Source organism: Culex pipiens, chromosome 1 (assembly GCF_016801865.2).
Source record: "Culex pipiens pallens isolate TS chromosome 1, TS_CPP_V2, whole genome shotgun sequence".
In the NCBI taxonomy this organism is placed as follows: Eukaryota; Metazoa; Arthropoda; class Insecta; order Diptera; family Culicidae; genus Culex; species Culex pipiens.
The window spans coordinates 4682869-4743816 of record NC_068937.1 but is presented as its reverse complement, the minus strand read 5'-3'; the positions used below and the strand labels follow the sequence as shown (position 1 = coordinate 4743816).

The window sequence follows — 60948 nt, the reverse complement described above, 5'->3', positions numbered from 1 at the left end:
AAATCAGAGAAATTTCCTGGAAAATGGTCAAAATTTATTTTTTTCTGAAAAAATCTTCAAATAAAATCCGGTTTTGGTGCTGATTATTTTTTGACAGCTGAAACACCCGCTTACCTTATCAAATCTATTTGCCTTGACCCACAAGATTGTTTTGTTTCCTTAAGGTCATTTCATCCATTTGACAGTACTTCTAACCTTCAAGTTGTCAACTAGATTGGTAACCCTCAGAAACATTTATTAGCAAATTCAATACCATTCTTCAAAGCGATTAATTCAAAAGCCAATAAAGAAAATCAGCTGAGCCGAAGCGTTGCTTCAAAATTGTGGGAAAAACTGTTCACCAGTATTAAATTGAAACTGACTCGCTGGCGAGCGATTGGTCCAACTTTAAGCTGCTGTAAACAGAGTCAGAGTCGGCCACCGTTAAACTGGGTTACTCAATTAGTGTTCAGTGTGCGGGAAAGGGTAATTAATAAAATCTGCTATTCGCGGAATAAATGCGAGTGTTTTGTGCAAATTCAGCGAAAATGTAAAGTGACATTCGGAAATTGTGGTGGCATTTTTTTACAGTGTATAACCTCACAAACCGCCTGCTCATAGCGAGTGGTCAATTTCATCAGCCGTTTTCCCGAGGGCCAATCTATAAATAGTAACCGCGTGTGTGTGTGAGTGCATTTGTAGAGCATCTATTGGTTCATATTCAACACAAACAGACACAGTCGCTTCTGGTTTCAGCTGCATAGATTTATAGTCGCGATTTTTGCGTTAAAAAAACAATTTTGAGCAGGTGCTCAAGACCGTGTAAACGTCAGTTGACAAGTGTTTTAAATGTCAAATTTTGCCACAATAATGCTCTGAACTGTCAGTCTATGGTCAAAGGAGGCTGCGAGCTACGCGCGCGCGTCCCCTTAAGGAAAATTCCTCACCACCGCTTCGATTTCCCACCTCGCCTACTTGGATGTGTGCGCACTTCAACGCAGCACAGCACACATGTGTGCTGATGTTGTGTGTTATTATCATTATTATAGGTTATGTCTCCATCGACGGTGGCACGAGCTTGAACGGAATCGAGCACCACCACTGCTGACCCACAATGGCCATTCAAACGGTGATCCTTTTATGCTGCTCTCCTTCTCTGCTGGCCATCTAGCTACTGACCGGAAATTGACCTAATAAAATCAAATGATTGATTGGGCGCTCGACTTGATTTGTTGGAGAAGCCGTACGCCGACTAATGAAGGAAATGTCATCCGCGTTGAGTTGACTCGGGAAGCGTACGGAAATTGATTTATTGACGTATGAATGTATCAATTTGGAGTTGATTAAACTTTAAAGCGATTGTTGGTTACTTCCTGTGAGCGTGTACTGCGACAACTGTCAAAAAAGGCGTACACTGAGGAAAATTTTACCGTCAGATTCATGAGAATTAAATTATTTTCGACGAATCATCATTCTGCTGTACGTTGCAGCTTTGGTCCAGCCATTCCAGTGGATTCCGTATCCGCCAGGTTTCGGTTGGAACAATCCGTTGAGGTTACTGAAAGTAAACACCAGGAATTAAATCGTTTACAAACAAACACCCCAACAAATACCCACTTGAAAACGCACGAGTTGTACCACCACCCTCCCAAATAGTGCTGGGCACAGTTCCTGCTCCAGTTGTCATTATCGCTGTCCACCGTGGTAAACTTCATGCCCCCACTGTTACCCATACAATCCCCCATGGTTCCACCATAATCGCCCAGCTCCGCCAACTGGTACTTCCCGCCCTCCTCGTCGACCTCAAACCGATCGTACCTCGCCCACCCATACTCCCCGGCCTCGTTTTTCAGCTCCACCATCAGCTCAAACTCACCGCCGCTGCGCGTAATTTGACTAATCGGCTCCAGCCCGAGCCAAAATTCGCCAAAGCTCGCCATCGCGCCAAATCCGTTCCGGTACTCGGTCCAGTTACGGTTAAAGTCGACCGAGCCGTCAAAGCGCTGCTGGATCACGAGCCAGGTGCCGTGGGACAGGGTGACACCGCACAGAACGGGGATCGGGGCGGGCGCCGTTGGTGACAGGGTGGGGAGCTTCAGCTGGAAAATTCCGGTCGAGGGGGCGTCTCGGCAGGTGGTGATGGTGCTGGATTGAGGGGAATACATTTCATCATCAAGACAAAATTAAATTAAATCAAGAATTTTTCAAAACAAGCGAAATTTCGTGCTACAGGCTTTGTTTAAAAAAATATTGTGGGTAAACTCTCGTCAACGTGTATTGTTGTCAACAAAAAGCTGAGCTCCATAAAATTTTGACAGTTCCCGAAATCCATATTTTTAGATTTTCTTTGTGTTTGTGTTTAGCTATTGAAAAGTGCTTTCTTGGAAAAGCGCTCCGCTTTGGAAGTACATATAGCCTTTTTGAGTTCAGTTCTAAGACGACATCATCATTTTTAATTTTTTTAATAGTACCCATGAATGTCCATATCTGAAAATATTTCTTTTAATAAAAAGAATTTGTTTTATTTTTTTATTATCTGTTAATTTTTTGAAGAAGTTTTCAAAGTGTTACCAAAACTACACAAACCTTGACACTAACATTAAAAATGCCGATATCTCTGGAGCTAATGGTCATATTATGCATGTCAAAAAATGACTCATTCATAAAATGTTCTGATCTCTTTGGCAAAAAAAACAAAAACCTTAACCAATTTAAAAATTCAAGACCTTTTTGAAAAAAAATATGTTATAGAAATTTAAGGAAATTAAGATTTTTAAAGATATATCAACAAATTTGTAGAGAATTTTGAAAGATTTAATCAAAATATCGATGCACCTTTCAAAAAACTGTAAAAAAAATAAGAAATTTAGTAGAAATTGTACAGAAATTATGAAGAAACTATCAAGAATTGTTCAAATAGCTAAACACTTTTTTAAAATTAAATAAAAATTGTAAACTTAAAAAAATAACAGAAATTAAAAAAAATACGAATTCAATAAAAATTTTACATACATTAAAAAAAAGGTTGAAAAAAAAAAGAAACGTAAATAAATTTCAATGAAAATAAAAAAAATGTTTCGAAAACTTTTTTTTTATTTTAAGAAAAAGAGAAATTTAAAAATTATTTTAAAGACCTTTTAAATAAATTTAACAACATTGAAGCAATTTTTAAGGAATCTCAAAACAAATTTAAAGAAATTTTAAAAAAGTTTCAAAGAAATTTGAAAACAGTGAACGTTTTAAAATTTTAAAGTTAAACTTAAAACAAATTTCAAAAGAATTTTTTGAAATATAATTTAAAATTTTAAACAAATTTAAAAAATTTAATTAAATTTTAAAAGAAATTTTAAAAGAAATTTTTCGAAATTTTAAAGAAATTTTGAAGAAATTTAAAAGAAATTTTAAATTTGTAATTTGAAAGAAATTTTAATGAAACTTTGAAGAAATTTTAAAGAAACTTAAAAAATTTTAAAAGAAATTTAAAATATTTTTTTGAGAAATTTAAAAGAAATATAACAGAAATTTAAAAGTAGTTTAAAAGTAATTTAAAAGTAATTTTAAAATGATTTAAAAGAAATTTAAAAGAAACTTAAAATGATTTTTAAATTTTTTAATAAAATTTCAAAAAAAACTAAACAAGTAAAGAAATTTAAAAGAAAGTTAAAGAAAAATAATAAAATATCGAAATTTGAAAGAAACGTAAAGAAATTTTGAAGAAGTTTAAAAAAAAATCAAATTCAATTGTAAAGAAATTTTAACGAAATTTAATGAAATTTTATTTTTTTTTTAAAGAAATTTTAAAGACATTTTCAAAAATAATATTAAAGAAATTTCAAAGAAATTTTAAAGAAATTTCAAAGAATTTTTTAAAGGATTTAAGAAAGTTTAAGTTTAAATTTTAAGAATTAAAGAAATTAAAAAAAAATAACTTAAACAAATTAATGAAATTTTATTGTTATTTTTTAAAGAAATTTTAAAGAAATTATAAGGCTGGTACAAATATTTTTAAAAGCTTTTGTCTCCCCCACTCCCCCTTCAAAATTGGCCCAAAAATCAGGGGGCAAAATAAATATTTTTACAATAAACTTCAAAATTTTAATGAAAATTCAAGTGCAACCAGCTGGAATCAAATTAAAATACATTCTCCTGCGTTTAAAAACATTTTTAGCATGTTTGGGTTTATTAAAAAATCTTAAGATTTTTTGAAAATTTTCGATGCAAAATCTTTTTTTTTCGATACAATTTTTGTTTTTGTCAGATCTTAGATTTTTTGAAAACTAATGATTGCAAAACAACTGAACTAGTGTAAAATGCATTTTAAAATACTTTTTTCATTTAAATGTGAAGACTATGGCTTGTTATTTAAATTTATATATTTTTTTTATTTTTTTGCCCCCCCCCCCCCCCCTTGACCTCGGCCAGGGCCGAAGGACAAAAACTTTTTTAAATATTTGCATCGGCCTAAAGAAATAAAAAAAAATTAAAAGAAAATTTTAAGAAATTTTAAAGAAATTTTAAAGAAATTTTAAAGAAATTTTAAAGAAATTTTAAAGAAATTTTAAAGAAATTTTAAAGAAATTTTATAGAAATTTTTAATTAAAAAAAAGGAAATTTAAAGAAATTTTATAGCAATTTTTAAAGAAATTTTTAAAGAAATTTCAAAGATATTTTAAAGAAATTTAAAAAAATTAAAGCAATTTTAGAGAAATTTTTTATTAAATTTTAATGAAATTTCAAAGAAATTTTGAAGAAATTTTAAAGAATTTTTAAAGAAATTTTAAAGAAATTTTAAAGAAATTTTAAAGAAATTTTAAAGAAATTTTAAAGAAATTTTAAAGAAATTTTAAAGAAATTTTAAAGAAATTTTAAAGAAATTTTAAAGAAATTTTAAAGAAATTTTAAAGAAATTTTTGAGAAATTTTAAAGAAATTTCAAAGAAAATTTAAAGAAATTTTTAAAGAAATTTTTAAAGAAATTCTTAAAGAAATTTCAAAGATATTTTAAAGAAATTTTAAAAAAATTTAAGCAATTTTAGAGAAATTTTTTATTAAATTTTAATGAAATTTCAAAGAAATTTTGAAGAAATTTAAAAAAAATTAAAGAATTTAAAGAAATTTAAAGAAATTTTAAAGATATTTTAAAGAAATTTTAAAGAAATTTTAAAGAAATTTCAAAGAAATTTTAATTTTTCTATTTTTGCTCGCCGAGCATTTTTACTTTCTTTGTTTAGATTGATATTTTTTGGCGAAAAATAACACAATTTTTAAGCGTTTTTTCTTACGTTTCGGCAAATTCCTTCGGGAAGTCGCGTGGTTTTGCCTTTCTTACTAGTACTTTTATAAAATGTGTTCAAAGTACACACATGCGACTGCCGGTGGGTCAAAGAAATTTTGAAGTAATTTTAAACAAATTTTAAAAAAAATTTAAAAAAAACGAAATTTCAAAGAAATTTTAAGGAATTTGAATTATTTTTTTAAGAAATTGGAAAGATTTTTTTATAAAGAAATAAAAAAATAATAATTTAAATTTTATTTCATTTAATTTTGCATAAGAAAAAAAATAAAAAAAAAACAAAGAAAATCTAAATAAATTTTAAAGGACCCAGGAATAAATTCATCTTGAAATATTTGAGATTATTTAAAAAAATAAAGATCATATCATTTTTAAGAATCATTAAAAAAAATTACAGAGCATTTTAAAAAAATTAAAGAAAATTATTTAAATCAAATAAATTAAGGAAAATAAATTAAAGAAAATAAATTAAATATTAAATAAAACTTACTTTAAAAATTAAAAGAAAGTGTAAAAAAATATAATATCAAGATTCTTTCAAAAAATTACAATGAAATTTTAATAACATTTTTTAAAGAAAAGTTAAAAAAGTACAAAAAAAAATTAAAATCATTTTGAAAATTGAAAAAAAAATTGATCAAATTTGAAGTTTTATAGATCTTTTGATATTTTTTTTTATTTTTTGGACCATTTTTTAAAAAAGAGTCAAAAAATTTAAGTACGCTCAAACCTCGATGGTTTATCGCAAATTGTTGTCAAACGAACGGGGTCACTTTTTAGTTTGACACCCCTTTTACACGGAGTTCACACACACTACCAACCGTTTGTTTTGTGTAAAAATGACAGTTCGTCACTTTTCAGTTTGACTTTGACCAACCAACTGGGTAGAAACGTCAAAAGTCAAACGAAAAAGTGACCAACCACCGGGTTATTTTAAAAATCTATTAAGAAGGTTATGATTTGGAATTTTGAAAGTTTTTGAAGAAATCGTAGAAATTTTGAAGAGATATTGAAGAAAATAACGAAATTAAATTTGAAATAATAAGAATTCTGTGAAATTTTAAATTGAAATTTGAAAGAAATGTTTGATGTTGCTTTGATAAGTGGCGCTTTCTAGTACCGTAATCTGGGGTTAATCGGGACTACAGTCTGAATAGGGACAGCAGTTTTTAGAGCACTTAAAGCTTTTAAATTTGGAAATGGATGTACACATTTTGTTGGCCTGAGTCTGCTCTAACCGAAACCAGCCAGAAAAATCAAAATATTGTGCTCTAACATGGTAAAAACTGCTGTCCCAATTCGCCCCATGTGTCCCGATTGACCCCAGTTTACGGTACCTGAAAACAAATTTTTCTTCATAAGAGTGTATCTTTCAAAATGCTAAAATGTGAAAAAATTGGGTTGAAACCAAAAATATCATTCTGTATGAAATAGCAAGCAAATAACTATAGAAACTCACCTGGCATTGTTCACAACTGCACCAGCGTCATCAATTTTATCCAGCCGATTCTGATGGTCCACTAGTGCCCCAGTTCGTTCCACCCCTTCTAGAAGTTCCAATATCCGTGTAACGTTTGCTGATAAATTTTCCATCCGCTCATCCGTTGCAAGCTGATTTTCTCCCACGATAGTCTCGAGCTTCTCAAAGAGTTGTGACACTCTGTTGATTTTTTTTTAATTTTAGAGATTTTTCGTGGTATGAATACAATTTTATAAAACTCACTTGTTTTCCAAATATTCCAACCGAAACTCAATCAATTCATAGCCAAACGGGCATTGTCCTGTACTGTCAGAAGCAATTGTAAGTTGTAAAAAAAGTAACGCGAAAAACGTTTGCAGGAGAATCATTTTGATTGCTGCAAGTAGCAACGAATATAGATTGCTCTCTGACCTACGATCGTGCAAGACTGATTTTATCACTTTTTTCTCAATCGGTTGAACTCGTTTAGTTGTGTTCTAACATTTTAAAGTAGCTTAAACAGGAAAAATGAAAATGATTTCGTCGTAATTTCAGTTTGTTTACTATTTAATAAATTATCCCAGGATTTTATGATTATTCGAAGACAAAGTACTCAAATAATCATTTAATTTAATTCCAAAATCCACAATCAAGTTCATCCTCCCTGTCGCATACATCGATGGCTAATCAAACAAATCCCGTATAAATCGAGCATAATCCAGCCGGCACATTCCAACATTCCAAGAGGAGAGTAAATCCCACTTAACACCACTTTATCAAAGCTTCAATTTCTCACCCCCCGCAAGTTTCGGCGCTGTGGTTGAGTTCCCAATCAACTCGAACCCTTTCGAAAGTTTCGTCGAGCAGTGCAAGTGCAGTGGAAAGATCGGCACCACACTGCTCCTCGTAAGTCGAACGTCGAGTTGACATTATGGCATGAGTTTTTGGGTAATTTTGGAACATTTTGGTGATTTTAAATTAACTTAAATAATCTGTTATGGATTTAAAAAACGAAAAAAAAAAATTCTAAAGTTGATCAAACGTCAAATTACCCCAACTGATAAAGTCTTTTATGCAAACTCAATATGTGCAGTTCATACTTCACACACAGTGTGAAAGTTCTTCTTCCTGAATCATTCGGTTGTTCTTGGCACCGCCCGCATCACTCCATTGAAACTCGGCTCGGCTGAGGAGCACACCCTGCTTAATCGATGCACAAAACGCAAATTATTTGCACTCTGCTACGGCGTCCCAGCAGTCGTCTCCAGACATTTCGAAGTCGTTGTGCCAGTGCCAGCCCCAGAAACGGAACTGTCTTGCTGCACCGGAATATCTTGCCCCCCCGAGATGAAAGTGGGGGGAAATCGATGATTTTATGCTCTTACAAAGTGTGGCAGGGCGGTGACGACCCTTGAAACTTTCTAAAAAATCTCCAAGGCAAAAGAAAATAAAACATTAAAAAATGGAAGCTCTCTGTCCTGAACTGACATTTTTGAGTCTTGTTTACAGCGGCACAACCCGAGCAGACGGAAATATTGTACGATTAGTTCCTAGCTGGACACGGTCACTGGAAACGACCGGCGACTCAGTGACCGACGAAATAGGCGGCGGGCCAGATGCGGGCATAAAAATGTCAAAATCTCTTCCCCCCTCACTTCGTCTCACCATCCAGCTGCAGCTTTGTTGACAAACAAACGGAGCACGCGGTCGCATGATGGCGGCATCGAGCCAGAATTAGGGGTGATCATGTGATTAAGAATGAAAGTTTTTTCAAGAAAAATAATATTTTTCCGACCGAATAAAAAAATTGCGAGCATGTTCAAACAATTATTCCTGATGTCGGAGAAGTGATAAAAAAGCAAAATTTTAATCCTTAATTTTTCTATAAATTGATTTTTTTCACTCCAACTGGGAACCCCTAGGTCTATCCACGACCGTTTCCAATGACCGTGAGAAGATGCCAGAAAATCCAGCTACGAGCTAAATCCACAATAACTTGGGAAGGTCAGTTTTTGATATTGTGAGAAGATCGAAATATGTTATTGGGATGATCGGATTAGTTGTTAAAATAACAAAAATCAATAACAAAGATTTTTTCGAAGAATAACTTAAACTGTTATTATGTTGTTATTGCAATAAAAAACCAATAACACAGAAGGAATCATGAAGGAATAACAAGATTTGTTATTTTGTGCGGAGAGGTGGAGCAGCATAATAACAAAAAATGTTATTGAACTGGTATGTCTCCATAACAAAAAAAAGTTATTGTTTTGGTTTATTTGTAATTTGCAAATAAACCTGCAGTTGCCATAACTCCTCTGTACTAGTCAGGGCTGCAGAGTCGGGTACCTCCAAGCGACTTTGAATCCATACTTTGAAGACAACTCCGACTCTGGATGCAGGATATGAGGTCAACGACGACTTCAGCTCTCCAAAAATACCCGACTTCACAGATTCCGACTCCAAGTAAAAGTTGCTGAAAATTAGATGAATCCGATGCAGTCTCCGAGGTCTGACTCCAGCTCGAACTTCAACGTCAGCTCCGACTTGCTGACTCTGTGAAAATAATAACAGTTTTTGTTATTCACACTTCAAAAATTCTCAATAAATAAATCAATTCCGTTAGGGAATATAACCAAATTTAAAAAAAAGAACTCTCAAAAGTTAATTTTATCGGATTAATTTCAGCTTGAAACCCCATTTCATGGTGAAAAAAAATGATCCCGATGAAATTGGTCAAAATTATTTCATAGTTCTAGCCAATTTTAGTAAAATCCCTTAGGGGGTATATCAAACAATTAAAAAAATCAACTTTCAAAATTTCAACTTTTTAGAATAATAATAATAATAGAATGACCCTGACGAAATTGGTCAAAATTATCCCATAGTTCTAACCATTTTAAACAAAGTTTTTTAGGGGGTATATCAAATAATAAAAAAAATCAGCTTTCAAAATTTCAACTTTTCAGAATAATTTTAGCTTAAGGACCCCATTTCATGGCCAAAATAATGACCCTAACGAAATTGGTCAAAATTATCCCATAGTTCTAACCATTTAAACAAAGTCCTAATAATATCAAATAATAAAAAAAAAATCAACTTTCAAAATTTCAACTTTTTAAATAATTATAGCTTAAGGACCCCATTTCATGACCAAAATAATGACCCTAACGAAATTGGTCAAAATTATCCCATAGTTCTAACCATTTAAACAAAGTCCTAATAATATCAAATAATAAAAAAAAATCAACTTTCAAAATTTTAACTTTTCAGAATAATTTTAGCTTAAGGACTCCATCTCATGGCCAAAATAATGATCCCGACGAAAGTAGACAAAATTATCCCAAAGATCTAAACATATTTAACAAAAGAAAAAATAATAACAGATTGAGTTATGGACACTTAAAAACTTTTCCATTTGTGCGATTTATGGCATTTTTTTTTTCTAAGTCAGTATACCGAACGAATAACAAATTTTGTTATTAGAAGAGTTTTTGAAATGTATAACATTTCCTCTTATTAGCGTGTTATTAAACATTTTCAATATAATATCACTTCAATACCAAATTTTGATATTATATCAGAAACTATTATTATGTTTTCTTCTTGAAGTTGAACTTCAGGATAAAATAATAACACTTTTTGTTATTCTAACAGGATTTATTATTGAAATATTATTAATTTTGTTAAAACCGTCTGCCCGGGAAGCTGGGGTAGACTGGTATTCACCTCCTAGGGCTGTACTATGATTCTATATCTCTTACCTTTTGAGCTAATAAATAATACTGATTGACTTTTTTTTAATTAAAATTATTTTACTAAAAAGGAAAAAAAAATAAATAAATATAACCAATTTTTTGATAAAGATAATCAATATTATTTGAAAAATATGAAGAAAAAAAACCAAACTGCAATGCAAATTTTGTTTCAAGTTTTTGTTCTCTTCGTCAACAATTTCTCAAAAAAATGAGGGGACAAACTAAAAATATTGCCAAAAACTTTATTGTTTTCCTTCAAACAAAAAGTAAAACCTAATGAAAATTATTCACAATCCTACGATAAAAAAGAAAGAATACATCATTTTAAATTTATTTTCAAATTTAGAATTTTGAGAATACAGAGCGATACAAACCGTTGGAATTTAGGTAAAAATATTTACATGAATTCATTGATATTTTGCAATTTTCTGATATAACGATGTTGTTCAAAATTTCAAAAATCAAGCTTATTTTTATATTTTAGTTTTTTTGTCCACTTTTACGTTATTTGTTCTTAAACTTATTGACAATTCTGTTTCGATGTTTTTTTTTGTTATTTTCAACACATTTAGTTTTTCCAAAAACTTTAATTCTATTTTTTAATATTGTTTTATATTTAGTGTTTGTATGAGCAAATCAGAAATTATTTGTATTTATTTATCACAGGATTTTTTGTTGTTCTCCAATCTTTGTGCTGCATCAAATTAATGTATTTTTAAATGATTTCAGCTGATTGTACTTAAATTTCCATTGAAATTTTGAAGTTTTTTGAAAAAAAAATAATATTTTTTTGCCCCCTGATTTTTGGGCCAAATTTGAGGAGGGGGGGGAGACAAAAACTTTAAATAAAATTTGTACCAGATTTATGTTTTATTAACAAATATTAGTATACTTACAAACAGTTAGGAAACGAGTATTCCGAGCAGACGGTTATAATTTGGGAATAACATATTTTGATATTTTAAAATAGTAGGCCAATAACATTTTATATTATTCATAACACGATTTGTTATTCACCGTTATTTTGTTATTTAGATTGTTATTGTAATAACAGACTAATAACATTTTTAGTTATTCTTCGAACAAATCTTTGTTAATGTTTTTTGTTATTTTAACAACTAATCCGATCATCCCAATAACAGTTGGAGTTATTCCTTCATAACGAAAAATCTTATTCCAAAGTTATTTTGGCTTTCAACCAATATCAGACCAATAACAAATTTTGTTATGATAACATAAACTGTTATTAAACTCTTATGATGATTTTATGCTCTTACAAAGTGTGGCAGGGCGGTGACGACCCTTACAAAGTTTGTGCGTCCAAAAGGTTTTGACTTCATTCTATAAATCGGGAAAAACTTTTGAATTTTCAAACTCTATACAAACCTCTAACAAATTAATACTTTAAAATCATAAAAAGTGGTTGAATTCACGGTTTCAAAGCCTTCTTTCACAAATTGACATTCTTGAGTCTTGTTTACAGCGGCACATGCTAACATGTCATCGAAGACTGGTATTCACCACGAAGGGTACCACATATCTTACCTTTTTAGCTTTTGAATAAGTTGATTGACTGCTTTTAAAAGCAAAGTAAACATTACAAGAAGTTCATAATAATCAATGGAGTTCAACACTCCAAAAACTGTTTAGAAAATCTGCAAAACAAGCTTGATAAACAAATGAAAGATTTCTGCTCATAACTGCCATTCTTGTGTCTTGTTTACAGTGGCACAAGCAGATTTTTCGAAGACCGGTATCCACCATGCAGGGCAGTACAATGGTTGTAGTCTCTTACCTTTTTAACTAAAGAATAAATCTCATTGACTTCTTTCAGAACAAAGTAATTCTTAAAATATGGCCGAATGAGAAGTTCCGTCCTGGGTGCCGAATAGTGGCCTGCCAAGTGGTCTCAATTTGAATTGTCAAAGTGGAACCGATTTACTGTTCGCACAACGGTATCAAGTATTGCAATCGTTCACTCGAAATAATTGTTGTTTTTATTTTGCCAAGAATGAGAATTCGGTGACGGCGGAAGTTTTGCATACCCTAAGCCGAGGTCAACAAATCTTAAGAAGTTAAAAAACAAACAAATTGCAAAACAGATCTCACCAGCGTAAAAAACTATGTCACGTTTGAGCTTGAACAAAGCCTCCTGCTTTGTTTATGTGTACATTTGAAATGCAGCTGTAAATACTGGGGATCATTCGAAAATCACGTTACGCATTCGCTCTTTTCAGCACCCAGCGTCGAACTGGACAACAAATCAACAGGAAACATTTTTTTAAGGGATATTTTTTGGAAATTTCTTGGACAAGCATTAATTTTCCGGCACTTCTTTTTTTTAAAGAGAAAAAATATTATTCGAAACGTATTTTAAAAAAATTAAAAATGTGCAAAATGCATTTAACAGCAAATTTTTCAAAATCCCCTCTCCCTTCCCTTCTTTTGATAAAAATCATTTAAAGCGACCAAAATTTTGTTCCTGGCATGCTTTTTATCACTTTATACCTACTGAAATAAAACCTAGTTCTTTAGGACCCAATTGAATTTTTTGCTTCCAAAAATTGCAATAAAGCCAAATTTATGAGATTATAAAAATCACTGTTTATTTAGTTTGACTCAACATATACGGAATGTTTGTTAAATTAGACAAATAGACAATTAGATCTTAAATTAAAATATTTTTAAAATATTGAAAAGTAACATTTTTGAAGTGCAGAGTTCTTAAAACGCTTTTCAATGCTTTAAACACGATTTTTCTGAGATATTGTGAGATTTAAACCGACTAGAGGTTTGAGGCTGTAAAAGGTGTCTTAAACCATCGGCCATTATTCGGCCATATTTGTTGAGAAAAGCATCAAAATCTTGATTCAGAATGATTAGGGGAAATCTACCCATTTTAATCCTAATAAGCGGTCGTGTTTGAATGATGCTGGATAATCTAAAGTCTCCCTTGAATTTTACTAAAACCAAATACACCAACGAGTAGAGCAAGTTTTTGTGAACATTTCTGTTTATTTTCACTTTCACTAAAAGTTATTCTATTTCTTTACCAAGCATTTAACAAAAAAAATTCCCAAGGGTATTCTAATCGAGGCGAATGCATTGGGCCACGCCCATTTTTCTAATATCGGCTTAGTTCTTTTTTCTTCCAACGCTCTGTCTAGTGTTGCCATTTGCGCTGACAGTTCAAACGAACACTCACGAAAAGTGGCATTTATAGGGAAAGTTTCCTGGCATCGCTGGCTGTGCTGCTGGTGGTGTTGACGGCCAGCCTTTGTTCTTTTTTGCCTTCGTCTCTCGCTCGGTTTTCTTCAGCCTTCGAGTGGAATGCAAAGTGAAAATTGAAACGACAAACGACTTGGCGCGTTTGTTTTTTTGATAGCGCTTGCTAATTTATTACATTTTTCGGGATTATTCTTCAAGTGAGTGCCTTACTAATGATCAAAAGAACATGTTGCCGGTAGTTGGAAGCAATTTCATATCTTAAGCGCCGTGAAAAAGTAAGCGAAAGTGAAAAGTTAGTTTTGGCGATATTCATTAAGCGTTTGAGGGATTCTCGTGTGTGTCACTGTGTGTGCCAACAAAATGATGAGAAGTGGTCTCGCAAAATACAAATTATGATCAAAAGTGCATTAAATGTGATCTTTTTGGCCAGTAAGTGGCATACATTTGCGTGCTTACTCGAGGCGGTGCTGTTGCTGGTAAGTTTATAGCCCAAATAGTATTTTTGGAGCTTTAATCGAGCATCAAACTCTCCATATGACGAAGATAGGTGTTTGATTGGAAAGGGTAGATTTCCCCTAAGTCAATAAAAAATCATATTGACAAATTTGTGGAGTATTTTTTTCGTTCCTTTTTTGATTTTTTCCCCATAAATTTACAGCTCTTGGGTCGCCAACCAAATCTTTAAAATGGAAAACGCCTCCCACCCTCAACTCCTGGCAAAGCCAAAAGGAATGGAAGAGATTTGTGCGGCTGACGGTTTTGTGGTTTTGAACAGGAACGAACGGGTTTCCTCGAGTCTTCGCCGAGAAGTTGCGGGCATCTCCTCCCGTCGTCTTCGGTGAGTGGATTAAAATTACTGGGTATCGGTTTAATTTTGAATAAAGTGCAAATCTTGACTGAATTTGAATGATTTTAACGCGTCGATTCGTTTCAGTGCCAACTCCGACAACTTTGGCATGCCACGTGGGTAGCCTACCCACCGGGCTATTCCGGTCGTCATGATTCAAAATAGCTTTAATGCCCCGATGGCGAAGCTTCTATGTTGGCCGTTTATGAAAAGGAAAAGTGTAATTCTACCACTCTGGTCGCGCCAGAATCCAGGTCGGAATTCCGGAGCATGATGCTTCTTTAGCGATGCATATAGCTCGTGCGGATCATAGCGGCAACAAGGTGGCAGCACACTGTCTCGTCAAGTAGGCCCTGCAGGTGCGGCCAACGCTGTCATCCAAGGAGGCTTGCCGGCGGCCATATTGCATTTCCCACCCTGGCAAGGCTTGCTGTGATGGAGAAGGTTATGTTTGCGTTGAATCTCTTGGTGCTCTTGGTGAGATTGTGTCAACAACAGCTGAAAAGAGGGTTGCGGGTGGGTGGACTTTAAACAAAGTAGGCTTGGTGGTGACTTGCTGGCAGGGCCTCAAGGGTATGGACACGTGGGAAAGGTGCCGTACGTTTCTATTATGTTCTTCTGGGGAGAATAATTACATATTAATGGGAGGGATTCAACGTTGATGATGAGCCTTGAAGGACAGCTGTGCCAAGTGGGGCAGAGTCTTCAACTAATTGACAGTTGGCAGATCAACCTTAGCTACTTTCGATAAGAAATTTGTCGGGCTGGCATAAATCAAAAATGGCATGACATCGAGCAAATTATCATAACCGGAGTGTTGTTAAAAGTGACAGCTCTTTGTTTTTTTCTCGTAAAAATCATGCACGCTGACGGGAAACAAGTCATTTTGACGAGTTTTTAGTGGTTAAACAATTCAATTCCTCAACCCCTCCAAAAACTATTAAACAGCGATAAAATTCAACCACACCGTTTGTTTCCAGCAACTTTATCATCTCCCCCAAGCTCTCTAAAACCAACATTTACGACGACGATGATGATGACGAGCAGCACGATGAAAATAATGGCCCCCGGAGAATGCGCGCGCCAAATCCCTCCCCCTCCCTTGAAACGGAGCTCGAACAGGAGAGGACATCACGGAAAAAAACGTTTTACCATTCAATTGACAATCTCTTCCATCATTCTCTGCTGGTACTGGGAATACTACTACACTACTTTTTGCAATTGCTTCCCTCCCAGCTGGTCCCCCCCCCCTTATAGTGGGTGGGCGGTGGTGCATTTCTATCCACTGATGGAATTCATCAACAAATTGCTGCTGCTGCTACGACTGCTCGAATGCTCTGAAACTATTATATAGTTTTCCCTCTTTTTCTGGGAGTGATAGGGGAGAGATGACAGATGTTGGAGAATTTAACTTGTTTTTCTATGAATTATTGTTAATTTATTTTGATGTTAAGGTGAAAATCAGAATTGATTTGTAGTATTTTTATTGTCTTTTTGACTATAGTCCCATTGAAACGAGCTGTCAAAATTGAAAAAAAAAACATTTGGTGGTCTATCATTGTCTATCAACCAAAAAAAAAAATCAGCAATTCAAACATGTTCTTAGGACTCAATTTACATTGAAAACAAGTTTGCTTTTGTTACTTCAACTCAATTTTTACTAACTCGCAGTTAGCGTGTAGTTTTCTGTCAAAAATGCACTCACACATCTATACCCTTACCAAAAATCATGATTTTTTGAGTTCCAAATCCCACTTTTCATACGATTTTTTGAGTTCAGGTACTACAACCATAAAAATGGTTATATGGGTTGAACTGAAAAAAATCGTATGAAAAGTGGGATTTGGAACACAAAAAGTCATGATTTTTGGTAAGGGTGTATAAAATCTTCACACGCTCAACAAAAATAACTAAACTTATGAGTTGTTTTCACTTAAAATTTTATCAAAAGAGAGCCCACCTAATAATAAGATTGAAACTCGAGCATGAATATAATTTTTACTCGTGCTGTATGTAAAAAAAAGTAACAGTTTTTATCAATACGTGCAGAAAATATCACAACAGCTTCATTTTTAACATTAAAATTACACAAAAAATAATGGGCAATGACAATGAGAAATACTTATTTTGAACAATTTTTTAAAATTTAGAGGCCATATTTCAGCATCCAGCAGTCCGATCAACTAATATAAATAGAAAAGTCTCAACATGAAATATTTTTCAATTCCGGAAATGACTTTGCAGGATAATTTTCGATTGCAAATTTGATTACGTTTGTTTAACATGAATGTTAAAATTCTATATTTTCAAAAAAATAACTTTTTCAAAAATCATAACTCCGGTACCATTTTTAAATTTTTGAATTCGAATTTTAGTGATAAAAAGCTCTGGAAAGTTTTTTTTCGTGTTCCTTTTCCTAAATTTTCCCCATTATAACCTAAAATTTTGCCGAAGACACTAAATTGATCATTCAATTATTTTCAAGCCAGATATAGAACTATGTAATTAAAAATTCGGATAATCACGTCTGGACTGTATACATATCTGGAGTGTTTCTGAATGGTCTAATTAGAGGGTGACGATTCTCGAGATTTTCAATTTCCCGGGAATCGAAAGTTGAATTTGGCATTTTCCGGGAATTGCCGGGACCCGGGAGTTTTTTTACTATGCCAATAGTACCAAAATTTAAAATGAAAAGTAATAAATTTGTTCCATTTTAAATGAATTCAGTTACAATCAAACGTAACTATTGGCACTACGCCCCCCGGGGCATGGCCTTCCTCTCTAACGTGGGATTTCTGCTCCAGCGCCTCTGACGAGACAGGAGAAACCGGGACCGACGTTTTACTTCATCATCCGATAGAAGCTCAGTGGATAAGGCGGGAATCGAACCCGCGTCTCATAGCATCATCGGGATCGGCAATCAATTCATACTAAATCTATGAAACGTTAAATTAAGTAGCTTCATTATTCCTGACCTTTTGATTTTTTTCTGAATCTGCAAATACAAAATCGTCTTGAGCTTTTTAAGTCTCCACATTCGCACTGTGTGATTTTTCAAAAAATGCACAAAATTGTTATTACATTTTTGTAAAAAAAACTAATATAGCTAATATATAATTTCCCAGTATCGGGAATTTTGCAAAATGATAAATAACAACTCATACCAACAACTTAAACTGTTTTTTTTTTTGTAATTTTTATGGTCAACTGTAAATATTTATTGAAGTAATATTTACAGTTATCAGAAAAATCCATACGTTCACAAAAAAAACTAAATTATGAAGAAAGAGAAGATATGGGAATGGAACTTAATTTGAAATATCTTTTCACTCTAAGAAATAAAAAAATATTTGAAAATAAAACGATCGATTTCATTTCTGGAGTGAAACTACCAAATATTTTCAAGTTAAATTTTGGGGTCCAAATTTTGTTTGGCCTTCTCTTATCTAAAGTTTTTGAAATTTTTGACAAGTTAAAATTTACACTTTCTGAATATGGAGATTGGGGAACCATATTGGTTTATTCGAAATTGAACATCGAACATTGAACATTCAATGTTAAAAACAATTAAGAATTTTTAAAATATTTTTCTGACTTGTTTATATAATTTTGCTTTGATATTTATAAGTTAAAAATTTCCCGGGAGTCCCGACCGAATTTCCCGGGAATCGAGAGGTCCAAAAATTTTCGATTTCCCGGAATTTTTTCCCCGCTAGGTCCTATGAACAAAATTTAAATTTTTTGCTTTTTAGGTGTTTTTGAATACCCTTCACTCAAGGCGGTTTCAAAAACACCCAAAAAGCAAAGCTTAATAATTTTGATGTAGGACCTTTTAAAAAAATCTCTTGATATATCCATTTGCCTCATTTTTCCTAGTTGGTACATGTTAAGTGCGAGTTATCTTAACATTGCTCGCATTTGCGTAAAATTTCTTCAATTCCAGCTTACTTAGTTGGATTTGAAAGGTCTTTTGAAGCACTTCAAAATGTGCCAAAAACATCCAGGATTGGTTTATTTTTTTCTCATAGCTTTTGCAAATTACTGTCAAAAATTGATTTTTTAAAACCTTTATATCTTTTTGCAAAAAAAGCACCTTTTTCAAGTTAAAAATAATCTTGAAGTAAAAATTTAATAATATTTGAAGATACTGCCCTACGAATTCAGTTGAAAATGGCATTTTTGGTCATCTTAATTCTAAGATTCTAAAACAAATCTAGAATTGTTTTAATAAAAATACTATTATTTTTCACAGAAAAAAATTTTGGTTGAGAAAGTGATTTGAATAAATAGGTAATTTTTTATTTAAAACTTAAATCATTTTTTTCATCAACATAAGCAAACCGACTTTGTCAAAATTTGTCAAAATATGAATGGTCCTTTCCTACCCCCAAACAGAGAAAAAAATGATGGTAATATTCATCTGGAAATGGAGACAGATTTTGTGTCAAAAAAAAAATGTGTAACTTATTTTTTCTGTGCTCAACTTATTTTTTCTCTGAACCTAATGTCACTCAAAAAGCTTTTATAAGCAACCCCCATTCAAAATCTCTCAGTTTTCGTAAAAACCAAACCTACTCAGAAATGAGTAGATGGGGCAACTGTCAGATTAGGGTGAAATTCACTCAAATTTTGGTGAATATTACTTAGTTTTCCTTGAATTTTGAGTGAGATTCACTCAAATCTGACAGAAGCCCCATTTACTCATTTCTGAGTCAGGTTCGGTATTGACGACGGTTTTGTGACTTCATATTGAAAATTAGTCAATTCTAAGTTATTCTGGATAAGCGTGATCTCACTTTTTGCTGTGCTTAATGTGTGTGCAGTTATGTAGAAATTAAGATTATCCTAAATTGAGTTCAATACAACTTCAAATATTAGAAAAAAGTTGAATTTTGGAATGTTGAAAATTTGGTTGGCTGAATAATGCCTCTTTTTGTTTAATTTTACTTTATAAAAATGTTAAAATGTGAACCTGATTAATATTCAATAAAAACTGATGAAAATTCATCATTTTCTGAGGTGAAATTAATCTTTTTTTGACAAAAAAATATGTCATCATTTCCTGATGATGATGAATATTACATTTTTTTTTTGTAAAGGCTTTCTAGTCAGAAATTTACCCACACATTCAAAGTACGTTTACATGACAGCTGCGGGTTTGTTTGTTTCAGATTTGCTATCTCTTTCTTGCAAAGGTTTTTTTGTCATGCGACTTCTAGCTATTTTTTTACTAACCGAACGATATGTCAGCCAACCTATTTCGCAGGGCTGTGACAGCTCGAGCTCGATCATTGTTTGCATCAGAACACTGTGACGAGAAGTTTGTCATTTTTGGGTTAAATTATATGTTTTTCACTGGGCCAAGAAAGCCTTATTGGCAATTTCGTTTGTTAAACCCAAGTAATTGAAATTGTCAAAGGCTATTTAAGAGATCTTCCCAACTTTTATTAGTTTTTTTTTAAGGTAAAAATAACCCACCGTTCCTTACCCGTTCCCCTCTAAACATTCGCAAAACCAACTCCAACTGCATGCAACGATGCTGTACCGTAAACGAAGACAGTTCTATGAAATTCCGAGAAGGGGAAAAAGGAAGCAGGACCGACAGATGAAGGCGAGAGATTTACGGGATACAGTTACAGAGAGGGATAAAAGAAGGGGGGAAAGCATTTCCGGCCACCCTGGTTTTATCCTTTCATCCCCCTCCCTTTTCAGTAGCGCCGTGTAATTGTTTCCGGGTGGCCTTGGACAAGATACCACCACTCAGCCGCTCGACGACTTCAGTTGGTTATTTAGTCAGTCAATCAGAGGGAGAGCGTTGGGATTTCCTCTGTTGGGGAGGGGGGAGTTTAACGCTAAATTTAGATTCGTTCGCCGTGCATTAGCGTGCAATTTTGAAGGCTGTCAGAGCGTTTGACAACTCGTTCGGGACACGTGCACGGTTAGGCTAGAACAGTAAAAGTTTGCTTTGATTTCATCATGTAAGGAGATTCGATTTGTTTGGAGTTTTGTTCTAGCTCGGGTGTTATCAGTGAGCAGGAAGCGGTGGGCCGTTCACGTGATTGCATTTGTTTTTGTTTTGGGGCGTCATCCGGCGCAGTTAAAGAGGGGCCGCCGACGGCGGCAGCCGTCACGCCGTTTGTTGTTGTTTACCAGTCGGCTTTGTTTGGACACGTCAGACTTGGGGCGGTTTCGGTTGAGGAATTTTGACGCAAGAGTTTGATTTGTTTTGGTTTATTTGGTATTTTGAAATGCACGAATTGTTATGTTTTTAACCTAACTTAAACTATGCTAAAAAGTACCAGTAGATGTCGCGATTTAATCCTACGTTCGTCCCTCCCTTCGGTGAAGTATAATTTAAGTAGAAAGCAAATGGTCTTAAAAATATATAATCCAATCAGCATCGTTAGCCGCTCCGAGTTGAAAAGCGCTGACGGATGATGGCGAAGGTCAGTCTTGTGGCTCGTTTTAGTTTGCCGGAAGCGTCCTACACCACGTCCTCCATGACGATTTGCATGTTGGACACGGAGGAGCTGGAGCTGCTGCAGTTGGCCAGGGTTTTGCTCTGGATGTCGCTTTGATCTAGGTTGGGCACGGTCAGCAGGACAAACAGGACGGCAAAAACAAGCACGATTGTAATGTTCCAGAAGACCCACCCGACGCCAATTAGGCCAATCAGGAAGGGCAGAATCCGGACGCAGAGGTAGAGTGAGGTCCAACTGATGCAGGTGGCCACGGTGCGGACGGGGAAGGCACGTTCATCCTCGACTCCATCGTCCAACCACTTCCACGGAAGTCGCTGGAACCCAATAGCGTACAGGAAGATGTACAACCCGTAGCAGACCAGCGGCACGTGCCCATACTCATCCGAGTGACCTTCAATGGCCTGCCGGTGACAGTGCCATCCAAGAACCGCCATGGACCCCGCCATGACCAGCCCACTCCAAACCAGCAGCTTGTAGTCTCCAATCTTCAAGTTCACCAACCTCCAAGCCGGAATCGCCGCAGCAAAGATGGCCGCCACGTAGATCGCGGTCCACTCCGGCGTGTACTGCCCATCGGTCAGCGTGAAAATCCGACTCAAATAAAACATCATCGGCAGACCCCCGACAAACTGCTGGAACACGACCAGCATCAGCACCGGCGCCACTAGCCGCGGGTTCTGCGCCTTCCGCAGTCCGCTGACCAGCTTACAGCCGACCACCGCCGGCTGCTGCCACTGGGCCAGGCTGTTCTCCATGATCTGCGCGGCCAGCGCGTCGTTCGCCACGTGCGTCCGCTTGAGGACGCTGCGGGCGCGGTTCACCTGCTGCGTTCCGCACAGGTAGCGGGCCGATTCCGGCAGGAAGAGAAAGCCGATGAACAGGAAGATCGGGAAGGTCGTCCCGACGACGCTGGCCAGCTCCGTGAACGGGAGGAGGTCTGAAAAGAAACCGAAATTTGAGTTAAATTTACATAAAAATAGATATTTTTAGTTCTGTGTGCGATTTGACAGTTTTTCATTTTGCTCGACACGGAAAACTGGGATTAGTTGTTAAAGACTAATTTTTAGGCTTTTTGTAGTTCTGACTGAATGGTTGAGCCTAAATTCAACAAGATTTATCTTTCAATCAAGTCGATTATTTGTGTTGCTGTTCTTCGGGAGGAATTTAACCAGCTGCTAGGGGAGCGTTCTTTTATTACGTAACGCAAAATATGGATTTCAAGACCCAATCTTCATCCCACCCACTCGTAATAAAATTTCCACACAGATTAAAAAAAAAAATGAACCTTCCTTAAAATTTTAATTATAAATTTCGTTAAATTAAAATTCTACTATTTCCTAATTGCTTGATTTTAAAAATCTCAAATTCTGGATTCTAGAATTCCAAAAGTCTAAAATTCAAATTTCTAAAACTCTAAAGATCTATTTATTATAAAATATCACAATTCCGCAAGACTCTCATTTGTTTAATTCCTCAATTATTTTTTTATTCAAAATTCTTACAAACTAGAACTAAAAGTTTTTAAAATTTTAAATTTCAAGAAATTTTAAAATATACAATACTAGAAAATGGTAAAATTGTTCAATTGTAACATTCTAAAATTCCAGTTCTGAAAAAAATCATAAGGCCGTTGCAAATATTTAAAAAAATATGCCCCCCCCCCTTCAAAATTTGTTTGAAAAATGAGGGGGCAAAAAAAATTATTAAACTTGAAAATATCAATTGAAATAGAAGACTAATCAACTAAAAACAAGCTACAATGCCACTTTTCTGCATTAGTAATCGAATTTAGCTTGTTTGAGCTCGCTCAAAAATATTTAGAACTTAAATGAAATTACAATGTTCAGCACCGCAAAAACTTTTTTTTCTTACAAAAATATTTTTTTGATGGTACATAAAAATTGTCAAAATTGTCAAAATTGTCAAAACTATCAAAATTGTCAAAATTGACAAAATTGTCAAAATTGTCAAAATTGTCAAAATTGTCAAAATTGTCAAAATTGGGTACTAAAGCCCTATGTAAATTTTTATGTACAACGTAAAAAAACACGATTAAAAACCATTTCTGACCACTTTTTTTCATTTAAATGCAAATTTTTTTTTTGACAAGACAACATTTTTTCGATGGATTAACTATGGTTCCCTTGGAACGAACTGTCAAGTAGGAGCTTTTCTGTCAAGAAGGACCGCGAGGTTAATTTTTCAAAATTGATTTAAAAATCCATTTTAAACTCTTTGTGGTCGTACAAAGGGTCATTGTACTCAGAAAAATAAGCTTTATCGCTGTAAACAATAATATCAGCAATCTAAGCTTCATTTTAGGACCCAATTGTCAAAATTGTCAAAATTTTCAAAACTGTCAAAATTGTCAAAATTGACAAAATTGTCAAAACTGTCAAAACTGTAAAAATTTTCAAAACTGTCAAAATTGTCAAACTGTCAAAGTTGTCAAAGTTGTCAAAATTGTCAAAATTTACAAAATTTACAAAATTTACAAAATTTAAAAAATTTACAAAATTTACAAAATTTTTAAAAAAATTAAAATTGTAAAAATTGTCAAAAATGTCAAAATTGCCAAAATTGTCAAAATTGATAAAAATGTCAAAATTGTTAAAATTTTAAAATTGTCAAACTTATCATAATGGTCACATGGTCAAAATTGACAAAATTCTAGATAAAATTTTTAAAGCAACCTATCCCTCATGGGTTTCTTATGCAGATAGACCCTTTTGAAAATTTAAGAATTGACAAAATTGTCAAAATTGTAAAAACGGTCAAAATTGTAAAAACGGTCAAAATTGTCAAAATTGTCAAAATTGTCAAAATTGTCAAAATTTACAAAATTTTCAAAATTTTCAAAATTGATAAAATTGTCAAAATTGTCAAAATTGTCAAAATTGTCAAAATTGTCAAAATTGTCAAAATTGTCAAAATTGTCAAAATTGTCAAAATTGTCAAAATTGTCAAAATTGTCAAAATTGTCAAAATTTTCAAAATTGTCAAAATTGACAAAATTGACAAAATTGTCAACATTGTCAAAATTGACAAAATTGACAAAATTGTCAAAATTGTCAAAATTGACAAAATTTTCAAAATTGTCGAAATTGTCGAAATTGTCAAAATTGACAAAATTTTCAACATTGTCAAAATTGACAAAATTGACAAAATTGTCAAAATTGTCAAAATTGTCAAAATTTTCAAAATTGTCGAAATTGTCAAATTGTAAAAATTGATAAAATTGTCAAAATTTTAAAATTGTCAAACTTGTCATAATGGTCAAATGGTCAAAATTGACAAAATTCTAGATTAAATTTTTAAATCAACCTATCCCTCATGGGTTTCCTATGCATATAGACCCTTTTGAAAATTTAATCTAGAATTGACAAAATTGTCAAAATTGTAAAAATGGTCAAAATTGTCAAAATTGTCAAAATTGCCAAAATTGTAAAAATTGTAAAAATTGTCAAAATTGTCAAAATTGTCAAAATTGACAAAATTGACAAAATTTTCAAAATTGTCAAAATTGACAAAATTGTCAAAATTGTCATAATTGTCAAAATTGTCAAATTGTCGCACTAAAAAAAATGATAGCCTTAAATTCTTTTGTATAGTTCATTAAAATACAAACAATCAATCAAAGTCAAACATTTGAGTACTTCGGAGTATCTCTTTAAGTTTCAACGTGATTCTTCCTACTTCTGCTCACTTACGAAACTTTTACCCAGTTCGCAAACTACCAGTTTATCAACCCATCAAATCTCAGCTTCCGCACGTTCCCGTCGTAAATCCCACGGAACAAACACAACGCAACTTTGACGCAACTTTCTTTACGAACCTCGTTCGCGTCCCCTCTTTTCTTCCCTGAGATAATAATTACGAGATTGTCAAGAGATGGCGCGAAGAAAGAAAAACGGCCAAATCATCAACTCGGACACAGATTGTCAACGCCAACGAGCATCCAATGGACCACGTGTGCGTAAACGTCAAACGCCCCTTCCGGAATCCGGAATCGAACGCGTGATTTCGCCTCTCGAAAAAAAAAGAAGCAGGAGGCCTTAACCAAGTAGGCGGAAAAGGAGCTGAAATGAGATTTTTTCGACGAGAAGGAGGACGGCAGAGCCTACTTGGAGGGGGAATTGCGTAACGATTATCACCATGTCGTTGACTGCGGTGCGGGTCACCCTCCTGGGGGTCATTTGCTTTGAGGAGGAGGAGGTCAACGGCGAGAATGGAGGAGAACTTTACGGTCTCGTAAGGCGATTAGGCGTTACTTGGAGGAGGAGGGCGACCACGTGAATGGGCAGCTGGGTGTTAATTACAGTTCGGCTTTTGCCGGCTCTTGGAGAGGAATTTCCCGACATTTAAGTGTCGAATTGATGGCGCCGGAGATGGAGCCTTTATCTGGGTGACATTTCCCGCTGGATTTACGGAACCGAGCAGGCCACGCGATAGCGTTTTAATCCGATTGACGGATGCGTCTGGACGGTTGACATTTAACGGCACTGTCAAAGTTACACGCAAACGTAAGCATACTCAATTTTGGGTGAAAACTTCAACATTCGCTCCAAATTCACTTTCTTTAAAGCGGTGCTTTCGAAGAAAGTGGCACACCGGATTCACCGATAACACCGGGAGCACCGCGATAAACGCAGTAGGCGCCCGGCGAATAAAAACGAACGACTCCAGGAAGAAGCCACGTGCTGATAACGCGTTCCAACTCAGCGCAGCTCGCACGAAGCCATCAATTCATCGAATTAACCCCGGCAACGGGGACGCGCGGTTTCCGGAGAAATTTAATCTAGTCCCAGCCTTTACGCCAAGAAATGCGAAATCCATAACTCATTTCCAAGAAAGAAATGTTGGACCCGTAATCCGATCCGGGGGGTTTCCTTTTTCAATTCCGCCGAAACGAGACGAAATCAGTGAGCAGTAAGCCAGTTGGTTACAGCTTGTTCGTGTCGAGTTTGTCATCGCAGCAGCCCGTGCCGGAAACAACTTTCTTTGAGAGAAAAAGGTACACTTTTCCACTGTTTTTTTTTTTTTTTTCTCGCAAATCCCACGGCATGCTTTGTTTCCTTTATGGGCGCGGAAGTCGCTTTTCATCGTCCTTGTTTTAAGCTGTCAGCTGTGATTGAAATGACAAGTTTGAATTTATTTATTTTTCAAGCAGCGAAAGGTTGATTGAGTGCGAACCCAATTTTGGGCTCGCTCCACGCGAAGCTACTCAAATATTCATTGAACGCGGCTTGCTTATTCATCGAATGTCGCCAACTTGCGCGGAAATAATAGTGAGTGGATGGAAACTTTCTCCTGCCGGGCAAGACTTTGCATGATAAGCAGCGTCGCCGGGAGTGTGTTATCAAGCGACGTCGTCGCCATCTTTCACCTTATCGGCGTGGTGTTCTTGCAGTAAGCATTTTTGGAAATGCATTTTTTTTAATGTTTTTGAAATTTAAAATAACCGAACCTACTCAGAAATAAGTAAAGGGGTCATCTGTCAGATATGAGTGAATTTCACTCACTCAGTTTTCGATGAATTCTGAGTGAAATTCACTCAAATCTTACAGATGGCTACTTTACTCATTTATGAGTAGGTTCGGTTTTGACGAAAACTGAGTAAATTTGAACGTGCGTGTATCGAGAACTGTTTTTTTTACACGCTTAACTCATCATAACTAGATCTAAATTAAGTTTTAACTCAAAAAGTAATCTCAAAACAGTGTTGTCTATTGATCATTTTTGGACTATAAGGCTTTCTAGTCAGAAATTTACCAACACATTCAAAGTATGTTTACATGACAGCTGGACGTTTGTTTGCATCAGGTTTCCCATCTCTTTCTAGCAAAAGTTTTTTTGTCAGGCGACTTCTAGCTAGTTTTTTTGACTGACTGCCCGATATGGCAGCTAACATACTTCGCAGGGCTGTGACAGCTACAGCTCGATCATTGTTTGCATCAGGACACTGTGACGAGGAGTTCGTCATTTTTGAGTTAAATTATATTTTTTTCACTGGGCCTAGAATGTCTTATTATATTTTTGAAATAAGGCTTTCTAGACCCAATGAAAAAAATATAATTTAACCCAAAAATGACGAACTCCTCGTCACAGTGTCCTGATGCAAACAATGATCGAGCTCGAGCTGTCACAGCCCTGCGAAATATGTTGGCTGACATATCGGGCGGTCAGTAAAAAAACCAGCTAGAAGTCGCCTGACAAAAAACTTTTGCTAGAAAGAGATAGGAAACCTGATGCAAACAATCGTCCAGTTGTAATGTAAACATACTTTGAATGTATTGGTAAATTTCAGACTAGAAAGCCTTATTCCAAAATTATAAAATGGAGGTTTTTTTTCGTAAAAACGCATTTTTTCGAGAACTAAAAAATGATCATAACATTATTTAACATTAGGCCGTTGCAAATACTTTTCAAAGTTTTTGTCAGGGGGCAAACAAATATTTTTCTAAAAAACTTCAAAATTTCCATGAAAATAGGAGCCTAATTAACTGAAAACAATCTTAAATGCATTTTTCTGCATTGATAATCATATTTAACATATTTGGGCGTGTTTAAAAATGTTTTGCATTTGAATGCAATTCCAATGTACAGCACCGCAAAAAAAAACGCAAAAAATAAAATGTTTGTCAATACTTAAAAATTTTGGAAACTAATGATGGCAAAACAACTAGATGCATTTTAAAACACTTTTTTCATTAAAATATTGAAAAAATGGCTCGTTATTTCAATGTTTATACATTTTTATTTTTTGCGATCGAGCCTAAATCGAGTCGAGGCTCGAACCAACCTTGTCACTGGGCAAGAACTGTCACTTTGCACGCTCAACCAGATATACAGATAAATCTGTATTTTACAGATTTTTCGATCCCAAAAATCCCAAAACTCTGTATGTACAGATTTTTTTTAAAATGTTATATTTGAAAGTTTCATCAATTATGCTTTAATATGATTAAAAAGGTTAAATCTGTTGTTTTTAAATGTCTCGAATTCAACATGATATAGATAAAATACAAATTTATTTTCAAGAAAATACAGATCTCCCAGAAAAAAATCTGGCAACGTTGGTGCACGCTGAGCTCAAAATAAATAACTCGATCTTAATTGAGTTTGAATTAGAAAAAATGTTATCTTTTGAGCTTTTTGGACAAAATTTTTGGTAAATTTCTTCCACAATTGAAAATAAGCTGTGGCGTTTTTCTAGGCTCTTTTTCGATAACTGCCACTTTACAGACTCAACTCAAATATCTCTATCCAAGTTGAACTGAACTCATAAACTACGATCCGTTTTTGGACTAGTTTTTTTTCAAATCTCAACACGTTTTACCAAAAACTGTCACTTTAGCATTTTTCGACCAGAATGTTTTTTTTTAAGTTTTCAAATACAAAAAATATGACGATTTTTTTTGCTCCCTGTATATTTGTTTTATTGAGAGCTGTCACTGTGCACGCTGAACTCAATCTACATTTTTAGACTGCCATGTTTTTTTTCTTTTCAATTTTAAAACGTGTAAACATTTAAACGTATTTTATCGAGAACTGTCAATGAGTTTGAAATCAAAACAGGGTGACCTGACTGTTTTTTTATACCATTTTAAATATATGAAAAAGAAAGTCTTTTCGTCCGTGCATATTTTTTTAAGTCGAGAATTGTCATTTTGTACGCTTAAACTAAGAACAACTCGACCTTTATTGAGTTCAAATTTGATAAATTGCTATATGTTGAGCATTTTTGGCATCGCTTCTGATCGAGAACTGTCACTTTGACCGCAAACGTTAAGGTTGGCAAACGTCCTTACCTGACATCAGCTGCACCAGGATACCGAGCGCGAACTGCACGTACAGGATGCTGTCCAGCAGCGGTTTGTACTGCTTCGAGCCGAATTCGTCCACGTACGGGGGCACCAGGGTGACCGTGATACCGGCACCGATCCCTGCCAGGATGCGCCCCACGCTGAAGAACCAGAAGGAGGAGCTGCGCACAAAAAGAAAAAAAGTTAGTTTATCTGTCAAAATGTTGAAGCGTCAAAATGATCAAGGCAAGCAATGCTACAGGTGTCAACCGTGTTAAACTCTTACCCGAACGTCAGCAAAAAGTTCGCCCCAATCATGAGCGTGGCCGCGCTCAGCATAAACAGCTTCGTGCCGACGCGGTAGAACAGCTTGTACGTCACGACGGACGTGACGGCCGCGGCCAGGGCCGGCGTGGCGGCCAGCGACGTTTTCTGGTTCTGCGTCAGCTCCTCCACGTCTGTGAGCTCCAGCTGGCCGAACCGTTGCGCGTCGGAATCGTGCAGCTTCGAGAAGGCGTTGCAGCTCCACGCGACCATCGTGCCGACCGAGACGTAACCCAGGGAAGCTGTCAAAATGAGGTTAGTTTTTAGCTATGATCTACACGCAGTTATTAGTTACATCTCCGATCGGGTTCGATTTTGACGAAAACTTAGTGATTTTTTACGTGCGTGTAGGTAGGCATCACCACATGTCAAAAGACAGAAGACATTAAAGAGTGAACAAAAACTGTAAACAACAGTGTTGCCAGAGCTCAATCAAAACATTATTACTGCCCAAAACCTTTATTTTCAAAACTGTATCCAATTCTCTTTGAACCAAATTCAGCTCAGTAACCCACTTTTGACATTTGCCAAGTTCTACCCTTTCAACCGAAATTGATACACAACCAGAAAAAAGGACCCCCCTCCCAAAGCGAGAACCACTTTCGCCGAATCCAGCCGGGTTAAGCTTCGACCCATTCAATGCCCCTTTATGAATGGAAACGGTCCGAGAATCGCCAACCTCGCCGGAGCACCAAATTTGCAAACCAAAGCAGGCGGCGCCGCGTGGGTCGATTTGCAGTTCTTTGCTTTGCTGGCTACTCTGATGAAAGTTGCGGAGGCGCTTCCCAGAACTGGAAAATGTAAACCGATCGTGCTGATGTGTGCGTAGGACGAGTCGAGTTTTCAGAAATGTTGGCAACACTGGCGGAGTGGGTGAAAAGTTGCGTGTGTGTGTGTGGATGCACCTGCTTTGTGTCATGTTTACGGGGAATTTAATGCTTCTTGATTGCAGGAAATCGGCCGGCTTAAAGTGTTGTGGGAGGACGAGCGAAAGGTTAACTGGAAGCATCCCAGGTGCATGTGGAACTATTTTTTACTGGAGTCAAACATTCCGTTCATCGGAATGTAACCTAACCTGAAATTACTCAAATTGAGTAGTTTTCTCGTTACAGTGTATGCTCTTCATTATGTAAATAAAGGGTTGTCACTTTTGTAAGTGACCTCCTTTGTGGCATTATGGCTTTCTAAGCCCAGTATAAAACTATGATTTAAGCGGGGGGATGGCAACCCTATTCCGATCAAAGCAAACTGACAACAGTTGACATTCGCACGGTTGTCAAGAGATAGCCCACAACAGAAGCACTAGCTGTCAAATGGTAGACCGCAACAAATCAATGTTTGGGTTTTTGATTTTGATTTTTTTCGTAATCCAAACGATAAATTCCAGAAAAAAAACGCGTGATTTGTTTTGCTGATGGCAAATTCTATCATATCAATGGAGATTCCATCCCTATGTTGGATGAAATTTCACATCGAAAAAAATGATTTTTCTGTTTACCTTTTTTTGTTTTTTCCCTTTTGGTCGATCGAACAGTGCGCCCGTACACTGAGAATCGGCATTACACATTTTTCAGTTTCAACAATTTCTGTGGCAATGTATTGGTGAAATTTCTGCTTTTTTTCTGTTTTACCGAAATAATTTTGAAAATTTGAGAAAACCAATCAAAATTGAAAGGTGGTTTGTTGTTCACACAATTGGGTCCTAAAATTAAGCTTAAATTTGTGTTGTTATTGTACACAACAACAGAGCTTATTTTTCTGAGTACAACCGCAAAGAATTTAACCCTCTACAACCCAACCCCGCTATTAGACGGGATCTTTAAAAAGCATTGGAAAGACGAACTCTTAAAATTTTAGAAAATTTATGAGTTGCAAGTTTTACTTGTTTTATGTAACTTTGCCATTTTTTGAAAGATATCATTTTTTTAGGGGTCAACTTTGGCGGTGTGTTTTTTTACTAACATTTCCTATATTGTACGATCAGTTCCTAGCTGGACTCGGTCGCTGGAAACAACCGGCGACTCAACGACCGACGAAATAGGCGGCGGGCCAGATGCGGGCATAAAAATGTCAAAATCTCTACCCCCCTCACTTCGTCTCACCATCCAACTGCATCTTTGTTGACAAACAAACGGAGCACGCGGTCGCATGATGGCGGCCAGGCCTGCAAAATGTTTCCAACCTAGCGTACACATGAAACAAACCAAAATGTCAGTTCACTGCTAGCATGTGACTGTAAGCCTACTGTGTCCGTTCAACCACTGCCGCCTGACTCGTGCCGGTCGGCTGCTGGAGAATGAAAGACGTGAAAAAATGAGCTACACTCACTCAATTCGTGTCGTATGACTGACTCGTAATATCCTCTCTAAACATTATTTTGACTATTTTTAAACAATTGAATGGTTCTAGACTGTGCAAAACACTTTAAACAACCATAACTTATATTCAAAATTACATTTCCACGCATAAATACCAACTTTTTGTGTAAAAACTTGTTTCTTTATATGTGTGCGTGCAACGTCGAATGAGCGTTGGTCGACTACTGCCTCGCATTACAGCTGCTCAGTGAGCTAGGGCACTCACGACTGAGTCGGGTTTGTTTATGTCACGGTTTTGCGGTTCAGTGAATGGATCTGAAAAAATCGTGTATGCGTCGCCGATTTTCGGGTAAGGACCCCTGACATTTTCAGCTCTGATGGCGGCATCGAGCCAGAATTAGGGGTGATCATGTGATTAAAAATGAAAGTTTTTTCAAGAAAAATAATATTTTTCCGACCGAATAAAAAAATTGCGAGCATGTTCAAACAATTATTCCTGATGTCGGAGAAGTGATAAAAAAGCAAATTTTTAATCCATAATTTTTCTACAAATTTATTTTTTTCACTCCAACTGGGAACCCCTAGGTTTATCCACGACCGTTTCCAATGACCGTGAGAAGATGCCAGAAAATCCAGCTACGAGCTAAATCCACAATATTTTAAATAAAAAGAAGTGTGCAGTAGTTTTTCTGATGTCCCAGACTATGCCTCTACGCATTTTTTTACAATTTTAGTGGTAATGGTGTCATTTAATAGCAGTAAATGTGAAAAACAAGCAAAGTACAAACAATGTAATGATAGAAGGTGGTACAATAGGCTAAATACTACCGAAAGCAAACATAAACTAAACAAGAAAAATGCAAATAAAAATACAAAAAATAAAACAAGAAAAACATAAAACAAGAGAAGTAAAGTTTTTCGTAGAGCAAAAGTTGCTCAAAATGTTAGGAGGTCACAGGAACAATAAAAAAACAAAAAAAAATGGGCAGTAGAGGGTTAACATTAAATTTTAATCCATTTTTTTAAATTAAACTTCGCGACCCCTTTTGACAGAAAACGTCCTACTTGACAGATCGTTCCAAGGGGACCATAGTTGATCCATCGAAAAAATGTTGTCTTGTCAAGTTATTTTTTTGAATTAAAATGAAAAAAAGTGATCAGAAATGGTTTTTAATCGTGTTTTTACTAAGTGAAATTCTTCCATTAACACCAAAGTCGAAAGTTTTTTTCCAAAAATCCCTACACAGCAAATTTTGGGTTGCCATATCAATAAAATAAATAACTGAATGCGATTCAGAAATCATCACGTTTGCTGATATTCGGTAATGAACAAAAACATTACTGAAAAATCAGTAACTGCATATCTGTCAAACTGAAATGTCACTACAGACTTATTGTTTGGATGCTGCCGAAAGAAAATCCTCTTTCAAATGTGTTGTTTTTTGTTTTGTGATCTTTAGAACCAAAGGTCCCGTAATTTGGGGTGAATTGGGACTACAGTCTGAATAGGGACAGCAGTTTTAAGAGCACTTAAAACTTTTAAATTTAGAAATAGATGTACACATTTTGTTGATCTGAGTTTGTTCTAACCGAAACCAACCAGAAAAATCAAAATATTGTGCTCCAACATGGTTAAAACTGCTGTCCCAATTCGCCCCATGTGTCCCGATTGACCCCAGTTTATGATAAGAAAAATGTCAATAACAAATGCCTCGATGCTTACGACCTGTTTTTAGGTTTGAACGATTGATGAAATAAATGAATTTATAACAGTATTTTCAATGACAAGCAAAATCAAATTTTGATAACTGAAATACCAGCAATAATTGCTGAATCTTCCGCAAATGATCTGTCAAACTGCCACAAGAAAATGACTGAATTTTTGAGCAAAATATGTTGACATTTCTTTTGTTGAAATTTCAGTAAATCATCTGTCAAAGTGACAGATACCAGTTTACTGAGAATTCAGTAAAATCTAAATTACTGAATCGTTTACTGAAATTTCAGTAGATGAAAATTCAGTAAAACTTTACTGAATCTCAGCAAAAAAAAATTAAAAACACTCCGTTTTCGTCAATACCGAACCTACTCAGAAATGAATAAAAAAGACATCTGTCAGATTTCAGTGGATTTAACCTCATTTTCGATTGAAATTCACTCAGATCCGACTGCGCGGAATTTAAGGTGCAAGTCACTTCATTGTTGGTTTACCTTACACGCATATTCAAAATTAGTTTTACTATCCTCTCAGTTTTTTATCTGCACGCTCATTTCAAACAGTTTATTTTTGAGTTATTTCCTCACAGGTTTCGTCAAAACCGCAAATACTCAAACTCAGGAATAAATTTGGTGGGGTTTCTGTTCAATAATTGGGTACTAAAGCCCTATGTAAATTTTTATGTACAACGGTAAAAAACAAGATTAAAAACCATTTCTGATCACTTTTATTCATTTTTATGCAAAAAAAGTTATTGACAAAACAACATTTTTTCGATGGATCAACTATGGTCCCCTTGGAACGAGCTGTCAAGTAGGACCTTTTCTGTCAAGAAGGAACGCGAGGTTAATTTTTCAAAATTGATTTAAAAATCCATTTTAAACTCTTTGTGGTCGTACAAAGGGTCATAGTACTCAGGAAAATAAGCCTTATCGTTGTAAACAATAATATCAGTAATCGAAGCTTCATTTTAGGACCCAATTTCTGCTCCTAAGTACACGCTCATTCAATATCACTCAGATTTCAATAAATCTGACATCTGTCAAATCTGAATGAATTTTACTCAAAATTTAACGAAAATTTATTGCAATTCACTCAAATTTGACAGATGCCCCATTTGCGCAAAACGACTTTAAAGAAATCTGAGCGAAAATTGTTCAGAAATAGTATTTTGACAGCGATGTCACGTCAAACCTTGTTTTTACTGAGCACAATGACATTTGGTACGACCGCAATCGATTTAAAATGGATTTTTAAATCAATTGTGAAAATTTACTTCGCCTCCCTCGTTCCAAGGGGACCATAGTTGATCCATCGAAAAAAATGTTGTCCTGTCAATTTATTTTTTTGAATTAAAATGTAAAAAAAAGTGATAAGAACCATTTTAATTAATGTTTTTTACCGCTGTAAATTAAAATCTATAAAGAGTTTCAGGACCCTACTGCTGAAAAAATATTTTTTTCTGATTTTCTGCAAGAAAAATGTGGCCTTTGCTAAAATTGCCGCAAAAAGCAATTTTCAATCCACTCTAACTCGGTTACAGCCACACTAATCGCCAAACAAATTCAAATATTAGTCTTATCATGTTAGCCAAGGAACCTCCAGGACAAATGTGGGCCAAATGGAGAACATTTGATTTGAAGCCCGCTGGTTTGATGTGAAATAGGGCGACGTAACTGTGCTAATTTTGAGCCAAATCGATTAAGGTTTAAGAGTCCTATTAATACAAAAATGTCTTCTTTGAATCGCAAAAAACACGTTAAGGTTAATTCGGATCGCTTTGCGGTCTTCGACAAAGTTGTTTATCATAACATTTTACAATAGAATCCCACACTTGACAATGATCCGACACATCAAACGTCACCTTTTGGTGGGATTTTTTTTGCCTCAACGAATCAAAAGCGGCCACTAAGGTCGTAGATGGTGTCTTTCACTTTTGAGGCAATGACTGTCAATGATGGTTGTGAATGGTAGGTTCAGAAATAGTAAATTGAAATAAAAAAATAATCACGATACGTAAAATGCTTCAACAAACAACACAAAGAAAACCATTTTTTGATTGACACATTCTGAATGAAGATTTGTATGTTTTTCTAAAACAAACATGGCCGCCAAATGGCCGATTGGGAATGGTGCCTTTCAGACCCTTTAACCTTAACCGATTTGGCTCAAAATTGGCACAGTTACTTATTTTTACGTAAAAAAAATGAGCCAGGAGGAATCTTTCAAGATTTTCCAAAATTTTCAATTTTTATTGTCACCTTAATGTGAAATCACTTTTATATAAGCCGACTATGCAGGTCACTCTGGTAAAACTGGTAAAATTACACCAAATTATCTTCAGCGAAAAAACACGATTAAAACCATTTCCGATTACTTTTGTTTCATTTTAATGCAATAAAATAAATTGACCAGACAACATTTTTTCGATGGATCAACTATGATCCCCTTCGAACGAGCTGTCAAAGAGGGGAACGATGTTTTTTTTTTAAATTGAATTAAAAATCCATTTTAAATCCTTTGCGGTCGTACAACGAGTCATTTTACTCAAAAAAATAATAATAATAAGCTTAATCGTTGTGAACAATAATATCACAAATTTAAGCCTAATTTTAGGACCCAATTGGGTCCTAAAATGAAGCTTAGATTGCTGATATTATTGTTTACAGCGATAAAGCTTATTTTTCTGTGCACAATAACCTTTGAACGACCACAAAGAGTTTAAAATGGATTTTTAAATCAATTTTGAAAAATTAACCTCGCGGTCCTTCTCGACAAAAAAGCTTGACAGCTCGTTCCAAGGGGACCATAGTTGATCCATCGAAAAAATGTTGTCTTGTCATTTTTTTTTTGCGTTAAAATGAAAAAAAGTTATCAGAAATGGTTTTCAATCATGTTTTTTACCGTTGTACATAAAAATTGACACCGGGCTTTAGTACCCAATTCTTTTTTGAATGACCTTTTTTGTTTATTGACAGCTCGATCTCGATCATTGTTTACATCAGGACACTGTGACGAGAAGTTCGTCATTTTTGCGTTTAACTATATGTTTTTACTGTGTTTACACCCTAATCAAAAATCATGATTTTTTGAGTTCAATATCCCACTTTTTTCAAAAAATCGTATGAAAAGTGGGATATTGTACTCAGAAAATCATGATTTTTGGTTAGGGTGTAGAAAGGCTACTTAAGCTTGGCGAATCTTCAACTCTTGAACAGTTTGGTAAACTGAAAACAACTGAATTAAAAAAAACTAATTAAATTCGTCATATGCGTGATTTTTGGTGAAAATTTGTTAATTTTGACCGATAGTTTACTGAACTAAACCATCCAGAATTCTCAACTACTGATTTAAGTGTGTGCACTTTGTCAAAAAAATAAAAATAAATAAAACACAATTCAATGCAATTTTTGGTTTGACATCCAAAATTTAAGTAAATTTTATATCGACTAACTTTTTGACGTTTTCTAAAAATCATGAATTTTGTGAAAAATGATAGCAAAAAAAATCCAGAAATGAATTTTGACCATTATAATATGCAGCAAATATGAATATTTTTAGTTTCTTAAATTCAAAAAAAAGCAAATGAAAACAAAACCCCGAAAACTCACCAACGACGGTGTACATCACGGCGATCCACTTTTCCGCCCAGGCCCCGCACCGTTTCTGGCGCTCCACCGAATCGCTGCTGCTTTGCTGGCTCAGCATTTTCCGCGTCGAAGCCTGGTGCTCCAGCTTTCCCACGGTTCCCATCCTTTTTTTTTGTTTTTTTTTTGCTGCACTTGAACTTCCTTATTCCTTTTGGAACTCTTCCTCCCACTTTAAATCGATGTACTTGGTGGGTAAAAATTGCACTAATTTTACTGTTTTTTGCTTTAACGTGTATCTTTTTTTTTCCTTTTAGAATAATTCAAATCACATGGCCAACTACAACTTGTTCACTGAAGAAGCTTTTCCACCCCCAAATAAAAAAACAGTCGTTGCACACTTGCCGGCCTCCTTCGATTTCCTTGAGGCTCGTAGAACCACCTCTCAACACAGCAAATCACCCAGAGTAAGGCTGTTCTTCACTTTCACTCAACGAAAAAGGAAACTTTACCGGGCCCCGTTCCGCGACGCGTTCCGACCGAGACTGGCTGGAAATTATTGACTGGCTCAGCTAATAGCCTGCCGAGAAAGTGCAACTTAAGCCAAGCTTACCCGGGGAGAACATGGCGCAGTCTTATCAGTGATGATTACGACGTATCATCGCCGTAACGGACGCGCCGGGCTGGTTGATGTCCTCGGCGTGGCGGCGACCATGTGCTCAGCGGAGAAGGTTTTGGTGTTTGTTGTTTGGAATTTTTGATTTTGTTTGTTTTTCGCTCAAATTTCAATAAAAGTGTAGCCAATGCTGATAGTGAGCGGTCACTTTCGGGTGGGCACGAGTTGAGGCCGGATTCGTGGCAGACTCTGGCCAGTGATTGGGCTGTGATGAATGGATGACAAGTTTATTGGGTGGCACTTGAGATTATAATAATAAAAACAACTTTCAATTGGTTTGAACCTGAGTTAAATATTTTTTCTTCAAATTACGAAATTTAAAAGGTTTGTCCTGTAAGAAATATAAAATAAATATCAAAATATAAATTACAAGTCAGAATTTTAAAATCTCAATCAATTTTGAATTGATTTAATCTGCACTTAAAATTCCATTGAAATTTTGAAGTTTTTTGAAAACACAATAATTGTTTTTTCCCCTAATTTCTCGGGCCAAATTTAAGAGCGAGTTTTTCACCGATGTGAAACAGGTCGTATCGAGGTGCTACGATTTGGATGAAACTTTCAGGGTTTGTTTGTCTATACATGAGATGAACTCATGCCAAATATGAGCCCTCTACGACAAAGGGAAGTGGGGTAAAACGGGCATTGATGTTTGAGGTCCAAAAAACATGAAAAATGTTAAAATTGCTCGCATTTCCGTAAAACTTCATCAATTCCAACTCTCTTAAATGCATTCGAAAGGTATTTTAAAGCCCTTCAAAATGTGCTATAGACATCCAGGATTGGTTTGACTTTTTCTCATAGCTTTTGCAAATTACTGTTGAAAATTGATTTTTTTAAAACCTTAATAACTTTTTGCAACAGCCTCCAACACCCATACTCCCATAGGTCAAAAGTTAGGGAATTTCATGGACTATAAGCCTACGGTATTAACTTTTTGGCCAATCGCAGTTTTTCTCATAGTTTTACGATTTTTCTAGAACAAACATTTTACAACGTTGGTTTTTGTCCTGTAGGCCTCCATAGCGGCACTTTTTGGTCTCAATTTTGACATACACTCAAACCCCGATGGTTTGACACCAACTGTTGTCAAACGAACGGGGTCACGTTTTAGTTTGACACACCTTTTACACGGAGTTTACACACACTACCAAACGTTTGTTTTAATAGTGTGCGTGAGCGCCATGTAAAAAGTGACAGTTCGTCACTTTTTAGTTTGACTTTGACCAACCAACGGGGTACAAACTAAAAAAGTGTCAAACGAAAAAGTGACCAACCACCGGGGGTTGAGTGTATTTGGAATCCTCAGAAAATTTTACATGAAATTGAGGTGTTGGAATTTTGAATTTGATTGGAAAAAATGCCATTTAGAATTAATTAAAATATTATTTAGCATTTTGTCTAATTATGGGTAAAACAAGTTTTCGCCTACTTGATACAGCATTTGACGTATTGATCATAGGGTAAATAAGATCTATTTCTTTTTTCAAAAATGTTTTATTTAATTATTTTTTAAATCAAAATTACAGCTCCAATACTTCTAACTTACGTGAAATTGTCCGAGGATTCCGAATATGACAAAATTGAGACCAAAAAGTGCCGTCTTCTTGGCCTACAGGGCAAAAACTAACGTTGTAAAATGTTTGTTCTAGAAAAATCGTAAAACTTTGAGAAAAACTGCGATTGGCCAAAAAGTTAATACCGTAGGCTTATAGTCCATGAAATTCCCTAACTTTTGACCCATGGGAGTATGGGTGTTGGAGGCTGTTGCCAAAAGTTATTAAGGTTTTAAAAAAATCCATTTTTAACAGTAATTTGCAAAAGCTATGAGAAAAAGTCAAACCAATCCTGGATGTCTATAGCACATTTTGAAGGGCTTTAAAATACCTTTCGAATGCATTTAAGAGAGTTGGAATTGATGAAGTTTTACGGAAATGCGAGCAATTTTAACATTTTTCATGTTTTTTGGACCTCAAACTTCAATGCCCGTTTTACCCCACTTCCCTTTGTCGTAGAGGGCTCATATTTGGCATGAGTTCATCTCATGTATAGACAAACAATCCCTGAAAGTTTCATCCAAATCGGAGCACCTCGATACGACCTCTAGAACAAACCGAGCAGAATCTACAAATACTGCCTCTTAAGGTTTGCTGAGGGTTATAAAAACAAGTTGAAATCGTTCAGTGAAAAAGCCAAATCGGTCCTAAAATGAAGTTTAAAATAGTTTTAAGCCCGATTTTTTAAATGAATTTTGAAAAAAAAAACTGCAAAAGACCTTCTTGGCGTAAATTCTCTTTTTGACAGCTCGTTCCAAGGTGACTACTAGATTCAAGTTGTCCAAGTAACATCGCGCGATTAAGCGTGATTTCTCAAAATATCTTATGCAACAATTAATTAAAACATTTAGCATTAGCATGGTGCTAGAAACAGTTTTTTTGACATTAAGTTTGCCTTTATGATTCTATGTAATTTATCAAGGGCCCTACAATTGCCGAAAAAATGATAGAAATTGTATTTTTAATGTATATTCATACGACCATTTCTAAAAATACCCATGAGTTGGCATCATCAGCTGGCTTTGTTTACGTTTTAAACCACGTGGCGCGAAGATTTTGACATAAGCGATCTCGCTTGCGCAGGTTTTCGCCAAGAAGAAGTAAAAGAAAACCTGTTTTACTTTTTTGAAACCCCGTGTCATGTCCGTTCGTCCGTGGTAAAATGTCGTCCTGTCAGTTTTGAAAGTTTGCATTTGAATAAAAAACAAGGATCAGAAATGGGTTTTAAGCTGTTATTACCGTTGTTTATAGGTCCCTACTGAAAAACAGATTATGTCGGATTATTATAACAGACTATGTCAACATTAAAAAAATCGATTTTTATCAAATTAAGTTCTTCAAGGTTCACGCCTGTTTGTTTGTGGTTAATACATTATTAACACCAAATTTCCATACAAAAATGGTGCTAAGATTGAAATCATTCCAAAAATATCTTTAATACAAATAAATCACATTACTAACTACATTTCTACAACATCTATGATCTATTTATTGAAAAAAAAATAAAAAATAACAGAAGACAACAATATTTTATGTTCAACCAAGTGATTTCTTTTAAGAAATTTTTAATAATTAAGGCAATTTCAATTTTTCAACTAATGATCTCAACAAGGCTTTCTAGCCCCAGCGAAAAAAAATAACCCAAAAATGACGAACTCCTTGTCACAGTGTCAGCCCTGCGAAATATGTTGGCTGATATATCGGGCGCTTATTCAATAACAAACAGCTAGAAGACGCCTGACAAAAAACTTTTGCTAGAAAGAGATAGCAGATCTGATGCAAACAAACCCCCAGCTGCCATGTAAACATACTTTGAATGTGTTGGTAAATTTCTGATAGTGTTCAAATAAACGATTTCAAAATATTTTCATGATTACTTTTTTTTTAATTTAGCAAAAACTATAATTTTACAAAAATTAAGAAATTAATTTGATTTTAATTTAGGGTAGGGTAGTCATCAATGAGACACTTTTGGTTTTCAACTTTCAACGATTTTTCTAATTTTTTTATCAGCATGTTTTAATGCGCTTTTTGTTGCATTTTCTTTCTTTTAATGTGTTCTAATATTGACCAAAATATGAGATCGATCCGACATCTACAGCCAGAGTTATTCAACTGTCTCATTGTAGACGCACTTGGCAGGAACAATGAGACAGCTAGGGAACAATGAGACACTCTACGAAAATCAACATTTTTCTAGTAAAACATCATGTTTTTGTATTGTTCCATTGCAGATGACTTGCCTTGAACATTTCAGGGCAATTTTGTCAACATGAAACTTTTATTAACAAAAGTTTCACTAAAAAGTACATATTTAAATTTTGTAAAATCCATATATTAATACCAAATAACTTTGTATTTTTGGTTAAATGAAGTTTAAACTCTATAAATATGCCAAAAATCACGAGCGAAAAAGTATTTTTTGTTCATAATTTACTTTTACACTCCAGAATCAAACATTTATGAATAACTTTTTAAAGGAGGATCCATAACCAAAGCCACTAATATGGCAGACGTGTATCCAGTAGACACACCTTTCCCCCAAATATGAGCCTGATTGGTTGAAACTACGACTTGTGAGAGCCATTTTATCATTGTTCCCCGTGTCTCATTGATGTCTACTCTACCCTATTTCAAATCAATTCTTTTGTTCAATTATCATTTAAAAAAAACCCAATTGTAAAACATAAAAAAGCTAAATTCACATTAATTTGTATTTTCAATCAAATATTGCACTTTCAGGCCATTTTCAAATTTTGCATTTTGGAACCACAGATCGGAAAATTACGTCTTTAACTTAATAATTGTTCATTAATAAGTTCATTAACATTTTGCAATTTTTTATATTTTTTTTGGTTTTGGTGCCTTCGGTATGTCCAAAGAAGCCATTTTGCATCATTAGTTTGTCCATATAATTTTCCATACAAATTTGGTAGCTGTCCATACACAAATGGTATGTGAAAATTCAAAAATCTGTATTTTTGAAGGAATTTTTTGATCGATTTGGTGTCTTCGGCAAAGTTGTAGGTATGAATACGGACTACACTGGAAAAAAAATGATACAAGGTAAAAAAAATTTGGTGATTTTTTTTTATTTAACTTTTTATCACTAAAACTTGATTTGCAAAAAAACATTATTTTTAATTATTTACATAAAATGCCAACTTTTCAGAAATTTCCAGGTTGTGCAAAAAATCATTGACCTAGTTATGATTTTTAAATCAATACTGATTTTTTCAAAAAATCGAAATTTCGGTCGTAAAAATTTTTTAACTTCATTTTTCGATGTAAAATTAAATTTGCAATCAAAAAGTACTTTAGTGAAATTTTGATAAAGTGCACCGTTTTCAAGTTATAGCCAATTTTATGTAACTTTTTTGAAAATAGTCGCAGTTTTTCATTTTTTTAAAATAGTGCACATGTTTGCCCACTTTTGAAAAAAATATTTTTGAAAAGCCGAGAAAATTCTCTATATTCTGCTTCTTCGAACTTTGTTGATACGACCTTTAGTTGCTGAGATATTGCAATGCAAAGGTTTAAAAACAGGAAAATTGATGTTTTCTAAGTCTCACACAAACAGCCCACCATTTTTCAATGTCGATATCTCAGCAACTAATGGTCCGATTTTCAATGTTTAAAAAGAAACATTTGTGAAATTTTCCGATCTTTTCGAAAACAATATTTTCAAAATTTTCAAATCAAGACTTACTTTTTAAAAGGGCGTAATACTGAATGTTTGGCCTTTTTGAAATGTTAGTCTTGATTTGAAATCGATTAGAAAATTCCTTCTAAAGATACAGATTTTTTAATTTTCATACATCATTTTTGTATGGCCAGCTGCCAAATTTGTATGGAAAATTATATGGACAAACTAATGATGCAAAATGGCTTTTTTGGGCATACCGAAGGCACCGAAAAAGTTTCAGTCGGATTAAAAAATACAAAATAAATCGAATGACCGTAATCCTAGAGAACTGCTCAATTTTTGAAGAGATTTAATTTTTTTGGAAAGACAAATTGTTCGTGCCGTTTCTGGCATAAAATACGACGATTCTGGGATAAATTTGACTTCTTTTTGTACACATTTTGTTGCATTGAATCTATTAAAAACGTCCAAAATATCAAAATAATTTTGGCTGCAACATTGCTAAAAACTGCTGTTCAAATTCGCCCCAGATGACGGTACTCTGAAATGAGATTTAGGAGATTTCTTTTGCTTTTTTAGAGCAATTCCATCTCGAATCAGAAATTTTTCTGGTACCACTTTTTGATACGATTCAAAGGCTTCGAGATACAGTAATTTTTAAATTACAAAATACAAACATATTTAAATTACCTACGCCCTTCATAATGGTCATTTTCATATAGGCCTAGGATACCATGTCTAAAAAGTTTCATTGAAATCGGAGAGGGTTGGGTACAAAACAATTTTTAAGAAAGTTTGATTTTAGGGATTTGAGATTATTTTAATACAAACTTAAAAAAGGAATAAGTCAAGTTTTCATAAAATTTTATATTTTTTCTTGATTTGAACCATTGTAAATATTTGTTGCTCGCTGAAACCAAGCTAGTCTTTGTTGTGAAGCACTAAATGGTATGAAATGGTGAATGTGATATAACACCTTACATTAAAATCATTATCAGCAAATTTCACAAACATTCCTTTTAATCAACCATTTGTGCGCAATTCGCAATTTCGCCAAACATTACGCCAAGGTCGCTTTCCCCGTTATCAAACGTCACCAAACGGTCGAATTCCTCTTCTTACTCATCCCAAAATTTCCTCTCATGCAAAAGATCCCATTATAAAAGTTCGTACGTCAATTTTTGCAAACCAAACAGCCATTCCGGAGATTTCGGCGTGACGTTCGCGGCCATAAAATTTAACGGCATAATCCAAGTAGGCACCGGCATCCGTCGCGAAGATGTTTGCAAATCCGTCGCACATGTCGTCGCCTCCTTGGGCAAGTGTCAAATCGGGGTTAATTTGCGTTCCGTTCTAGACCTACTTGATGGGTTGCGTTATCACGTCAACTTTTTGCGGTTAGGGTGGGTCTGTCACCCCGATGAGAGGCAAATATAAACATTGCATGTAAATTTTTATGATTATGTACTTGCAAGCAAGCTAGGATCGTACGATGGGTTGGGTAATGTTTGATTCATGATAAGCAGAGTGTTCGATTTTTCAATGAATATCAATCGGCGTAGGCCTTGAAAGGCTGGAGCGGTGATCATGGCTTGCTAACCCTTCGCCGTTCTGTTTACTGTTTACTGCCTTCAAAGTAAACAACGGGCAGGTTTGCTTGACAGTCGTTGGTCCGTAATCTGGATTGAACTGCACTCAACCAACAAAAGGGGTTTATTATTAGCCGTGACTCAGGCAGATAGTGCGTGGCATTAATGAGTTGTAATTTCTAGAAGAACGTTTTGCTAATCTGAGTGAAGGTTCTTTCCAGGTTTCTTAACCCAAGAATTGGTGTACATTGACAGCTGTCAAAATTCTCACTTACCTTTGTTTCCAAGCGCCCCATCTTCCGCCAGATAACCTTTCTTTTCCACCTGAAGCGCACGCTAAATAACTCAAACGCAGCTGTCAAACAAAGTAACCACCCTGTTTGAAAAATGTCGCACGTCGTACGAGTTGTCGCACGGTTTTGATTTTACCGTTTCGATATCGATTGGTCGAAAGGACGACAAACGTACGCCAAACACTCGACATGCCCGACATTGTTTTTTCCATCGATTTTCTTTCAATTCGACGTCACGATTTTCGTCGACGCAAACAGTTTGACAGTTCTCTTCAGTTGATCTTGTTCCGTGTCTTGTTCGGACTTGATTGCAACCGAATCGAACCAGCTGTCGTTCCTTTTGGGATTTGGTTTACGAGCTTCGAAGATTTTGGACGATTTTCGACGGATAGTAGGTAAGTTTAGTTCTAGATTGTGATATTTTTGCTGCCGAAATGTTCCGGCCGGGGTGCGCGAGTGACCGAATCAAAGTGTCTTCTATTCCAGATTTCGGTCTTCGTGGCGGAAGACGAGATGGGAAGGAACCGGTTTGCGATCGAGGTAGCGGTTGGTGTTTTACTTTCCGCGGGAGGTTGGGGCACATACCTGATGAAACTGGTGAGTCATGTTTTAGAAACGAAGTGTGTGTTTGTGTGAAATTGTATTAAATTCAAAACCTCAAAACATCAAAATTGTTATCTAATCCACGTTTTTACCCAATAATGCCAAACCACAGAAAAATCTAAATTACCAGAATTTAAAAAATCTTAAACACTAAAACTGTAAAATTCTAAAGTTTGTCATTCTCAATTTTAAAACTCTAGTATTTCAGAATTATAGAATGCAAGAATTCGAAGAGTAAAAATTTCTTTAAATTCATGGAATAGTGTTCAATTTAATTCAATTCTGTTTTATTTGTAAATAATCAAGTTACAGTGAGATCATTTAGGTTCACAACAGAGTTTTGGTGTTCCTTTCAGCTGTGTTTTACATCGTAATTCAATCGAAAAATTATTACTTCATGGAATTGTGTAAATTTTTAATATTCTTAAATTATAGAATCTAATAATTCATAAAATTTTCGAAATCTTAAAGTTCTCAAAACATTTCCCTTTAAAAATCTGAAAATCTAAAATATTTAAATTTTGCAATTGAAAAAAAAAACCCTCAAATACTGAAATTCTTTAATTCTAAAATACTTTAATTGTTAAATTTTAACATTATTAAAATTCTTATATTCCCAAAATACCTAAAATAAAAACAAAATCCAAAAATTCTAAAAATTATGAGTTTGAAATTAAAAAAAATCAAAAATAAAATAACAATCAAATTTTGTTATAGCTTTATATTTTGAATTTCTAAAATTTTAAAAATTCGAAAAACTCTATTAATTATAAAATTAGCAATTTCAAAAGTCTAAAAATTCTAGAATCCTAAAAATTCTAAGACTTCTTAAAACTCCAGAAATCTTTGAATAACTCTAAGAACTATTAACTTTTGCAGTATTTTAAGGTTTATACAATGTTAATTTTTTTGAAATTTGGTCTGTCAAATATTAAGAATTTTAAATTACGTGAACTGCATTGGATGATTTATGGATTTCAGAATTTTAAGGTTAAAGAATTTTAGAACTTAAGAATTTTAGAATTTTAGAATTTTAGAATTTTAGAATTTTAGAATTTTAGAATTTTAGAATTTTAGAATTTTAGAATTTTAGAATTTTAGAATTTTAGAATTTTAGAATTTTAGAATTTTAGAATTTTAGAATTTTAGAATTTTAGAATTTTAGAATTTTAGAATTTTAGAATTTTAGAATTTTAGAATTTTAGAATTTTAGAACTTTAGAATTTTAGAATTTTAGAATTTTAGAATTTTAGAATTTTAGAATTTTAGAATTTTAGAATTTTAGAATTTTAGAATTTTAGAATTTTAGAATTTTAGAATTTTAGAATTTTAGAATTTTAGAATTTTAGAATTTTAGAATTTTAGAATTTTAGAATTTTAGAATTTTAGAATTTTAGAATTTTAGAATTTTAGAATTTTAGAATTTTAGAATTTTAGAATTTTAGAATTTTAGAATTTTAGAATTTTAGAATTTTAGAATTTTAGAATTTTAGAATTTTAGAATTTTTGAATTTTGAAATTTTAGAATTTTAGAATTTTTGAATTTTAGAATTTTGAAATTTTTGATTAGATTATTTTTATTACATTTTTTATGTTTTGATATTTGTTAACTTTAAGAATTTTAGAATATTTTGAAAATTCGTAACATTTGATATTTTCTAAAATTTTAACATTCTGTAATCCTTAAAAATTAAAGTTATATAGTTCCATTGGGTGTGGGGTGTGAGATTGGGTCATACAAATTTCAGCATTTTTGTTTGACCCAATCTCACCCCTGATGACAGAATGTCACCTCTGATGACGGTTCATAAAATATTTCAAAGAATTTTGAATTTCAAAAAAATTGAAATCTTGAAATTCAAGCATAAGAACATTAATTTTTTCAGCATTTTTAAATTTCTTAAAATTTTCAAACACAAGAACATTAATTTTTTTAGCATTTTTAAATTTCTTAAAATTTTCAAACACGTTTTATGCATTTTAAAATTTTAAGATACATTCATTATTATTTTTTTATAGATGTTTAAACTTTTAAAAAGTCATGCAATTTTTATTTTTTAAGGATTTTTTTTGAAATTTAGTATCTTGAAATTTTCATGTTATTATTATTCAAATCTGAATTTTATTTATAAATGCTTGCCAATTTATGATTGACGCATCTTTTTTTCAGGCAACAAACGTATTCCAATCAGATCCTGCCGTCCACGTGTGGTCCCGCGTTGCATCCGTAGAACCCACGGAAGTAACCACGTTGTTTCGTACGCATACTCCACAAACCCACATTGTCTCGTACTCCGGTGGCCATCAATTCGACGATCAATTCGTCGGAGATCCAAGATTGTCTTCGCATCCCTGTACAACTTTGATCAGCTCGTCGGGGATCAAAAGTCCAGCACCAAAATGCTGCCAGGAGAACACCAATCCAAGCCCGAAGCTGCGGTCAAGGAAAATCAAGGAATTTTGAGAAGAATCTGCGATCCGAAAGTTTAATTGAGTGAAAAAGCTAATATTATTGTGAAATTTTGTGCGTCTGAATAAAAAAAAAAAAAAACAAAACCACATGTTTTTAACTGCAACATAACCTAAAAATTAGAATTGACAGCACACGACAATGGCACGACATCCTAAATAACAAAACCGTGCGACGTCGGTCGAATGTCGTACGACAATGTCGTACAATTTCGATTATCGATCGCACGACAAATACGACATTTTGGTGCAAAAACGTATGACATTTGCGCGACAGTCGCACGACATTGTCGTGCGACGTCGTACGAATGCACGGACGACAAACGACGGACGTCCGACGGACTTTTCAGTCAGGGCATCAGCAATCGTAGTAAGCGGTGCGTAAAAACGAAGTTTTTTTTTCGGGAGAGGGGGCTAGCGCCGATAAGAAACGATCGTACGATCCGGCGCGGCCTGCCCGGATTGGTCGAACTTTGTTTACGAAACCGTCCTGTCAAAAAACGTGATTTTTCGAGAATGATTCCACGTGATTGGAGTTTTTCGAAGTGGGAAGCAATGAAAAGACAAGAGGGGGGATTTTTTAATCTTATTTCATTTTGCTGTATTATTCTCTGCATTGTACATGTTTTTTAAAATATATAACGTTATAATCTGGTTTGTTTTTGTGATTATTTACTTACTTTTTTGGTATTGTTTACTTATGTTTTTGCTATACAACACTCACTATTCGTTTCATTTTGAGAAATGATGGTTTTGCCTGAAGCGCGCGGTTGAGTTTGATCCAATTTTGCAATAATAAAGCTTTTATTTTCTCTAAATTAACGTTTTTCATGATTATGGCATCCTTTTACGATAATATACATCTCACTGGCGTTCAATAAATATGAAATCATCTAAAAGTGTCAACAATAAATAACTGACAGCTCGGCTTACCCTAACTTTAATGGATTCTAGCCTTTTATTTTAGTACATGAGTGACTGCTCTGTTTGCTTATACTTTCGTTTAGTTCTAAAGATTTGTACACCGAGAAGTGCGAAACGCGTTGGAACTTAATCAATAGTTTTACAACTATTTTTAACTGGTTCTCGATAGGAATTAACATCACATTTTGGTTTTGCTTATCCTTTTGCCGCAAATTTGGGCAAAAACGTCTTTTTTTTCGCTGGAAGAACAACATAATAAGCTAGTTTTGAGAGAGAGAGTGACAACTAGAGCGAAAATCGAGAAAGAGAGGAAAAGGGAGTAAACATTGAGAGAATAGTTTGAATTTCCATGCGCTTCCCGAAAGGACCCTAATCAAAAGCCATCAAAGCAAGCGTTGCTCGTTTTTTTTTCGAGCTCGAATGGTTTCACCACATGTTGCATACGTGCTGGGCGCAAGCAAAAAAAAAATACGTCAGCTCCGACAAAGCGGAAAGCAGTAGGCTGGGTGTGGAAGTGCCTTTTTTGTGAGATTTCTCTTGCTGGCCAATTATCGCCTGCATTTTTAATTATTGGACACTCGGTTTCGCACACTTTTGAGTGCAAAAAAGGACTTGGTTTTTTGTTATGAAAGCTTTTTTTTGTTCGATTGACAGCAAAGTATTGCTTTCAATAAAATTTGCATGGAAACGATTTGTTTTTTCTACTCAATTAAGATTGAAACAAAAAAAAAACTTAAAAAAAAGATGAATCCGTTTTAATCGTGTGAAACGTCAAACTGATGCAGTGTTGCCAACATTGCTGTTAAGTTTATTTTTGTGCGATGTGTTTTACATTGTAATCTGCAGTTTACTTTGATTACTCACATTGTATTCAGCAAAAAAAAAATGAGGTGACCCAAATCAGTGGACTGTGCAAACATAAATTTCAAAGCTTTATTTTTTGCATTTTACCCATTTTTTAAGTAATCAAAATCAGCTTAACGTGTGAAGCATCAAATTACTGTCTTTTTTGTCAAATTTGTTTAAAAAACTAAGTAACCAAATTCGGTGTATGGTAAAAACTTCAAAATTTAAACATTTGTTGTGGTGCATTTTACCCCAATTAGATTTGGAAAAATCATCAAGTGGACAAACTAAGTTTATTGTGAAAAGTCAAAAACGAAACTATTGGCACTACGCCCCCCGGGGCATGGCCTTCCTCTAACGTGGGATTTCTGCTCCAGCGCCTCTGACGAGACAGGAGAAACCGGGACCGACGTTTTACTTCACCATCCGATAGAAGCTCAGTGGATAAGGCGGGAATCGAACCCGCGTCTCATAGCATCATCGGGATCGGCAGCCGAAGCCGCTACCCCTGCGCCACGAGACCCACTGTAAAAGTCAAATAATTTTCTTTTTACTCAAACAAATTTTGAACATTGACCAAATTCAGTTTTCCTTTTTGGTTTGAAAAATTTCTAGAAAGCCTATGACCAGTTCTAGCAAAACAATGCCAAAGGGCCGTTGTGGGTTTGTAAACAAAGAGTGTATCCCTTTCATGCCAGATGTAAACATCCTTTAGCGTGAACAGGACACACTCTTTGTTTACAAACCCACAACGGCCCTTTGGCATTGTTTTGCTTGAGTTAATTTTTGCCCAAATCTGGTTTGAATAACTTTCAAGGTGATCAAAGTTTGTTGTACATTTCATTTATAGTAATTTTGAACTCCAATTATATTTTAAAAACTGTTGAAATTACAAAAGCCTGTTATTAGTCAACTTTTTATTTCAAATTTTTAAATATTTGATTCGCTAAATATTTTTTTGTAGTGTCCAAAATCATTTTGACGTGTAAACGTCAAAAACCGAATTCCATGCAAGGCACCTAGATTAGTTAGGGTAAGGTGGAGTTTTCAGTTGTCAAAAAATAGTGAACCCGATTTCATATACGGGTCATTCTTGGGTCATTCCAGGTCAACTGAGTACACTTTTGGACTCGACCTTCACCGATTTGAACCAAACTTGGAGGGAACGTTCACCTATCGATTGTTAAGAGGAATCCTTAGTTTGGTGCTGATTGGACCATCCCTCTATTTTTGGCACCGCCCTCTTTTTTGACGATTTTCAAAAAAACTTTTTTTTCTTTTAATCATAACAAACTACAAATTGCATTTTATAGAAAATTGTCAAAGGTATTGTTAAAAATAAAATTTTAACACTTAAATGCCCCTTAATAATATATTTAAACGTTTAAAGTATTAAAATTCACTTTTGAAAAATTCCTTATATTTTTATTTGTTTTATTTTGTCACCATCGTGTTCCCCGGAAAATTTTACATAAAAATCAATGTAAACCTCAAACTAAAATGAATTATTGGCGAGATACAGCGATTTTACTGAAAAAAAAATTGATTTTGTGCAGCACTCAACAAAAAGGGATGAATTCCGCATAGGTCGGTTTTTAAATGTGAGAAACTTATTTCGGATTTGAATTCATAGGACAGAGTGCTGCGCAAAATCAAACGTTTTTCAGTAAAATCGCTGTATCTCGCCAATAGTTCGTTTTAGTTTGAGGTTTACATTAATTTTTATGTAAAATTGTCCGGGGAACACGATGGTGACAAAATAAAACAAATAAAAATGTAAGAACTGGTCAAAACAAGGGTTAACGTTTTATTTTTATCGAATTCCTTGGACAATTTTCTATAAAATGCAACCTGTAGTATGTCTTTAGCTCAAAAAGTGGCAAAGTTATGATTAAAAGAAAAAAAGTTTTTTTTTGAAAATCGTCAAAAAAGAGGGCGGTGCCAAAAATAGAGGGATGGTCCAATCAGCTCCAAACTTGGGATTTCTGATAACTATCGATAGATGATCGTTCCCTCCAAGTTTGGTCAAAATCGGTAAAGGTCGAGTCCAAAAGTGTACTCAGTTGACCTTGAATGACCCATAAAGGTTTTTAGAAAAGTGACAATTTTACCAATTTTCGTGCAAATTTCACCTGATTTTTATTTAATTTTCTGTAAAAATATTTTCGTTTAAGAATAGCTTCTCGAGCCAGTTTGGCATGCGAACAAATGCGAGGAAATTTGTCAAAAAATTATTAGTTTTTTGATTTTTTTCTTGGAAATTTTTTATACAATATCTGGCTTTGGGGCTAACAATTTTTTGACAACTGGAAATTATGCTTTGAACCCTTTAAGCAAGTTTGAAGGTGAGTTCTCCAAAAAATAGAAAATTTTAATGAAATTTTTTTATAAATGAGCAATTCCAGCTCAAATCAGGATTTTTTCTGGTACTTTTGTACCCGACCCTCTCCGATTTCAATGAAACTTTGTAGACATGTTATCCTAGGCCTATATAAGTCATTTTTGTGTATATGGAGCCAATAGTACTCGAGAATAACATTTGAGGTATTTAAATATTTTAGTATTTTGCAATTTAAAGATTACTGTATCTCGAAGCCGTTGCATCGTATCAAAAAGTAGTCAAAGACAAACTTGTAGGAAATTGGACGGGCTTTCTGATAAAAATACACGCCACTTTTATGACATTTTTCAATGTTTAAGTTTAAAAGTTAAACCTTCAAGATGTCACGATTTTTTTTTCGCTCAAATTTTTTGAGGAAATACCCCAAGATGTTACCAAAAGACTGACGAAAAATGCAGGATGGTATGTCTCTCCTAAAAAAAAATACAAAAATCATTAACTAAAACTGTTTTTTTTTTTGAAAAGTGGCCTAAACGTCAAAATTTTTTAAAACCGGTAGTGGGAATCGATTCCCCAGATAATTTTACATAAAAGTCTTCATATTGACCATTGTCCTATGTCCAATCCTTGGGAAGATACAGCGGTTTTAAAAATATTTTTTTTTGAAAAAACGGGATTTTTGGCATTTTCTATATGACAGACTTGGTTTTTTCAGTCTCGTAAATATTTTTACCGGAAAGCTCGTCCAATTTCCCATAAGTTTGCCTTTGACAGCTTTTTGATTTATATCGTTTTTATATTTACGTAATCAAATTTACTATCCTGGTTTCTACCACACTGAAAAAAATATTCTATTTTCATTAATAAGCAATGTAATTAAGCTTATATCTGTAAGCCCTTACATCCAATTGAAATGCTGTCAAAGGTAAACTTATGGGAAATTGGACGAGCTTTCCGTTAAAAATATTTACGAGACTGAAAAACCAAGTCTGTCATATAGAAAATGCCAAAAACCACAAAAAATCCCGTTTTTCAACATTTTTATTTTTAAAACCGCTGTATCTTCCCAAGGATTGGACATAGGACAATGGTCGATACGGAGACTTTTATGTAAAATTATCTGGAAAATTGATTCCCACTACCGGTTTTTAAAAATTTTGACGTTTAGACCACTTTTCAAAAAAACAGTTTTAGTAAATGATTTTTGTATTTTTTTAGGAGAGACATACCATCCTGCATTTTTCGTCAGTCTTTTAGTAACATTTTAGGCTGTTTCCTCAAAAATTTTGAGCGAAAAAAAATCGTGACATCACCTTCAAATTTAAGTTTTAGACTTAAAAATCAAAAAATCTCATAGATGTGGCGTGTATTTTTGTTTCAGTGTATTTTTTTCAGAAAGCCCGTCCAATTTCCTACAAGTTTGTCTTTGACCTTTTTTTGATACGATGCAACGGCTTCGAGATACAGTTATTTTTAAATTACAGAATACAAAAATATTTAAATACCCTACGCCCTTCTCAAATGTTATTCTCGAGTACTATTTGCTCCATATGCACAAAAATGGCTTATATAGGCCTAGGATAACATGTCTACAAAGATTCATTGAAATCGGAGAGGGTCGGGTACACTCAAAATCAGAAGTACCCTTCAAAAAGGGTTTTATCTACCCTTTATCTGTCATCCCAAAGAAAAAAAACCCTTTTTGAGGGTTACTTCCACCCTTTTTTTCAAGTTCACCCGTCGTCACCCTTTTGCAAAGGGTTACTACCGGTAAACTTGGAAAAAGGATGGAAGTAACCCTCAAAAAGAGTTTTTTTTTCTTTGGGATGACAGATAAAGGGTACTTCTGATTTTGAGTGTACAAAAGTACCAGAAAAATTCCTGATTTGAGCTGGAATTGCTCAAATAGTTTTTTTGTTTAGCTCAAATTCTTTCTTTTAAGTGGGTGGGGGGGGGGGGGGCTATTCTAAGACCAAAGAAGCCATTTTTCGTGATTGGTTATTCCAAACAAATCTCCATAATATTTTTTTTTTTTTGAAAATCTATCCTACGTGATGGAGCTTTCTGATTGATATGGTGTCTTGAGCAAAGTTGTAGGTGATGAAAACAATTCCTAACAAAACGGTAAAAGCTTAAATACAACATTTTTTGATAACATTTTTCACAGAAAAAAAATTCTTCACAGAGATATGATGATTTTAGAAATCCATGCTTCTTCAAAAATGTAAAAAATATAACAAAAAAAAGAATAAAAATCAACTTGAGAAGAAAAATCAATTTGGCAATCAAAAATTACTTCATATTTTTATTTGTCAAGAAAAATCGGAAGGTTAATTTTAGGCAAATTATCACATTTTCGGTTCCTAAAAATAAGTTTCATTTATGAAAGCTTTTTCAAGCTGAGAAAGTTATCTACAAGATTTATTTTAAGACATCAAAAATCGAGAAATAAAATTGGTCGAACTGAAAAACACTTAATTTGTAATTTCTAAATTTTAATTTCATAATGCAAACTCGAAAAGTACACCAAAATTGATTTTATTTTTTTGAACGGTTTTATTGAAAAAAAAAAAAATTTTTTTGTCCATACTTCTCTTTGGCGAAAAAGTTGGCAACTCTCCCAAAAAAAATCAAGAATAAAAAAAACCTAATAAAAAATGAATATTTATCAAAAAATGTATAATTTTATTCTGAACTACCCATTACACCATCTACAACTTTGTTGAAGGCACCAAATCGATCAGAAAATTCCTTTCTAAGATACAGATTTTCAAAACTTTACACGTCATTTTTGTATGACCAACCCGCCAAATTGTATGGAGACTTGACGAATCAATGATTCTAAATGGCTTTTTTTTTGTTATTGGGAAGCCCCCCTAAAAAGTTTTATCCAAATAAATTTGTATGTTATTCGACCGGTTTCGTGGAGAAATGCTCCTAGATTAACGCATTTAAACGCGTACTCAAGTTGAAATTTTGAAATGACCATAACCAGTTTGTCGTGTAAAACGTCAAGTGGAAGGCAATGTTGCCAGCTTTGCCGTTTGAAAAAAAGCTTCAAAAGTTTTTTTTACTCAAATTTGATTTCAAATCAGCTGATTGTGTAAAACGTCAAACCACGTCTGTGTTGCCAGTTTTTCTTCCTCAGAAAAAAGTAGCAATAATTTCACACCTTATTTCGCCCCAAATTTCCCCCACAAATCAACAGTTTATTTCATTGTCGGTGGTGGGGGACGAAGTTTACGACTCAATCATTTCCGCCGTCAAAACTTTCGCCATTTTCATCATTAAGTAGGATATCAGGTCTCGAGCACAACTTTCCCCCTTTTTTAGCGAGGGAGCTTTTTATCCTCTTCCCCATCGCGTCTAGAATTGTTATCAACGGGAAACCAAACACCACTCACCACAATGACTCGGTGAGGGAGGGGAAAAAATCTTTTCGTAGCAAAAAATAAAAATATAGAAAAATAAACTAGTAATAAAGGCCGCTTTGACGGTGCAAAGGTCCTTTCGAGGCATGGAAAATGGTCCAACTTTTTGTGCGGGGCTCCACTTCCGGAATGCACTTCTCTGCAGCTGTCCCGCTTTTCAAAAGTTCGGTCTTCTCCGTTTAACGTGTAAAATAAATATCCTTTTTTATGTTTGTTATCTAGTTGTTTCTGCTAAATGTGTGTTCTTCTTGGTTGGTTTCACTTGTGTCAACTATTTTTTAATATATTTATATTGTTTTATTTGCCCTAAATAGTTTACATTTTGCTATAAACACGAGTATTTTTTGCTTCTTCCAACCTTCTCTTTTTATCTTCTCCACTAGTGAGTATATTTTTGTGTGAGAAATATTTGCTCTTCTTGTTGTGTCTAACTTTGTGTTTGTGTGTTTTCATACAAAATATTACCCGTATTGATTTTTGCCTTCGTCCTTTCTTTTCCTTTTTCCTTTCTTCGCTTTCTCACCCAACCTTATTACACGTTATAAATAATACTCTCGTTCCTTGCGACCTTATTTATACAGAGCAAGATGGGAAGGGAGCTGTGACATTTGTTTTGTGGAGCTCTTTGGGGGTGTTATTGACTGGGTTTTGTTTCTCTTTTTGTTGGCGCCTTTTGGGTTTGGAGTGGGAGAAAGTTTGCCGTTTTGCTTCTTGGGTGTGCGTTGTTTTGAAGGTGGAGCTATTTTGGGGTGAGAATCGATTTTATTCTGAAGTGGAAACAAATAAATTGAATAAATGAGTTTTTTTTTTCTTTTTTTGAATCAAAGTAGGCTTGAATTAGCGTGTTGAATGCCTCTCAGAATGAAGGTAAAGATGAATAAAAGTAAATTCTTAAATTTGTTGAATTGATAATTATTTTGCCTAAATCAAGGTAGGAGAGAATTTTTCATCAAACTTAATTAAATAAAAAAATAATATAAAAAAAATTACAGTCATGCCCCACCTTTGATTCGTTCAAATGCCTCGGTTAAGCACGGCCCAGTGCTTAATTGAAGCACTTAGCTTATGAGATTTGGACTATATGGAAGACATTGACTATAATCCTATGAAAAATTATCCAAACTTTTTTAAATTATAGAGCAATTCTCTACGAAATCGGTATTTTTTCTTAAATTTTAATTTTTGTATTTTTTAATCCGACTGAAACTTTTTTGGTGCCTTCGGTATGCCCAAAGAAGCCATTTTGCATCATTAGTTTGTCCATATAATTTTCCACACAAATTTGGCAGCTGGCCATACAAAAATGATGTATGAAAATTCAAAAATCTGTATCTTTTTTGATCGATTTGGTGTATTCGGCAAAGTTGCAGGTAAATTTTATTTATATGTTTTATATGTTTTTTTTTTTTAAAGGCGTAATATTAAATGTTTGGCCCTTTTGAAATGTTAGTCTTGGTTTAAAAATTTTGAAAATATTTTTTTCGAAAAGATCGGGAAATTCCACGAATGTTTCATATTTTAACATTGAAAATCGGACCTAAAGTTGCTGAGATATCGACATTAGAAAATTGTGTGTTGTTTGGGTGGGACTTAGAAAACATCAATTTTCCTGTTTTTAAACCTTTGCATGGCAAAATTCAAGAATGCAAAATATAGAGAATTTTCTCAGCTTTTCAAAAATATTGACTATTTTCAAAAAAAGACACCTAAAAATGGATTTAACTTGAAAACGGTGCACTTTATCGAAATTTCGCTAAAGTACACTAAAGCAAATTTGATTTTACATCGAAAAATGAAGTTGAAAAATTTTTGCGACCTTTTTTTCGATTTTTTGAAAAAATCAGTATTGATTCAAAAATTTATAACTCGCTCAAAGATTTTTTGCACAACCTGGAAATTTCTGAAAAGTTGGCATTTGATGTCCTCTAAAACATATCAAAAATAAAAAAAATAAAAATAGTTTTTTTTTTTGCAAATCAAGTTTTAGTGACAAAAAGTTAAATTAAAAATCACCAACATTTTTTTTACCGTGCATCATTTTTATCCATACCTACAACTTTGCCGAAGACACCAAATCGATCAAAAAATTCCTTCAATAGATACACATTTTTTGAATTTTCATGCATCATTTTTGTATGGCCAGCTGCCAAATTTGTATGGAAAATTATATGGACAAACTAATGATGCAAAATGGCTTCTTTGAGCATACCGAAGGCACCAAAAAAGTTTCCGACCGAAATCTGAGAGAATTGCTCTATAGTATTTTGGAATCAGGCTATTTTCAGGTATCCAATTCAGTTACAATTACATGAAAATTTCCCCAAAATTGTTTTTTCCTGTATTTTGAAAATGCAATGTTTCCTGAAAAAAAAACTCAAAATTATTGTAGTTGCAATATGGGTCAAATGATCAGTGATAACAAAAAAATAATTAAAAATAAACTCAAAATTTTCACAAAACTACGTCATTTTTGAAAAAAGGTACTGAAAATTTCAGTTTTCCCAAATATGGGTATCAAATGGTTGGGATTTTTTCATACATTTAGAATGTAGAAACTATTTTTTTTAATTCTGAAATTTTTCAAAAAACAACGTGTTTCGGAAAAATACTCAAAATTTCAGTTTTTCACAATATGGGTATCAAATTATCGGGATTTCTTTTACATTTCGAAAGCAATAACACATTTTTTTAATATTCTCAAAACATTCACAAAACTACGTATTTTCGAAAAAATACTCACAATTTCAGTTTTTCACAATATGAGTATCAATTGGTCGGGATGTTTTCAAACATTTCAAAAGTAAAACCTATATTTGTGAAAACAAAATTAAAAAACTACATATTTTCGTTAGTTTAAAATGATCGGAATTTTTTCATACATTTCGAAAGATGGTTGGTTATCAAATTATCGGGATTTCATATACAGTTCGAAAATAATCATTTTTTTTTCTTTGAAAATACTAAAAAAAATCATAAAACTACGTATTTTCGATGAAACGAGATGTATGAAAAAATCCCAATCATTTTACAATAATATTTCAAAAACTGAATTTTAAAGTATTTTTTTTTCGAAAATACGTAGTTTTCTGAACATTTTGATCTTTTTTTTATAAATACAGGTTTTACTTTTGAAATGTATGAAAAAATCCCGATCATTAGATACTCAGATTGTAAAAAACTGAAATTTTGAGTATTTTTTCCAAAAATATGAGGTTTTGTGAAAAATTTCAGAATATTAAAAAAAATCGAATTGTATGAAAAATCCCGATCATTTGACACCCTTATTGCAGTAACAATAATTTTGAGGGCTTGTTTTGCATAAAAAACTGCATTTTCAAAATACAAGGAAAATACGTATTTTTACGAAAATTTTCATGTAATTATCATTGCAATGGATAGCTAACATCATCCCGATTCTAAAACACTATAATTTAATAAAGTTTGGATGTTTTTCCATAGGATTTTAGCCAATGTCCCCCACCCCCCATATGCGGTGCTAAACCGAGGCATGACTGTACAGTCTAGACTCGAATATCCGGAAAATCAATTCTTCGGATAATCGAATCACAAAACAAAAATTGTGGTTGTCTTATTTTTTTATGATCGAGCTTCAGCATGACCCCCAAACTGTTTTAGAGTGATAAGGCATTTTCAAAACCAAGATGGCGGCAAAAATGGCGCTGACGAAGAATTGAACAAAATGTACTTTATAATTTACTAGGCAATCAACTATTCAAATTCGAAGAAAAAGGGATCGCAGAACTCGAAATATAGAACTTTTTTTTGTTCATGATTCGATTACAGTCCAGACTCGATTATTCGAAGTTCGAGTATCCGAAGGTTTGCATGGGACTTCGAATAATCAAATCACGATTCTTCGTGTTTTTTTTTTAATTTCTTACGTTAAACATCAAACTCAAGTTCTACGACCCCATTTTAGTCAAATTGAAATGGCTGATTATCTTTAAAATAGAAAAAATGCATTTTTTCAATCTTTCATAAAAATCAAATTAATAAAAAATTAAGACAACGGATTTTTTTTTCGTGATTCGTCTATCCGAAGTAAAATTTTGCCAAGGCCTTCGGATAATCGAGTCTGGACTGTATTTCAAGGAGAGCCAAAGCAATTTTATGCTCAAATGTATTAAAATATTTTTTTTTAAATTTAAGGCGAAGTCAAAAGAAAATTTACTAGAAATAATACTTCACTAACTAAAAAATGATTTTTGAGTACCGTAAAACGGGGTGACTTCGTTTGATACCCATATAGCATGTTTTGAAAATGTGAGTATTTTCGAATAATACGGTAATTTGCAAACATTTTTATATTTAAAAAATCAAATAAAGTGAAAAGCATGCCAAATTTTACTTCGTTTCAATGATGAAAATTTGAACATTTTTTTTTTTTCAATTAAAAAATATCATACATTGGTTTGGATTTGCTTGAAATTTATACAATTTGGTCGTTTTAAATAAGAGTGTACAGATATGTCAAAATTGTTGAACTAAAGTGTTGCCAAATCCCTAGTCCCGTAAATTGATCGAATCTCACCTTTCAACGAAACCTTCCACCACATCACGACCGATCACAAAAATGCAGCAATCTCCTGCTCCAGAACGATCACATGTTCGTCCGCGCCACCAACCCCGTCCCCCCAATCCCCCCGTCGGCAAAGCTGTCCTTCCGGCCACCACCACCACCCCCTCTGTTGTCCTCCTGCTGCTTCCCCCCGGTACTCCCGTACGCCCCAAACCCTGGCCCCTCCATCACCAGCGGATGGCAAATGTCGTACACCGGAACGCGTCCCCCTCCTCCACCCCCACCGGAAGTGGTTCCGGTACCCGTACTAATACTGCTATTCTTCCGGCAGCCCGCGCCGGGACTAGAGTTGGAACTGATGCTCGGCCCGTACGAGCGGCGTCATCTGCTGTCGGACAGATCGCCGGCCAGCGTCATCATCGGATCGCTGTCCTCGCCGAGGGACTGGGCCGCGGCGGAGGGGGAGATGCTCGGGGCGCGACTTCCGTGATGTCCGCGAATCTGGGACATGTCGGAGCCGCGACGGCTGGCGGGTCGCGCGATCGGTTCCGCCGAGCAGAAGAACCGACAGATGAGCCGCTTGAACGCGAACCGGAAGTCCTTGGAGAAGAGCGCGTAGATCATCGGGTTGATCGCCGAGTTGCAATAGCCGAGCCAAAACAGGATCGAAAAGAGCGTTTCGTTGATGCAGTCTTCGCAGAACGGCCGGACCAGGTACATCGTGAAGAAGGGCAACCAACACAGGATGAACAGGCCCACGATGATGGCGAGCGTTTTGGCCGCCTTCGTCTCCATCCGGAACCGTTTGACCTGCGCCTTAATGTTCCGCTTGCCCATCCGTTTGCTCGACCTCGGCGAAAGCAAACTCCGCTCCCTCCCGTCCACCGTCAAGTACTCCTTCTGCTGACCCTGATCGCTCTGCTTCCCCTTCCCCCCTCGCTTGTCCTTCGACGACCTCCGGAAGATCTGCGACGCCGTGTGCTCCTTCCCCCCGTTCGACGAGTAGTGGACCGCGTACAGCAGCTTGCTCCCCTCCCCGACCCCACTCCCACCACCCCCAGTCGCCAAGTTCTCCGTCGACGGGTACGACACGGAAATCTTGATCTTCTCGTGGTTCTTGCAGCGGGTCGAGTACCGGGACAGCCGCTCCGGCGAGGCACTTCCGATGCTGGTGGTGGTGCTGTGCGTGCTTCCGTTGCTGTGCGGGGACTCGTGCAGGTGAGAGGAGGAGGCGG

The 60948-nt window shown here is 34.7% G+C and overlaps 4 protein-coding genes across 4 annotated transcripts in view; 1 reads left to right on the top strand and 3 right to left on the bottom strand.

Annotated features, from left to right (window-relative positions):
- Positions 1-1261: 1261 nt before the first annotated feature.
- On the bottom strand, positions 1262-7196 carry LOC120432250 (fibrinogen-like protein A). Its single transcript, XM_039597424.2, has 4 exons — positions 6995-7196; positions 6731-6931; positions 1597-2124; positions 1262-1537 (listed from the first exon to the last, which is right to left on the bottom strand). Exons 1-4 carry the CDS (start codon positions 7117-7119, stop codon positions 1432-1434), a joined length of 960 nt encoding a protein of 319 aa, XP_039453358.1. The 5' UTR covers positions 7120-7196; the 3' UTR covers positions 1262-1431.
- Positions 7197-20781: 13585 nt separating this feature from the next.
- LOC120432253 (facilitated trehalose transporter Tret1-like) lies at positions 20782-37358 on the bottom strand. The gene is made up of 4 exons (XM_039597432.2): positions 36824-37358; positions 29140-29419; positions 28860-29035; positions 20782-21985 (listed from the first exon to the last, which is right to left on the bottom strand). Exons 1-4 carry the CDS (start codon positions 36963-36965, stop codon positions 21051-21053), a joined length of 1533 nt encoding a protein of 510 aa, XP_039453366.1. The 5' UTR covers positions 36966-37358; the 3' UTR covers positions 20782-21050.
- Positions 37359-44623: 7265 nt separating this feature from the next.
- On the top strand, positions 44624-47991 carry LOC120432266 (uncharacterized). Its single transcript, XM_039597445.2, has 2 exons — positions 44624-45156; positions 47333-47991. The coding sequence occupies exons 1-2, from the start codon at positions 45073-45075 to the stop codon at positions 47624-47626; spliced, it is 378 nt and encodes a 125-aa protein (XP_039453379.1). The 5' UTR covers positions 44624-45072; the 3' UTR covers positions 47627-47991.
- An 11961-nt stretch (positions 47992-59952) lies between these two features.
- The window catches only part of LOC120432281 (octopamine receptor Oamb), a 97728-nt gene continuing 96732 nt past the window's right edge, over positions 59953-60948 (bottom strand). Inside the window, exon 4 of the mRNA XM_039597467.2 lies at positions 59953-60948. This exon is cut by the window's right edge and continues 117 nt beyond it. Within this exon, the coding sequence (XP_039453401.1) occupies positions 60095-60948 (854 nt within the window). The 3' untranslated portion in view covers positions 59953-60094.

Bases quoted from the DNA above. Each gene is read 5' to 3' on its own strand.
- LOC120432250 (XM_039597424.2), bottom strand. From the start codon at position 7,119: ATGATTCTCCTGCAAACGTTTTTCGCGTTACTTTTTTTACAACTTACA. The intron at 2,125-6,730 runs GTGAGTTTCTAT...CCCTCAATCCAG, and splicing joins GCAGTTGTGAACAATGCCAG to CACCATCACCACCTGCCGAG. The intron at 1,538-1,596 runs GTGGGTATTTGT...GTTTACTTTCAG, and splicing joins TACAACTCGTGCGTTTTCAA to TAACCTCAACGGATTGTTCC.
- LOC120432253 (XM_039597432.2), bottom strand. From the start codon at position 36,965: ATGGGAACCGTGGGAAAGCTGGAGCACCAGGCTTCGACGCGGAAAATG. The intron at 29,420-36,823 runs GTGAGTTTTCGG...TCATTTTGACAG, and splicing joins CGTGATGTACACCGTCGTTG to CTTCCCTGGGTTACGTCTCG. The intron at 21,986-28,859 runs GTAAGGACGTTT...GTTTCTTTTCAG, and splicing joins CCTGGTGCAGCTGATGTCAG to ACCTCCTCCCGTTCACGGAG.
- LOC120432266 (XM_039597445.2), top strand. From the start codon at position 45,073: ATGGGAAGGAACCGGTTTGCGATCGAGGTAGCGGTTGGTGTTTTACTT. The intron at 45,157-47,332 runs GTGAGTCATGTT...TCTTTTTTTCAG, and splicing joins GCACATACCTGATGAAACTG to GCAACAAACGTATTCCAATC.